The sequence below is a fragment of the Mugil cephalus genome, chromosome 20, assembly GCF_022458985.1.
Source record: "Mugil cephalus isolate CIBA_MC_2020 chromosome 20, CIBA_Mcephalus_1.1, whole genome shotgun sequence".
Taxonomy (NCBI): domain Eukaryota; kingdom Metazoa; phylum Chordata; class Actinopteri; order Mugiliformes; family Mugilidae; genus Mugil; species Mugil cephalus.
In genome coordinates this window covers 21,745,672-21,805,740 of record NC_061789.1, presented here as the reverse complement: position 1 = coordinate 21,805,740, position 60,069 = coordinate 21,745,672, and the positions used below count along the sequence as shown (strand labels likewise).

Sequence of the window (60,069 nt, the reverse complement as noted above, 5' to 3'; positions counted from 1 at the left end):
GACAAAAAGTGACTGAACAGACTGATAAAGAAGGCTGGCTCTGTTCTGGGCTGCTCTCTAGAGCCTGTGGAGGTGGTGGGTCATTGCTGATGGAAAAGCAGTCCCACCCCCTCCATGATGCTGTAACAGCACTAAGAAGAAGCTTCAGGAATCCACCACTATGTAAAGGAGCATTACTAGAGGTCGTTCCTGCTGCTGTGGGGCTCTATAGCCAAGCCTGTTTCCAGTAACTAACTACTACTACTATTAACTACTGTTGTATTAAATTTGCTCTTTATGTATTTTTAATGCTAACTTCTCCTTCTCTTCACCTTTCCCAATTGTGGGATAACTTAAAGGATGGTCTTATATTACCCTCTTTTTTTTGCAACAAGCATACATTGGGCATCGCTAATTTCAAATGATTCAATTCTGAAGAACAGTCCAGACCTTAACAGTAATTTGCTGCCATCTAGTGGAAACAACAATAATTCCAATACATTTGCAATTTATCAAAAAAGGATTATGGAGAACCAATTCTATCACAATAAAGAATAACTAAATAAATACATAAATACATACCTACAGATATATGCCATACATAATTAAATAAATAACTACCTAAATATATGCCAGAAATAATTAATTAAATAAATAAATAATACTGTGACTGGTATAACACTGACACTGAAAGGCAGTTTTTCCTGCCACCGTCGCCTTCAGGCTGCTCTTGAGGTTTCAGGACAGATTTTGTAAAGTGTCTTGAGACAGTCTGTACTGTTATTGATGCGATATAAACTGACTAGAGTATTTTATACAGGCTGGCACAGACAGAATGACTGCATCCATCTCTAATTAGTAAATTATTTCTCATGTCACATACCCTCAACTTAACTTGGTTCACACACACACACACACACACACACACACACACACACACACACACACACACACACACACACACACACATATATACATATATACATATATGCTATATGATACAGGTGCTGCCAGGATCACTTGGAGCTTCAGTTGAATTCAATCAGAGCCTCAGGTAGGATTTGTGTTTTCTAATTACAATGAATTCTAATAATATATTTCATATTTTTTTATGTGCTGTCCCTACAAAGAGAATGGAACAATAATCCATCTGCACACCAGTTCCCAGTTATATATTGTATATTGGTGTGAATAACTTAATGTTACAGATGTATTTACATATTTCAAATATTTTTGTGTTATATACAGTATATATATGTTATAGTGATTACACTATCTGTGTTTATATGGACCATGCTGGTTTGAAATTAAGTTGTAATTAAGAAAAAGAGCTGAATAGTACTGTTTCTTTGTATGTGTGTGTGTTATGTGATACACAAAAACACAAATATTATGTATCTGTACACAGACTCAAAATTGTCCAATAAACTCAAAATATTCTATTACTCTAGGCTAAGCATACTGTCTGCATGCAAAGTATGAAAGTACTTGTTCTCAACACAACTAATCAACCTGTATGATAGTCATATATCAGACATTGCCAGCAAAGAAAAGGGCAGGAAAATCGTTTGAGAATCCTGTGAGTTCTGGTCACATTAATTCCTGTTAAACAGGTGAGTAAATGGAGCTGATGACCGGTCCAAGATGGCGGCCACACAGCTCGTCTGCTCCATAGACATATACACATGTATAGCCTACGTATATATGTCTATGGTCAGCTCCTACAGGTGATAGCAGTCAATGCGCCATCTACGCACACAACTTCAAACCAGGAGGCTGAGGAACTTAGCGTTGTACACCAACACAAGTGTTGACCCTCAGATAATGGACATCCGACCGTGTGGCAGGGTACAACACTAAATCCAACAGGCTATCAGACAGGGTCCTTTTTTCCTTGGAGCCGGGGGGCTACTTATATCTAAGAAAAGTGGGGGATTTGAGGAATTATTTCATTAGCAATTTATTTAATTCAGTTTCAAATTATACAAAAGCAACTGGGGATATTATAAAATGTAAATCTTAAAATTTAATATTAGCTATTATTATTACTATTTTTAAGTCCTTTGTATACAGTTAGGACAAATTCTCCTAGCTTCATAAATTTACTCTCCATCTTTCCGACAACAGTGACTTTGATGAAAAAAAAAACGGCTTAGATAATGTTGATGTTACGGGTTAATTCGGAGGAGGAAAAATAAGTTTGGTATATTTTCACCATTTGCTGAATATTAAAATATGTGCAGCAGCTATTTTCTATTTTGGAAGCAGTAATTTCTGAGTTTGACAACTCTGAGCTATATTTTTCCGCAAGTTGTCTTAAATGCATCAGCTGCAGCTGGATCTCAACTATGCTTTCCAAGACCCAACCCCACCTTACTTCTGATTGGCCAGTGATGTTAGTGCATTACTCTCATTCCATTTGTAGGTGAACTCAACTGACTGCTTGAACCTGACAATATCACGAGTCAACATTTGTTTGTTTTTTTAAATGGTGATTTTGTTTTAATCGTGATCGAACACCACATGCTGGAGATCCGACATGGTGCTGGAATACTTTAAGCCCTGAATATTGAACATGCAGGGAGACCGAAGCTCAGGGCTGTTTTAGTGGCATAAGAGTCAACAACCTGAAGCTTGGATAGTGGATGCCAATACTGTTTCTGTGGACCAGGAAAAAATTAAGGTGACTTTCAAAAGGAAAACTTTGTGAATCCTGATGGCAACACCCCAACCCAAGCCTGAACCTACTGAGAATGAAACCCCCAAGATAGGAACACTGCCTGTGAGAATGCATTTCAGAAATTCAATGCTGTAATCCTGAACTCTGTGGTGCTGGTTCACCCAGACTTTAAAGACCTCTCATCCTTTCAATGGCTGCTTACCTGGATGGATTGGATGCAGTTATGTCTCAGGTTCCAGCAGGTGAGGTCATGGCATGGCCTGTGGCATTTGCAAGAAAGACCCGCAGCTGTAGTCAAATATCCTGCAAAAACTCACTGGTATAAAGGCCATAAATTTACTGTCTGGACTGATAACAATGACATTTTTTGAGATTGTGTATGTTCCTGGCAGGCTGAATATTGTGGCAGGTAGTCATAGTAGGTAATCATTTGTGAAACCCCTGGCCGAGTGTCCTCTCTCCGAGCCATATTCTGAAGTGTTGAGATTGGTCTGTGGTTTGAGGGAAGATTCTGTGTGTTGAAGGTATGTTTATATGTACAAATTTTATTTAATTTAGCCACCCCTTTTTTACAATTCTCCTGAGGGAGAAGACCAGAAGAGGGCAGCTATATTACATGGTCTTTTTCTTGCTGTTTAAATTCGGCATTTCCTAAAATAAAGTGGATATCACCTCTGACAGCAAGCAGCGTACCAATTCGTCATTAACCCAACAATGCAGACACCCACCCATTACACACATAAACTGAATTCTTGAAGATATTTGGTATTACGATTACAACGCGAAGTAAAGCATTTGACGTGATACCAGCTTGCTTTTTAAGATTCTTGGTTGGCAGTACCTAATAATAAGTCAGCATTTTTAATAAGATGTCTTGTTAAATGGTATCAATATAGTTTCTATAGACATTTATTACATTGCCTCGCAACCTCTTGTAACAAACACAACTGGAATTACCCAACAAACAAGTTTGTAAAAAAGTATAAATGGTATTTGGTATTTCTCATCTCATCTTCCATACTGCTTAATCCTCACTAGGGTCGCGGGGGTTGCTGGAGCCTATCCCAGCTGGCATTGCGTGAGAGGCGGGGTACACCCTGGACAGATCGCCAGCCTATCGCAGGGCTAACACTGAGACATACAACCATTTATTTGGTATTTCTGAATCCTATATTCTGTATTTTGTAACAGAGATAGAGAAACAGTAAAATGACTATGAAACCAAAACACTACCCCCCAACCATTAGTCTATACAAGACCTTAAAATCATTTTTTTTTTTTTGTTTAATTTTGAAATCCCTTTTTATTTATTTTTATTTTTTTATGTTCTATTATTACTTTGTATTTTGTTCCAACAACTGTATTTTATGACTTATTATTTCTGGAACGTATAAGGAAATGGACTAAACTCACTAAAGTATCAACCAAGCTTAAGTGTGTGTTATGGAGTAGTACTGTAAATTGATATTTTATGTTAAATACTGACTTCCCTCTCATTCTTTCAGACGAATGTAACACTGTGTTTTTGTTATTTTAATGACGCAAACTAATGTAACTAATGACACGCATTTCGTTACGTTGCTGTAACAGACACAGTTAGCATGCTTCTGTGATTAGTAAACCACACTGGCTCGAAGTCACGTGTTGTTCTCTCTCGACAGCTCAACGTCACTCTGATAATGCAGCATGGGCGAAATTACCCGACCTAGGAGATTGTATTGAGGAGGCAGAGTCCTTTACATTTAAACCTTTTTGGCCGATTGGATGAAAGGTAAGTGAGCGAGTATTCATATAGTATGTCCTAGCTGTGCAGTTCCGCGTTAAACTAAAAGATAAGTTGCATCGACTAGAGATGGTTAGCCACCTGGACGCTGAAACGCTAATCCACGTTGCTGCATTGAGGGAGGCTGGAGTCTCGCCACGTTAAGTTAGCTCGCTGGCTAATTCGCTGCTGCTCTACTGTTTAAAAAATCAGAACACGATACAATCCACAGCAGCGACGTACACGCGCATATGCGTTGATGGTTTTAGATATTCAGCGAATGTGTGGCTACACGTTTGTGATTTTATTTTAAACCATTCCGGGCGAAATTAGCAGTGTTTAGCAACCTAGCATTTAAGACACGGTGACTGGCCTGTAGTGCTGATTCCAGCAGTCAAACAGTGACTACTCAGTGGTATTGCAGGAACCATAAGAAACGAGAAAGGCTGAACAAATTGTCCAATAAATGAAAATATTGGAGGGATTTTATAAGTGTCAGCAATAGGGGCGCTGCGTTCAGGTGACCCTAATGAGTTCGTCATTCTTATTTTCATTTTATTCACACTGGAGTAGTATTGCCTTTAGGACTCCAGTAGTTTGTCATAATGAAGGAGGTCGTCTGTGATAGTAATTCCACCAGAATCTATTATTTTATTTAAAACGCAAATTCTGCCGCAAATTACCCATTGAATATTGCTCATAGACTGTATATATAGATGGACAAGTAGAGCCCTGTGGTGGCTCGCTGCAGTATAAGTCATAAATTCTACCACCTCCAACACTAAAATACACGTTAAAAAAATATTTTTGTAAAGGATGATTTCCGTCATTTTGGGTAGTAAGCATAATGCAGATGCATTCCAAAGTGTCCATTTTTCTGATAAGTTTTTTATTTTTTGTTATCTGACGCTGTAGAAACAGGATGTGACATCATGATGACTACCAGTTGCCAAGCCAACCACTCCATAAAGCATTCCCATAGGACCATGAGAATTAAAAATGAATATAGCAGAGCGCAGTATTAACCAAATGGAAATACTAGTGAGCCTTGCGGAAATGTGGAGGAATTGTTACTATTGATGCTTTGTATGTGCCACACATGCTTGGTCTTTTAATTTTGGTGCTTAGTTTTAATATATGTATTTGGTTATACAGCGTAACTGTTTCAGACCAGACCGTTTTCAATGTAGTGCTTCTAAACACGCATTAGTGCGGCCGCGTCACTGTAAGGTGTGGTGAAGATGGAAAGTTTGCGGTAGAATGTGAAGACCAAGACGTCTCCGTTTTGGATGATCTAAAGCTGTCCCTGAAATTTCCCCTGATTTTAGCGCTGCTATTGACATTACACACATATGTTTAAGCAGGGCTCTCAAGTCTCACGTGAGACACGCATTTCAGTAAGTTCACACGCTCTCACGCCACACATAACATTTCTCGCGCTGAAAAATTTTGTTTCCTCGTGGTAGAAATCTACATAGTCCACTCTTCCCTGAACTGTGTAAAAGCAATGCGCATTGCTGGAATTTAAGGGCTACAGAGCCGTAGTAATTGAAAATCCTACTGAGTTTTTTGATACAGCTCAAGGTTAATAATGTGTATGTGCAATCCAGGACGGACAAGAGAGGTGGAGAACAAAAAAACGTAGAAAGTACAATATGCTGTATTACCCAACAACACAGATATTTGGACCACCAGAACCATGCAGTTTGACATGATCTTGACAACTCCTGTTGTTTATTATATGACATAATAAGTGAACCAGAAAGGGGACCATGTTCAGAAAGTCAAATTTTGAGCGTAGCTCGATTAAGCTGTTCTTGGCAGCCGCATCCCCTTGCAGAGATAAAGCTTGTAGGAAATGTCAGAGATGGACAACGACCTTAAATGAAGTCTCAGGTCGAATGGATTGATATTATTTATAGTGACCAACTTGCCCAAATACCTGTCTCTGGCATCTTTGCTGAATTTGTCTCGGTGTTCTATAGGAAAAGTGACCTGAAATGACTTTTGTTGTGAGGGGCCTTTTTAATGGTAGGGGATTCATTCATTCTGTTCATTGGACAGAAAATAAGTTGCTAGATTTTGTAAAATTTCTCCTCTTGTGTTTTTAATTTTTCTCCAGGGAGAATTCGATCTTCTCTAATTACAGGTATTTCTATCCTTCATTAAGATTCAATGTTTTAATGCAGTTTATAATTTTTCAGTTTAGCAAGATCAATCCTACCAGCAGATATCAGTTACTACTACTACTAGTTTTGGTTTTTAAAGTTCAGTGACTGAGGTATTTTCATGGTATGAATATTTCCATAAAACAGAATTACTCTTATATGGCAGTCATCAAACATTGTACAGTTGGTAAGAGTGGAAAAGAATGATTTTCAATATGGAAGACTTGGAGAGAACCAATCTGCCAAACATTTTAGCCTTACAGTACACTTAATCTGAAACTGGATCAAGTTGAAATAACAGAAAAATTGTTTCTGACCTACTGCTAGAATCTGCATGAATTCAATTTCTTAACCAGTGCTCCTGTTGGATCATAATAATAATTTCATTTATTAAGCACTTTCAGTCAAAGTGTTGTACAAACAATTACAACAAAAAATCAGACATAAAACACAGACCTACTTTCTCCCCATATTCATAATACCTTATCTTGACACTTTTGTCTGTACTTACCCTCTTGAGGTTTGTTAATTCTGTAGTCTCTGATGAGGAAAGAGAGAGAGTTTAGCTCAGGGTGTGTAGATATTTTTTTGTTGAGTAGTTCGAGAGTAAGAGATGATGCATGTTGATTATCTAGTTCAGATTTGTTTGGTCCGTTAGAGTCTATCCTCTATTTGTGTTCTGTTCAGTTGTACGCAATGGGGAATGATTGGTCCACAGATGCAGGTCTTTAAAGCTGCCCATAATATCTCAAGAGTTTTGTTAGTTTGCAGGGGTATTCGGAAACATGTAAGTTTGTTTTGCATTTTGTTAAATCATAAAATGTATGCCTATTAGGGCTGCATCAAACAATATTTTTTTAGTTGATCAATTTATCTGCCAGTTTTTGATTGGTTGATTCGTCCTTTAGCTAACCATAAAAATAATAAACCTATCTTACCATATTAAAATTTTAATCTTTTATCTTGAGTGTTACGATGCTAAGATCTAACACTCATCCTGATCTTTAATGAGATCAGTCCCTTGTCTGAAGCAAGGAAGAGATTGTTAGTAACATGTACCAGTGTTGTTTTAGGAGTATAACTACATGATGTATGTAATCTTTACATACATCCCTAACCCTAATAATAATAATGCATATAAACTAAATTTCATTAAAACAGAGAATATAGTTTTGTTGATTTTGATTCAGAATTGATGATATACAGTTTTACAGTAGAATCAAGATAAATGATAAATTCAAATGTTGATTCAGTTCTATTCAGTTCTATAAGTCTGTCAACTTCAGCATCTGCTTACATCGTATATGCTTTAATAGCTTATCCTCTCCTATCCCATACACTCCTCCATCCTACCAGCAACTGATGTCTTGCATATCTGTACAGACGGCTACAAGATGGCTACAAAAACACCCAGTTTGCTCCTCAGATATACACAGTCCTTAAATCTCAGGAAATGTGGCTTTTAAAAAGACTTTCAGTCCTATTTAGCTCAAAGGTGATCAAACCATGTGAGATGCTGTATATATGATATATTACTGATCTTTAACTGTTAACTGTTTTTGTTGATTTTGATGCAGCCTGATGTAAAGTGACACCCACGTTGTCTTTCTCTGCAGTGATGTTCCAAAAATGCCAATAGTGGATAAACTCAAAGAGGCATTAAAACCTGGTCGAAAGGACACGGGCAATGAGGGTGACCTCAACAAACTATTGGCCTCATCTGCCAAGAAGGTCATTTTACAGAAAATTGAGTTTGAGCCTGCCAGTAAGGGTTTCTCTTACCAACTGGACAGCCTAAAGAACAAGTATGTGATCCTCAATCCTAGGACTGAGGGCGCTATAGGACAAAAGCCTACAGAGCTTGTTCAAATAAAAAGGCAAGGTAAGGTCTCATAGAGTTTTACTTTCTGAAATCTGTGTCCTGTCCTTTCAGAGTTGCCCCAATGGCTCAATTCTTGTATTCTGTATGCTACTTCTTTGGTAATGTCACGATGTTGATCGCTGCCTTCTTTCAGTCTCTGAGGCGTTAGCTGGGGCCCAGAGTGATGGGATTCCTGCTCCACAGAAGATGCTGTTTCCAGCGAACAAGCTTACCCTTAAATGGGAGCGCGTTTACAGGGTGGGAGCTGGCCTCCACAACCTTGGAAACACCTGCTTCCTTAACTCCACAGTGCAGTGTCTCACTTACACCCCACCACTTGCCAACTATTTACTCTCAAAGGAGCACAGTCGTGTCTGTAAGTATGTATTCTAGTACTACCAGATTTACTATCACATTCACTCACATTTCTTAACACCACCCACGACTAAAGATTGGGAATTGTCTCCCATCTTGCTTCGATGCACATGTGGTTGAATGTCCCTGTGGAATGCAAGATCAAGCATGAGAAAAACACAAACTGACAAAGAAACACAAAATGATTAAAATTTTTGGATTAAAGTCTACTTTAAACACGTTTCAGGGTAAATTAACGCCTTAAACCTCATTACTTAAGTAACCCTTCATTTAATGATAAAATGTAGAAGCAATTATTTTGGAAGTTTAACCCAGCTCTAAACACGTTTTAGACTATAAAGACAAGTATAACAAACACCAGTAAATGCTTGTAGGTTAAATGAGATGTGACGCAAGCCTATTTTGCTAAAATCACATATGTAATACAGAGGCAATCAAGATGGACTTCAAGAATGACTTCAAGAAAAAAAAATGATTTGGAATGACTGAGGAAGCCCCCAGACCTGAGTCCTACAGAAAGTCTGTGGGTTGAGCTGAAAAGAGCAATAAACGTTAAATATCTTTGGCGTTTTAAAGACTTGGAACAGTTTTGACATTTGAATGTGAATGGATTAAAATGTTAAAATGATAACCTAACAATCACTCATTTTTGCATTTTTATTCACTTATTGGCTCAAATTTTCTTGTTTTGCTTCAGGTCACCAGTCAGGCTTTTGCATGATCTGTGTTATGCAGAACCATATCATCCAAGCCTTTGCCAACACAGACAATGCCATAAAGCCTGTGTCCTTCATCAGAGATCTAAAAAGTAAGTACTTTTAACAGTGCATGATTGTCTCAGAGCAGTGTGCGCTTACTAGATTTAATGTAGGTGGTGCTAGGAGTCCCCAAATTATATATTTAAGAGGTTGTTTTTCTTAAAACAGAAGTTGAGATATATATACACACAGTGGTGGAAAAAAAGTTTTCAGACACCCCATGCCTTTGTCAAACATTGCATTAAGCAACACTCAAGTGATTTCTTGGTACAGTAACAGACAAAATACTAAAAATAACCTGAAACAACCATTAAAAACTTGATTGGTTCCATAAAAATACATGAGAAATTTTCAGTATGGGTTGTTATCGTTCCAGTGATTCACTAATGAAGGCTGTGTTTTTTATTAAAAAGACTGCTGATATTAGAAAAAATAATGGTGCCTGCACAGAGCCCGATATCTGCCGCCAAACCTCCTCTTTTCCTCGGATGCAGACCTCTGCCGTGATAGTTAAAAAAAAATGTGGCAAATCGCTATACAAACTATAAACACAGTAGCCATTCACGATTATGTTACAACACATTTGATTTGTTTGAGAGAAAAAAAATGCACAAAAATATCTGTCCTTCAGAGATCAGTCTTTATGGGAATAGACCAAAACTTCGATCAGAATGTAACAGGCAGATACATCAACATCAGAGCGAAAAACCTGGGTCGACGCGGCATTCTTGTTCACATCGAAGCCATGTCAAGCCGAGCCAATAAAATTGACCCTTTCACATTGAGCGAAAATTCCTTTTTTCGCTCGATGCGGAAGGGGATTCTGTCTAATGCAGCCACACAAAAAATCTTTTTCTACAAATATTTCATGATTATATTAATTGTAAAATTTTAAGGGTGTAACCTTTTTCCACCGCTGTGTGTGTGTTTGTATTAGGGTTGGGGTTTTGCAAACCATCCAGTATTTGTATGTATATTTGTATTCGAATAAAATTCAAAATATGTGTACAAATTTCAGTTAACAGGGACAGTGTACATCAATAAAAATTCTTTACAAGAAAAAAGAAAGTGATGAAATGTAGATGTACCCAATTGCAGCCAATGGCTGATTGGTTGTCCCCTTGACAGATTGACAGTTCTTAGTTACTATAACAATTATAGAAGTATATGCAATATTGGTTGATGTTTTGCATTAAATGCAGCTAATAGAAGTGATTTAGGCTTGAAGGGGCAGAACATGACTGTGATGATGGTTTGGTGCTTGTGGGAGACAATAGATGTGTGTATGTATAACATATATATAATATATATAATAATTGTGACATTCCTAAAAGAGCTGCCATGTTTTTTATGTTGTGTAGTTCCCTTGTCTCAGTAATTGATGTAGCTAATGCTAGAATAAATGGCTTAATTTTAATCATACGTACGGGTAAATGGTTGAAGACCTTAAGTCATCAGAACTTTCACGTGCATATTTGTCACCCACAGAAATTGCCAGACCTTTTCGATTTGGGAGCCAAGAGGATGCCCATGAATTTTTGCGGTACACTATTGATGCCATGCAGAAGGCCTGTCTTAATGGCTACCCCAAGTAAGGCTTTATGGTGATTAACAGTATCGTAATTGTTTTAAAAACTCAAAGGGGATAACCATGTACGTGTTCTCTTCTTGTTTTTAGGCTTGACAGGCAGACCCAGGCCACAACGTTGGTCCACCAGATCTTTGGAGGTTACCTCAGGTCAAGAGGTATTGACTTTTTTCAGAGACAGAGGGGTGTGGAAGATTATATTTAGAGCTATGCAAATGTTCTCATTGTAACATCAGGTATTACATTATGCACACAACCCCTTGCACACTAGACCAATTTTAAGTAACCAAACAGGCTTATTAAACTGTAGTACAGATCTTTATTAGAATATATAACTACTTTTGAATCATAAGGGCCGAGTCACTGAAATGAGTCTTCAGTGACTCTTAACCTCTGATGTGGGAATTAGGGACAGTTGTTCCTAATGGCTGGTAATATCCTTGTTTGAAATCTCCGCCTCAATTGATGTGTGCGTATGTAAGGTCAAATATTGTATTGAGAAACATTGTGAAGCATTTTGGGTACCACTAAGGACCTATTACGACCTTGCATTAAGAGCTAATCTGGGCAAGCTAATCTTGGGAGGTGGTCAGGCTAGCATTTGTCCACATTCCTTTGGTAGTGTGAACGTGATGTGCCATGAGATGCATTAAAGAGAGCAAAAAGCACTATAAGTGATATTTGATTATAAATAATGGTCTGTCTTGTAGCTGTTAGCTAAAAAAAATAAATAAATAAAATCTAAGTAAGAATTTACATATGCATTAGTACATGAGTATGATTCTGTGTTAATTACTGATATGGTCATGTTGATGTATGAGGAGTTTGAAGTTATGATCCAAGTTTTGTGCAGGTCTAACTGACGTCAGGGTGAAGATCCATTAGAGACAGCTATTAAATGATATGTTAATGCCAGGTCTGAACGCATGTACCTAAAGCTGGCCACTTGTGATCAGATTGCACAGATTGTATCTTAATGCCCAAAGGCAAAAAAAATTTTATGAAAGTACGGCCATTTTAAGTATCCGTTGAAAAGTCACATTTGTGTTTGTCTTTCAGTGAAATGCTCTATTTGTAAAAGTGTGTCAGACACTTATGACCCTTACCTGGACATTGCTGTTGAGATTCGGGTATGTAATACAAGATCATGATATATCAATTCCCATTGAATTCAAAATTCAATAATAATAGACATATGTTTCCAATAAATGTGTTGTTTTTGAACGCCTGGTTGTTGATATGCTTCAGTAACACAAAGTGTTTTTATTTTCTAGCAAGCAGCAAACATAGTGCGAGCCCTTGAACTCTTTGTTAAACCAGACGTGTTAAGTGGAGAGAACGCCTACATGTGTGCCAAGTGAGTCTGACAAAATCCCAAGTAAATATTAGGGAATGAAAATTTGTATCTAAAATAAAATGTATTCAGATGAGAGATGTGCATTACTCTTTTCTTACCTCATTAGGTGCAAAAAGAAAGTTCCGGCCACGAAACGCTTCACAGTCCATCGTACTTCAAATGTACTGACTCTGTCACTGAAGAGGTTTGCCAACTTCAGTGGAGGAAAAATAACAAAGGTATGATTAAAAATAATAATCAAAAAATAAAAATTAGACCACTGAATGTGCGAAAGACCGGTCCCTGTCATCAGTCTCCCTCCCTCTTCCCATTTTTTTTTCTCCTTCAGGATGTTGGTTACCCAGAATTCCTGAACATCCGGCCCTTTATGTCTCAGAACTCAGGCGATCCTGTCATGTATGGCCTCTATGCTGTTCTGGTGCATTCTGGTTACAGTTGTCATGCTGGCCATTACTACTGCTATGTCAAGGTGAGGGGACAAGTGGTCATCTTCTTCTCAGAGGGGGTTTGACATGCAAACAAAGATGAAGCTGCAGTAACTCAGGAGGTCGAGCGTCCTTGGGCAAGACACTTAATCCACCTTGCTCCCAGTGAACTCCACTGTATGATAGCGAGTGAGTGGTGGTAGTCGTGAGGTCGTAGGCATGGATTGGCAGCCAAGTTCCTGTCAGTCTGCCCCAAGGCAGCTGTGACTACTGAGGTAGTTTACCACCACTAGGGTGTGACTGTGTGAGCAAATGAATAATGTATCAAATGTAAAGCGTCTTTGAGTCTGATAAAGCTAGAGCGAGAGATAAAGGTAGAGCGGATTGTCCATGAACCAAAGGGTTAGCGGTTTGATCCCCCGAGTGTGCCATATGCCGAAGTGTCCTTGAGCAAGACACTGAACCCCCAGTTGCTCCCAGTGCAACTGGCACTGGTGTGTGAATGTGTGTGTGCTTGTGTGAGCGAATGGGTGGATGTGTCTCTGACTGTAAAAGCGCTTTGAGTACCTTTGAGTAGGTAGAAAAGCGCTATATAAGAGCAAGACCATTTACCATATGACAATAAAGTAAGTAAATTTCCCTTTTTTTAAAACAATTTATTTATTAACATTTTTCATATACCGTTCACAGCATCATGTAATTTTCACTTTAGCACCTTTTTGTTTACTGCTATACACAAACTACAGTGTTTGTCAAAGAGCACTTGGTTGCAACATGCGCATAACTCTTCAGTGCCCTCCAATGAAACTAATTGATAGAATTGTGAATATTTTTCCACTTACTGCCCTTACAGTAACACTTACTTTAATATAAAACTTTTTTTTTTTAATTTTTTTTTTAACAAATGATGCACATTGTCATCCCAATAATGTCAATTATGTTTTTTTTTCTAAAATGCTGTCATTTTATCTAAAATTGTGAGAAGCCCAAAATAATGGCAGAAAAATATTTTATTTTATGGGATGTGTCATCTTCTTAAGTGGAGACAATTTTAGGCAGTAATCACATTTAAATATTTATAGATATAATAACAATATTGTACTGTATCATCTTGTGGTAAAGTTTGTCATTTGTGACCTGAATCTAGTCATTCAGATCAACATATAAAACAACAACTCAAAACGAGTCAACCGCACCTGCTTGAGGTTTTTTGAAGCCACTGATCCATCCATATGACCTCTTCACTCCTCTTCAGGACAGGTCAGGACTGAGCTACAGAGCTGCAGAATTGCAGAACCATTCAGTAAATGGTGGAGGTGGACTGACACATAATTAATGAGCCACTTGCAGTACATACTTGCATCTCCCCAAAAAAGTTTCTCCCCCATTCAAACCATGAGTCTTGATGGTTTCTGTTCCTTTCTAAATGAGGATCAATAACTGAGTAATGCCCATCCAGATTAATGTGAATAACATTGCCAAATTTCCGGTGCGTATTGGGTGTCAGGTTGGAGATATTCTTAAATAATTAATAATTAAACAAACACTTAGTCAGTCAAAACTAAAGAAGCCACATTGATGAGCATATGAACCATTTAAAAGAAAAAAAAACTAAATTCATTTTAGTGTGTTAGACCATTTGTTGCGTGTTGCTTTATTTTAGATAATGATCTGTAATATTTTTTTCCTCTTAGGCAAGTAACGGACAATGGTACCAAATGAATGATTCGATCGTGCACTCGAGTAACATCAAAGTGGTCTTGAACCAGCAGGCTTATGTGCTTTTTTACCTGAGGTAAGATTCTAGTGGGTATTTAAACAGGTTAAAATGATTTTTCTGTGCCTCCTGCTTATATCATCAAATAAATCTATGGCCTTGATTTATGTTAAAGAATCCCTGAAACAAAGAAAACTGCAGACGGGCACACAACCAAGCAGGATATGTTGCATTCTGGCAAGAATAATGCATCGTCTGAACAGATAAAGAGGGCCAGCCAGAATGGACCTCTCTCCTCCCCGCAGGTCACAAAGGTATATATATAAAAAAAGATAGAATAGAATAGATTATAGAATAGATAGAGAGTACTGCAGTTATTAATATTTTGATCAAATGCTCTACTTTCAATGAAAGTTCATCTCCTTTTGACAGAAACTTGAGCCGGCACAACTGCGTAAGATCCAGTCTATGGATGGTGGTTTGGGTTTGCCTATTTCCAGAAATGGTGTCAACAGTCATTCACAGCCCAAACTTTCCAACTGGACATCATCCTCCAATGGCTCACAAAGGCTTCCAGGTGGACCCACAGTGATTGATGAACCTTTCAAGAAACTGAAGAAACCCTCTTTTCTCAGCCAGGTGCAGTGCCGCAACAGCACTCCGGCCCCTTCCAGCAACGGGGTCTGCAGGGCAGAGGGAGATAAAAAACTTGGTGGCATGGTTAGGGGAATGCCAACATCAACCTTGTTTAAGTCTCTGTCTGACTTTTCCTCTGTTGTCACCAATGACTCAAAGGTACAATATCCAGTAAAAAAGCACAAATACAAATCTTACATTAGTAAGCTGCATTACTTCAGAATCAAGTCAACTTGTATCATTGGATGATGTCTCTTAGATGGGTTTATGTGCACCAAGCATGGCTGTCAAAACAAGCATTGCTGGCAATAAATTGTACATTCTGTTGATTCTACTTCTGATTATCACTCTTTCAAATATTTTGATCAATCATTCTAAAACTTGAGATGGCCATTACAGTTACCTGAAGTGAAAAGTGTCTTCCCATTATCAGACATCATAACTGTGGAATTTAAGAAGATGCATTACTGATGGTTTTAACACTGATCTGTGTGGGTGCACACAGGTATAATCACAGTCTAGAATTGTCTTTCTTTTGTCTAGGGCTCTGTCGGTCCCAAAAGTACATCAGTAGGAGAGACACCCCCCACTCCTAGGAAAGACTCCAATGGCATGATTTCTCCAGCCAGGAGTGTGGAACGATCGCAGAGCATAGAGGAGCAGAAGATGGCAAAAGTCAAAATGCCGGCTCTCAGCATCACATCTGAAGCCACCAGCACCATGTCACCCCCACCTGCCAAAAAACTAGCCCTGTCAGCTAAAAAGGTGAATGTCATTCCACATCAGCAGCATGCCTCCCTGTCTTTGTAAGACAAGAAAAACCTTTCTGGTCACACAACAGGCAAATATGCAGTCCCAAAACAGCAGAGGTATTTAAAAGATTAGCACTCAAGGAATGTATACCTCTGTATATATACGGTAATTGTAAAAATATAAATAAGCAGGGGTGATTTTGGTTAGGAAATTCTGGTGTATTTCCACTTAGTATCTTAGTATTTCTGGCCTTGTCTTCATCTCCGCCATTATCGAATTGATTGTTTTGGATCAGTACAGATGGAACACAGTGAGGAAAGGTTAACTGAGGAGATTTGAATAAAGGAGAAGCACTTGTGTTAAGTGAAATTCCAGCAATGGTTTCAGTCGGCATTGTTGACAGTGAAGAAGGAAGTAGAAACAAAAATTAACCCGACTGGCAAAAAAGACATGGTGCCAACTAGTGTTTAGGTGGCGTTGTTACAGAGTGAGCCAGACTGTCAAGGCACAAGTATAAATTGCTCACACCTGTGTTGGCTACATGTGTAAGTTATGCCGTGTAGGTCCCGCAGTACTCTAAAATTACCTTCAGAGTTAGAAGCACTATTACAGGAACATTTTCACAATAACATGGCTGCTGTTACTCCACACTAACCGAGTTACCAGTGATTTCAAATAGCAGTTTTACTAAGACAAATCTCATTGTTCTGCTATATGTAATGTGTTATTTCTCCAGTATATCTGTCACATGTTAGCACTTGTTTAGAGTTTGTCTTTTTTCCTTTAGTTTGCTCTTTTTCCTAACCATTTCTAATTATTCTCTGCCATACCATTTTTTTCTCTTTGTTTTTCTCCCTATTCCATCTTGTCATACCTTTAATCCACGCTTTTCCTTATTTGATTCTCTTCCTTGTTTTTGTCACATTCACGACTATTTTTTTAGACCACCAAGTTTTTATTTATGTCGATAACTGCAGGCTCACAGCCGGACTCCGAGCAGCATTGATGTTCTGTCCCATTTGCCACGCCAGCTGTCCATACACGACTCCTTCGACTTTGCCACACCTACCCACAGGTATGAAGTGTGAACATGGTTTCATAGGGGATAAGCAACGTAAAATACAGACTTGTCTCTCCAAATATTAGTGCTTAAAAGACCACTCAAGGTGTTTCTTGTTTTCTTTCTAGAACTGCTCCCTTCCATTCACCTAAAGCCCAGTCATCTAATTTTGCCCAGTCAACTGGATCATCCAAAGACCTGAGCCCTGATAAACAGTTCTCTCTCTCCACACAGCAAAAACCAAATGCCAGCTTTTCTCATAAAACCAACAAGCTTAACTCTCCAGGTCCAAAAAGTCCCAAGTCTTCCACCCATAACTCTGTGGTTCAAGAGACAGACCTCAACAATCATCCAGCTCATAATGTCAAACAACAGAAGAAAAAGAAGAAGCGGAAGCATTTTGAGGTGGAGGGTGACACAGAGTCAGTCCCTTCCCCAGCTCCAGTGACACAGTTCAGCCCTTTGAAGTCAACCAGGGAAAAGAAGTGCAAGAAGAAAAAGAAAAAACAAAAACGGGAGAATGAGGATGGAGAAAAAATCAAGCAGAGGGAATGTGCACCATCTCATTTGGAAACATTGAACCAGGAAGAGGATTGGTGTCAGAGTGGTATATGGTGTCTAACATCTCCTTTAGATCCAGAACAGTGTAAGCAAAGACCGCAATTGTCTGTCACAGCCTCAACACAGTGTGCATCAAATCAAAAAGAACAAGAAAAGAGCCCTGTGTTTAAGAAGAAAAAGAAAAATCAACTAGGAGTGACTGTGCAGAATACCTTTTATGTGTGCTCTGCATCAGAAAGGTGGGTTTAAGTTGAGATTTTTATTTTTTTGTGACATATTTTTTTGTTCTATTTAAAAGCAGTTACCTGAAGTTAAATCTTGAGCTCATTATTTAGTCTTTGGTTCTATAACAACTTAGACTTAGACAGACTTTAATGCTCTAGAATGAGTTCCTCTGTCCCTCTAATGTTTAGTGTAGTGGATGGGATGGATTGTCCATAATGGAGAGCAGTTTATCCAATGTCCTCCTGACCCTCACTGAGACAAACAACCTTCTGGATCAATGCTCTTTTATTAACTGTATTTTCAAATACACTTTTAATTTAGCCAGTGCTCTACCTAAGAACTACCATAGCCATACCAATATGACCACTGACAGGTGAAGTGAATTAAACTGATAATCTGGTTATCATGAAAGGGCTGAAAAAGGAAAGTCATGTGAGGAGATGCTGTGTACTGGACAGATGAAGGGAGTGTTTTCTGTGCTCATGACGTGTTGACTTCGGCCTCTAAATTCCTCAGATATCAATCCAGTCCAGCATCTGTGGGAGGGATCTATGGAGGTTCAACCTCACAACTTGGAGACTGAAGGATCTTGTACTAATGTCTTCTAAGGTCATCTGCTATCTACTTTTTTCCCCAACAGCAATTGTGAGATGAAGACCTCGGATGTTCAGAATGATAAAGGGGATGTGATGATGCTGAATAAGAAAAAGAAATTAAAAAGGAAGAGGCTAAAAGAGGAGCGGCAGTGTGCAGAAATTAAGCATAGTTCTGACTTTAAACCTGGAGCAGCAGAGCCTTCTCCCAAAGAGAATACCACAGAGGAGGGCAAAAAAAGCAAACAAAGCACAGGTATGTGAGTGCGTGTTTATTAAAACACATATGATTGGCACACTCAAATATATAAACTTGCTGCTACTCCTTTGCCCAATGCAAGTTGCTCTTTGGTACCAATTAAGAGACATTTTCAAAATAATCACCCTGTGGTACAACATCATTTCTTCAGTCACTTCCCGTTTATACAAATAGATTAGAGTCATTTCATTTGAGAATAGCAGATTTAATCATAATTCTGTTCTACTTCTGATTATGTGCAAACTCTAGCTTCAGTGTTTGTGTGGGACAGCCATGTGAAAGATGGCTATGTAAGCAGCAAGACACGGGCAACTGACCGAAACGCCTTGGGAGATGCTTCGACACATGTTGCTTCTCTAGCCTGGGATGGGAAAAAGACAAGTGGCGTAGTGGAAGAACTGCTGAAGAATGCCACGGATAAGGCCTATGGAGGCAACAGTGAGTGATGGTTCTTAATAATTTTTTGCCAAAGCTGTTTAGCTTTTGAATGTATTAATACGTTTTTTTTTTGTTGTTTTTTTTTTTATCTTATCTAGCTCTAACTTGGGATGGTGGGGTCTCTGATATCAGTAGAGATGCCGTTGAAGATGTCCGCAATTCCAAGTATGACACTGTGATTGATGAGTGGGATGAAGACTTTGACAGGGGAAAGGTGAGAAATTTGAACAGTAATATCGGAAATCATAGTGCTTCTTATGTAAAAGATGATTTTAGGGTTGCCAACTATAAGATGTATTGTTCTTTCATTTATGGCCTTTTTGACCTGTACAATTGGGGTCTGATAAAAACCTGACCATGTTAACTATTTTTGACTGTTTTTATGCATACAGTCAAATGCAGCAACATTGCTAAAATAGGAACTATTTCCACATATTTTCATACAGACAATGCTCTTTGGTCTTTCATGCCTTTCCTGTGTATCAGTACAAAACATTTATTTAATGTCTGGTGGGATTGGGCTGCTGATTTTAAGAATTGGTTCAAATTGACCCATAATCCAGTGTTGACTCATCACTGTTCTCCCATCCATAAACAGGTGAAGAAAATAAAGAACTATAAAAGAGAGAAGTGGAGAAGTGGCAGCAGCATCTTCCAGAAGATCCAGGATAGGCGGAACAAATGGTCTGTAACAGGAGGGAAAAGAGTTTTTGCAGTGCGCCGCTGAAAGTCCTGATTGCTGCTGAGGTCTTTCTGGCTGGAAACTGAGATGACAATACTGTATACCAAACCTCTGATCCTCATCTTTAATTTTAATCCCTCTTATGGTCTGTTCAGTTCATTTGGTCATCCTAAAATTGGGTAAGGGGGGAAAAAAGGGTTCCATATTAAAAAGATTCATTTTTAAGGCTTCTGCAAAAAAATATTAATTATTATTATTATTATATTAAATTCTGACATTCAAAAAATATTTACATTGAATCTCATCCCTTTCAATTTCTTTATTTTTTCTGATTTTTATGCCTTTATTGACATGATTTTGTTTTACATTTTGCGTGCCATATGTTTTGTTTTTAAGGACCACATTTTACCTGCCTTTTCTAAATTTCTAAGCTGGTTCAAAAGTGTGCTCGGTTGATTTTGTTTAAGTTCTGTCATCTTGGTTATGTGCCTTTTTTGTTGTTCCTTATAAAGTACATTTATTTCATATTTATTATTAATACATATTAGTCCATGACCGAATCTCCTTTTTGTGAAAGAACACTTCAGCTGTGGATGCACTGATTTGGAGCAATGCATTGGATTAATTCTGTTGTATCTATATAGGTGCATCATAGTTCAAAGACATCTCATGGTTCCTTGTGCATTGTAGGGACTGGGGTTTGTGAAAAAGCTCAGGCAGGAGCAGTTCTTAAACTATGTAGCTCAGTACAACAAATTGTTCTTCACCAGTGAATTGACATTAAAGTTACATTTTATACTTCAGACACTGTGTTCGAATGGGACTGCCACATGACAATTTACTTTCCCTTGTATTTTATATTTCTATGCAATTTTCTGATTGTCATGTTCATCACCTACAAACTGGGCTGAGACTCAGGAACCCAGACCTCCATCTCTAAGCAATGCCTCTTTGTAAACCTCACCGTTGCATCCTGTACATCTTATAGAATCTGTTTTATACAAGATACTTATGGTGTGGAAATCATGGGATCATTTTAAATCAAACTGGGCACATATAACAAAACACTTTGACTGTACAGTCCATCTTGAGTTTCCCTCCATTACTGTAAAAAGTTGCAATTCTTTTCATTCTGAAGACTTTGACTTGACGATCAAAAGTACAACTTTTAATGCTATAAATATATAATTTAAAGAAGAAAAACATCTTTAATGCGCCACTAATTTTTGGACTAGTTGGTGTTTGCGAATAAGGGACGTCTGTTTTCATGCAAGGTCTTTCCAGTATCACTTATGTGTACAGTATGATAGTCTACATGATAGGCTCATTTCCATTGAATGTTGGGCTTTGACTCTGAAAATGCTAAAGTTCTACTAGAATGACTGGATTGTCCACATATTTGCATTGTTAGTTCTGTATTTTACACCACCTTTTCTGACCAAGGAAGAGACCTTTCATAACAAAAGTAGCTCTTAGAAAAAGGTGTAATAAAGCAGACTTTGACTTGACTGCATTTTTATTGCTTTGAATGTTGTTTTATTCCTCCTTAGACTATTATTATTAGTTTTATTTATTTCAGACAGGATGCTATGTAAAATGTAAATGAAATGGTAATATGTTAATATTGTTGCATTTATGCAGTGCTCCTTCCTTGTGGTAAGTACTTTACAGTAACAATGACACACCTACCCATTTGTTCACACAAGCACCACAGTTGGACCCAAATGAAAATGCTTTGCAAATCAACCTATGTTTCATCAGAACATTGTAGAATAATACTTAAGAACTATATAGGAACACACGAGAAATTATAGTGTGGTGTTTGACTGCTGTTTCGGTCCATATTGCGGCAAAAACCACATAACAACAACTACAGTCCCATCATTACCTTCAAGAAATGAAGGTAAGACAATCTGGAAAATTTCAAGAACTTTGTTTCCCTAAGTGCAGCTATGACAATAATCAACTATCGCTATGATGAAAGTGACTGTCAAGATGAAAAGAGTTACCTCAGCTGTGGAGGATAAGTTCATTAGTATTTTTGAGTCCATGCAAGGATTTCCACGGCAGAATGATGTCTGCAGACTCATTCTGAAGCCCCAGGCTCTTCCTGTTGGTATCACTGATGTCTGAAGCTTGGCATTTTGTTCGAGGTGTACTGTACATCACATAATAATTACCTGGGGCAAGTCCAACATGGCGGCGGAGTTCTTGTTTCACAGGCTGCCTTCATGTCTTCCCTTCAACTCCTTTCCATCCCTTTTCATCTTAACCCCTTAGGTAATTTATTCAGAAGTTCATAGAGGCTACAACACTGTAAAACTGTGAATATTTGATCTATCAGAGAAGGTGATGATGTGTCAGTGCAGTGTTATTAAAATACTTAATATAAGACTTACGTGAATATCAACAAATTAAGCGATGCTAAACGTAAGTTGGAGCGCTATCACATCTGGGATGGGCGGGACCAGCATGTGCGCCGGCTACTAGGTGGATGCCTATCAACCACCAGACAGCAGAACGATGCACACATGCGTAGACAGGTAGGCGCAAAAAGCAAAAACAAAAGAAAAAAAGAAAGAAAGAAAGGAAAAGAAAAAAAGCGTCGGCAAGCCTAGAAGAGGCACACTTCTTTCTCGAGGCTGCACATCAGAGACCCTGCTATCAAGGTGAAAACCGCGAAGTGAGCGAAAGCACAGGCGTTTGGCGAGAGACGTCCTCGGTCAATGACGCCGCAGGACACCAGGATGGAAGTGGGGAATTACGGTTTGTTTTCATCCCAGTCTCACACAGCCTGCCATGTAACCCAGACACTAGTGTATGCTTTTAGCAGTTAAGTGTGCTGTGGTAGTGCTCTGCCGGGAAATGCCGACTACTCACAGTCTAACTACTACAACTACACCCTAGTCATGCTGTCTTTGCATTGTGTCTTACCACAGGAAAAGTTGGATTTCATAATAATAGATGGGCTCCGTGATGTGATGTGCACATCGACATGATGAATCATTCAGCACCACAGTGCAGCTAACACAGCCTGGTTGTAGACAAGTCCACACGGTCTGACATTGCAGTGAGAAACAGAAACGATCTTAAACTCAGGGGGATTTATGTGGTACAAATAGTTTATTCATGTAATGATTGGATTCGTTCTGAGTTCATCTGCTTGTTGGATGACTCAGTCAGTCAGACATAACATGCCTTCTTATGAATTCTGTCACAATGCTAAAATGAACCATCTTTTCAGGAAACTCGGTGCTCTGACTCTACATATAAGTTGACTTCACTGATGATGTCACCTAATAGCTAATGTTACAGCGTAGGCTATCATGTTAATTATTTATTTTTCTGAGCTTAGTGCATCTTTAAATAGAACATCCAGCAATGGCCTCACTGCAAGAGTTCAACTCAGTAAGGCTCAGTAAGATCAAAGTTTTAGTCTAATCTAAACAATGGCTTATTTTGGTTTTCACTCTCATTGGATGTTGTTTCATGGCCTCTGACTAAACGGCAACACAATGTGTAGGTGAATTCTGCCAGTCTGGAGAACACATATGCCATACCCTGTTTTCTATTGTCTCTAGAGTGGTAGCTATTTTCAGTCGCTTGTCAGTGCTTTCCTGTTTGCAGTCTGGCTGGTTATGTAAATATTGGCACACACATAAGGCACAAGAGAAGAGACACACTGAAGCTCCCTGCTCCACCTCCTTAGTCAGAACAACAGCTTGTGGACCTGAATGAATCAATGCAATTTATGTAATCATGTTCCTCCCTGAGTATGTGACTGATGAGCATGAGTAAAGAAAATGTACTGAAGTTACCTGTCAATTGCCAGGATTTGAGTCTCACAGGATTATCAGAAATATTCCACTTCAATCCAGTGTTGTTACAACAGGTGATGGTGCCCTAAACAAATTACTGGGTGAAGCTCTGATTCAAGACTCACTTCTAAGGCTTAAATCAACAGGGCGTCAAAATGTATGGTGTGGCATTTATCTCCACATGTTACTAAAGCACAGCTTCCCCTAGCACACATGCACACACAAAAACAAAACGGTGCATTTTCATAGGTGTGGTACACTTCAGATACTGTGGTTCCTGTGGTTATATCATCTCCCTCTCTGTCAGTTTGAACCCTCCCTTTTGTGATTGATGTAACAAATATAAATGTGTTGTCTTGCCTACAATTTCTTCTTTTTTTTTTTTTCAAAACACACTAACGAGGTGACGAAGGGAAAGGCTTACTCCGGTTTCTAAGCTAAAGTAAAACATGTCTTCTTACAGATAGATGGTGGACAATTATATGATTGTCATGTGTATCCTGCTTGTAATATTTGGTCATGGATGTTGTACTTATGCAGTTATTTAACCCCACACAGATGTTGTAGCTGAAGTCTGATAAAAACTCCAGAATACTTTTTCCTGGTAGTTTAGTAAGAATAAAAGTGTTGTTGCATGCTATGTCCACCTGGTGGCATGTACTGCAAAAGAATGCTGCTCATTTGGGTTCTGTCCAATTTGAGGCCAGGCCTATGCACTATACAAAGCACAATGCAAACAAAACCAAGCCTCTGTAGCCACTGGTTGGATTGAGGCGTTTGCCATGTGGTACAGGTAAACACTTAACCATAAGAATGTGTCCACACTAAATTGTCTCTAAAGTGTGAAGTTTTATTGTATTAGGTACGTAAACCATCCATCCATCCATCCATCCATCCATCCATCCATCCATCCATCCATCCATCCGTCAGCGACATTTCTCATTTCAAAACATGGAGAACAATATGCACACAAAAAATTAAATTTATGCTGAATTCCCTATACTGTATTGCTGTCCCTTGAGTGATATGAATGTTCTTACTGAGTGGCAGCACTTAAAGTAACCATGACTGAGCTTGCTAGATCAAATATAATGTCATATTGTAGCCAAGAAACAATACAAATGCAACATGTCTACTACTTTATCACAGTCAGTAATTGCTAATGTCTCCTTGATGGCAGCATGACTGCCAGATAGGATAGTGATGGAGAACGATATAATGACTGACACTGAATGAGATATGTTATTGTTGAAGAATGAGGGGCACGTTGAGGAAGTACCCACAGGTAATCATTTCCACTGTTCTACAGAAGAAGTTAAAATCCCAAATTAAAGCAGTTGTTCTGATTATGAACACATTTGTGCAGAACCGGAACTAATTTTGTTGTGTACATGGGTTGTGCGGCCCCAAAGAACCCAAAATGATGTTGTGTTGTAGTGCATAACCTGAGTGTGCACATAATCAAATCAAATGGCTAACAGTATTTTGCCCAGAAGCAAATAAGCTCTTCTACCCTGTTGCCAGGCAACAGAAAAATCCCGGCTGCTGAAGTGAAAAATGACGAGTAGCTAGAAGCTAAAAGCTAAAAGCTGCACAGAGTGGAGACAGAATTCAAAATCTTTGCTGCAAAAAAACAGCAACCTGCTGCTAACAGTTCATTATGATTCTCATGAGAAATTGTATTTTATTTGTGATTGTTCACAATTTGACATTTCCAATTATATAGTTTTATTGTATTTTTTTTTATCAGACACTTTTATCAGACTTTGTTGTTGCAAAAGTCATAGACACATGTGTGTTTTAAAATAGATAGTCTTCTGTTAAAGACCACAAGTGAGAGAAAGAGAAAGAGAGATAGCCGTTGAGGACAGAGGTAACGGAAGCCTGAAGTGTCAGCATGAAGGGGGAACTGGGAGAAAGCAGAAGTCATTTCAAGTTGCACATTTTGATGAGAGGAAGAGGGAAGAGAAAGTAGTTGACTGTGGGAGATTAGCCAGGGAAGTGGGACGAAATAATCACTACAGGAATAGGTGAAGCAAAATGACACAGAGCAGGACCAAGCAACTCGACTCTTTCCATGGACAAAACAGCTGGAAGCAAAGAGTGACTCTCAGCGGCCGCAGTGAATAGTCCAGGATACAGATTCTGCAGCTACATTTCCTCAATCTCACTCTAAGGAGTGGCTCAGGCCATTCACAAAGCCACCAACTGAGACATACCTCCATACACTATGGGGACAGTGAGTGAACTATGCATGTCGAGCCTTGATATATTCTTGAGTCCAGTTGTGAGGCCACACCAGCAAGCATCAAGTAAGCCTGGAATTCTATGCTTTGTTGCAATAAGGTAACTTTGTAGTTGGTCAAGTGTTCATGTGTTCCTGTGTAATATTATAATAACAAACTCCCTGGCTAAACTATTTTTATGTCATGGTTTCTGATTCTGTCCTTTGACACTAGGGTTAATGTGTACTAAAGCTTACATCTAAACCCTGGATAAAATACCTGGACAAATCTCTGTGCTTATCAGATTAATTACAGATGGAGGAGCAAAGTTGTTGGTCTCTTTAACGGTTTGTTTATAATCAGCATATTTTCAGATCTGTTATTTCATTCTACATTAAGGGCAAGAGATGAATAGTGACTGGGCAGATGTGTTGTTGTCTTGGATTGGTTGATAAATTAAAGTTGGAAAGATTTGTGCAGCAATCTCCTACATACCTCAGACAATGAACTCTTCTGTTGTCTCGCTAGATCTTTGTGGGAATCTTATCAGATAGTTTACAATTCGTTAATGTCGACAGTGATTCTTCTGCCTCTGTAGAAGTTCGTCATGGAGTTCCATAGGGTTCTGTGCTAGTTTAGGGGTGATTTTTATCACCTTAAACAGGGTTCCCTCAAGCAAAATTAATAGGAAGTATAAATACGCAGTATAAATAAAGACATGAAGGCCTAAATCACTTGTGACTTTAAACTACTAAATTCAAACTAAAGTTAAGTTATGAATTTGCTCTCAAACATAGAACTCTAACCATATATGTACCCTGGATAACATTACCTCGACCTCCTGTGCTTTGAAGCAACCATTTTTAACTAAGATTAGTCCTCACATGTAAAACAAATGTCTTCAAGGACTGCCTTCTCTCTGTGCAATATTGCAATAAATAAATAAATAAATAAATAAATCAACATCTTGTGGCTGAGAACCTCGTGAAATCAAAAGCAACTTTAAGAGCAATGTCATCTTTTCATTAGGGGCCAGGTTGCTTTGCGACGGAGGATTATATGTTTTTATAAGTTTTCCTGTGTCAAAAATGCCGTGAGGATAAGTTAATGATAAATTTAATTTTGTCCTCAATGAAATGTCTGCAGTTTTCAGTTGATGAACGCAATTCCCTCTGTAGACACTTTATGTAGTGTAGTTGTCTGTGAATAGTTTGCTGTGTGTGATGCTGAGTCTCTGTTTCCTCTCGGTGGGGCACAGCTGAAATGACTCTGGCCTGCAGTGTTGTGAACTGGTCAACTGCTGCGAGTGTGCACACTTCAGTTTGGGAAATGGGGGGACTTTTGGGACTGCTCAGATCTTGCTAGTCCATTGTGTTTTTTGTTGTTGTCACATCATTGTTTTGATCTTGAGTATTTTATATAGTGCGATGAACACTTGAACACTATTGATGTGATAATAAATGAAGTCAGATTGACATTGTGTGATGGCTGTTGTCAGGTGCTGTGTTCCCCTCACTCACTTGCTACTGTGTTGTTGTTGTTAGGATATGGATTATGGGATTTCTGGATTGCATTATAAGATTTTCCTGCATGGCCCCACCTAAATTTCCAAACCAAAATTGCCACAAATAAAACTTTTACGCACTATATATTTCACCTGTTTTGAAATGAACCAGCAGCATTGTCTTATAGACTTTAAGGACCTCAGAAAGCCCCCTCTGCTGTTTGTAGATGATGTGATTCAATTGACTTCACAAACTGTAATTAAACTAATTTAATTAGTTAGAGAAATACTGCAAGTTTCAGAAGGCCTGCTGTGCAGTTTTTCTGCTGTGTATATAGGAAGAATATATTTAAAATACATCTTAATGATTACAATCAATACACATGTAAAACAAATGTCTTCAAGGACTGCCTTCTCTCTGTGCAATATTGCAAAAAAAATAAAAATAAATAAATAAATCAACATCTTGTTTCAAACTAGAAACAAGTCTATGTATTTGTCAATTCTAGATTTAATTCCTTTTTATTGTATTGATTATTGTCATTCCTTACTATCATGATATCTAATCAACTTCTAAAATATCCCTAGCTCAATAGCTGAATTAGCATTAATTCAGTTCAATTCACTTTAATTCATTTAGTAACAATAGAAATGCTCTCAAGACACTTTACAAAATCCGATCTGAAACCCAGACATAAGAAATTAGAGGAAAGGAGCTCAGTACCAGGGAAACGTAATTAGAGGATATAAGGTCAGGACCAGAAAGAAGAGAGTTGAGGACATGTGCTCAGTGCATTGTCCACCAGCTGCATAGGTCTATTGCAGAATAACTAAGGGATTAGCAAGACATAGCATACTCATCCGGTTTTAGGGTTTTCTTCAGTGATTGCCTCCACTGTTGGAAAAAGACACCCACCCTATTTTTATGGCTTGACTTAAAACTTTTCTTTACAATAAATTTATAGGTAGGCCTGCCTCCAAGCATCCCTTAGTTATGCTGCTATAGGTCTTGGTAACTTGGGTATTTTCCACAATACTGAAACGTCTGTTTTGCTCTTCTCTGTTTCTCTCTCCATGATTTCTTATGCCACAGTTGCATAAGCCCTATTTTTGATTTTGGTCCTGTTTATTGCATACAGTTGTCTGTTCCTAACAAACTACCTGCCTGCCTGTAACATAGGCTACTGTGCTCTTTCATATTCTTTATTCTAATCAGTACGTTGAATGGATTACTTTAAAGATTTTAGATTTTATATTCCCTGTGTACTGTGGCAGAAACTTGTTCATCCCCAAAACAAAATTCCCTGCAAATGCAGAGCAATGTAGTCCATACAGTTCAGTCCAGTGAGGAATGCATAGACTTGTTTACTGGGGAAACAACCAATCAACTTGCTCAATAGAAGAAAGACAGTTCTTTGGGACTGGATTCAGCAGTTTATCCACACATGAAGGACAAAAGAAACCGTTCTCAGGACAAAATGTATAGATTTTAACCAGAGAGGACAGATGGCTTGAAAGAGGAGTAAAGGAATTAATTTATATCAAATTAAAACCTGAACAGGAAATTTGGACTTAAACATTCTTAACATCTGTCCCCAAAAAGTTTCCCCCATTCACACCTTGAATCTGGAATTCTGAAATGAATGGCTTTAGCCACACCCATGCTTGTTGCTACTAGGAACAGTGGGTTACACAGTAAAGTTATGCTCCAACCAGTGAACGGAAGAAAACAACCATTATGCAGTTATGAGCTTTCAAGCAGAACACAATGGGCGTAATAAAAGATAAAAAGATAAAATAATAAAAACTTAGCTTAGTGGATTCGAGGCAAGCTTCTCTACCGGAGCACCCTGGTCTGTGACCATATATCGCATCCATCACCTCATACCATTTCGGGACCTTTCAGTCAGCACCACTCGTGTTGTTGTGCCCCTTGGCTGCCTGCAATTTTTTAAGCTTCTCCTTCATTTGCTTTACCGTCCTGATTTTTGTCCTCAAAATTTGTCCTCAAAAATCTTCCAACAATGACAGAAAAGCCCTCACCTCTGGGTTGGTCCAGAACGACATTACTTTTCCAGTCATCATTTTAAAATGTACCGACATGAGAGCATAAAGTTGAAACTGAGCAGCTTACTACTAGTCAAAACCAAATCATCGTACTTTGTACCTGGCACAAATTTTTTTTCTGACCAATCAGTAGTAAGCAGCGTTCTATGTCACATCTTCGGCCCAGTTCACCTACTTTGGACCAACCACAGAGGAGGTACTAAAAAGTACCCAGAAAAGTATCCCTTTGGCCTCGTTCCGCCCACCTCCTAACAATGGAAATAGCGATTTAAAGTGGGCGGTGCGGAGCAGTGTAGAAGTAGGCCATGTATGGAAATACGGCTTTAGAGTCACCAATCAGCCTAATGAGCATATCTTTGGAGGTGGGAGGAAACCAGAGTACCTGGAGAAAACCCACACAGACACAGGGAGAACATGCAAACTCCATAGAAATGCCCAACACCACACCACTGTTCTGGCCACAATCACAGTCAAGCAGCAGACATTTCATCTGGCCCATTTGCAGTGTGATCTCTATCTCCTCTGTTTCTACCCGGCTGGCCTCCAGCAGATGGGTCTCTCCATATAAACTGGGTTGTGCTCAAGGTTTCTTCCTGTTTTTCCTTGCAACCGTCGCCCTCAGGCTTGCTTTGGAGGTTGCTGGCTGGTTTTTGTAAAGCGTCTTGAGACAATTTGTATTGTTATTGACGCTGTATAAATAAAATTGAATTGAATTACTGACTTATGCACATGTAAGTGAGAATTGCAAGGGCTTCTTGGGTAAAGCTTTGCATGTGGTGCTGGTCGTTTGTGAAGCTGCATATCTAAAATAAAAATGAACTCACAGACACCCAGTGAATTAATTAATCAGTTCACTGCGGTCGCTGATTTTCATCTGTGATAAACAGGTTAAACACGGCATCAAGCAAATAATGAGCAAGTATTATAGGTAGCAACGCTCTGACTCCATAAACTACACAGGATTAAACCTCTTATGTGAATCGCTTGTGAAAACAGGTTGAATGGGTGTGTTCCAGTCCATGCTTCCGTCTGGTTTGTATCCTGTGAACTCAGTAAGGATTGGGCCATATTTGTCTCTTTTGCGTGTGTGTTACGTAACAGCTGATCTTTCGGATTTTGCCAAGAGTCAATGGGGTTGATTTTGATCGAAGAGTAGAACAATTTTATGTCTTTAGTTCTCCATAAAACATGGAACAGGAAGCTAGGTTTTGCGGCCATCTCCTCCACTGGTGCTCAGATGAACACAAATAATCCTTTCACATCCAGTGAGTTGAGGATTTGAGGGCCTTTTAAGTAGCATTCAGTGTGAGGTGAATTGTCTCTGTGACATCTTGGCCAGATTACAGAGTTCATCATGGATTGTATTTGAATTTTTTTATTTTGACAGGATACCAATCACCCCATGCTACAGGCTGCTACACTTGCTTTTACTCTATCATTTATATATACAGTATTGATTGTAATCATTAAGATGTATTTTAAATATATTCTTCCTATATACACAGCAGAAAAACTGCACAGCAGGCCTTCTGAAACTTGCAGTATTTCTCTAACTAATTAAATTAGTTTAATTACAGTTTGTGAAGTCAATTGAATCACATCATCTACAAACAGCAGAGGGGGCTTTCTGAGGTCCTTAAAGTCTATAAGACAATGCTGCTGGTTCATTTCAAAACAGGTGAAATATATAGTGCGTAAAAGTTTTATTTGTGGCAATTTTGGTTTGGAAATTTAGGTGGGGCCATGCAGGAAAATCTTATAATGCAATCCAGAAATCCCATAATCCATATCCTAACAACAACAACACAGTAGCAAGTGAGTGAGGGGAACACAGCACCTGACAACAGCCATCACACAATGTCAATCTGACTTCATTTATTATCACATCAATAGTGTTCAAGTGTTCATCGCACTATATAAAATACTCAAGATCAAAACAATGATGTGACAACAACAAAAAACACAATGGACTAGCAAGATCTGAGCAGTCCCAAAAGTCCCCCCATTTCCCAAACTGAAGTGTGCACACTCGCAGCAGTTGACCAGTTCACAACACTGCAGGCCAGAGTCATTTCAGCTGTGCCCCACCGAGAGGAAACAGAGACTCAGCATCACACACAGCAAACTATTCACAGACAACTACACTACATAAAGTGTCTACAGAGGGAATTGCGTTCATCAACTGAAAACTGCAGACATTTCATTGAGGACAAAATTAAATTTATCATTAACTTATCCTCACGGCATTTTTGACACAGGAAAACTTATAAAAACATATAATCCTCCGTCGCAAAGCAACCTGGCCCCTAATGAAAAGATGACATTGCTCTTAAGGTTGCTTTTGATTTCACGAGGTTCTCAGCCACAAGATGTTGATTTATTTATTTATTTATTTATTTATTGCAATATTGCACAGAGAGAAGGCAGTCCTTGAAGACATTTGTTTTACATGTGAGGACTAATCTTAGTTAAAAATGGTTGCTTCAAAGCACAGGAGGTCGAGGTAATGTTATCCAGGGTACATATATGGTTAGAGTTCTATGTTTGAGATCAAATTCGTAACTTAACTTTAGTTTGAAACCATATTAAAAAAAAGACGCAGAACTGTTTTACTTTTAATTTGACAATCGGTTCTATTTTAGTAAATGTTTTACTGTTCTTAATTCGTTCCGCCAAGCGGGTTTTATTGTGAAAGCCGTAACCGGAAACGCATTGATTTCCTGTTTCAGCTGACAGTGGAGCTCACGCACGCAGAGAAGCTCGGTAGTTAAAGAAGCTCCCCTGAAATCAAGCTTTCCTGTGAGCCGTTGACGGCAACAGCCTTCCTTTACTGTAGATATCACCTTGGTGAATTTGTTAAATCGTCAGTAAAAAAATTTTTTAAAGGGCGATACCTTTATCGATACGTGTGTATGGTTAAAGTTTTGACGTTAGGAAACGTGAAACTTTTTGGCCCGGACCTGGGAGGCGCAGACAACATGGTGTTGAAATCGGAAGACGGAGTAGGTAAGTGACACAGCTGAGGAAGGACATTTTACATTGTTCAGATGCAGCTCTACGTAACTGTGATTATGTGGGAATGAAATGAAGGAGTCGTTCATTCGGCAGTCTGAAACATCAGGAAACTGAAACTCAGGAACCGCATTTACGTTGATTGTTGTGTCGTCCCTTTCTGGCCTTGTTTACAATGTTATGTCAGCCGTTTGGAACAAGATTACAATGCCAACGTCGTGGATAACACGGCGGTTTTTAGGAAAAAAACACGTTTTACTTTTAATTCCTTTAATAAATAAGTCATTCAAAGGCTCCAAATTATAAGAAGAATAATGGTATATATTGTCATTTGTTTGGCCTGGTCTACACAAAGTTGCGTTTGGCCATTGGTACTGCAATTCTCGCTCCCTTTTAATGTAACTGTTCACATTGTGTCAGTGAATCTCATAAAACTTGTGTTTTGTATTTGCCCTTTTTTATATATATATATAAAAGGCTAGTACAGCCTTCACATTTTTGACCCATTTCTTAGTGAATATTAAGCAACAGGTTTGAGAGCAGTTACCCAGCCTAATGCTTCCATGCTGACAATGGATATTTCATCCGTGTTTCAACATTGGAACATCAAAGTTTCATCTTACCGGTTAGCCTGGTAACAGTCGTTCACACCCTGTGCCTTGCTGCGGTGTTGTTTATTCAGAAAACAGCAGATGCCTGGCTAAATGATCCTGTCTCATGCTGCTGAAGATAAAACGGGGAGAACTTCCATGCTTTTTTCTTCCATAGTGACCTAGGCTGAGCATGGCTGGCACACATTGTTTTTATGGGAAGAGATGAAAGAAAAAAGAAATAGTTTTGAGACCATTAGTTTTTGCCACATAGAACTATATTGTGTGAGAAGTTAAAGTAGTTGTCACTAATGGATGCCTAATGAATGTTACTGAAAGCTCTAATGGGCCTTCCTGGTATAATGTAATGTGCCTGGCACTAATACCCAAGTGATGATAATCATCATCTCCTCATGCCTCCTCCTCTTCCTCCTCATATTTCAAACTTCTTTCTGCGTCTGTTGCAGCCCTCCTTTCCCATCAGACCGCTGTTCATTTTGTGTAGTTTTGAAATAGGAAAATGTATTTACTGCGCAGAGCAGTCAGGTGTTGTTGTAGGACACATGTTTGATAGTGCAGAAGTACTGGGTAGCCTGGATGACATTTTGAGTAGTGACACTAGTGAAAGAGGCAGAAATATATGATTCCCAGTTGCATTAGTTTTGTAATGGCTAGATGTAAGACAGTGATCGATTATTTTTTGGTTACAATCAGCAGCCTCACTGCTAGGTACCAATAAATCCTACACACTGCTTCTTTAGGCCTTTTGGACACAATACACAGTACCGGTGGGAAAATTGCCTGAACTGAAAGTCAGAGTTATGCAGGCTAGTTTACCACAATACCTCCTTATGTTACTATAAGCATACCCAAATCGCTTTGCACACTCAAATTGATATATTTTGCCAGATTATGTGTCAAGTTGCTGCAAAAAATATGACATCATCTAAATTACTGTAGGGACCAAATGTATTCATTTTGTAAGAATGTGGAAGTGGATAGTAAGTCTAAAAATTTGGAAAGGTGTCGTTATCATTTTTTTTTTTAGTGAGTTCAACTTTGAAAACTGCTATGGAAACAAAAAGCAAGTGAGGGTGGGAATTGATTACCGTAGTTTTAAAAAAAAAAAATGGGAATGTACATATATAAGCCGCACCGTGCTACAAGCCGCTGATATCTACTGAACTGATTAGTTTAACTGAACATAACCGATCAGTTTCCGAACGGTGCCTGTAACATAAAAGTAAAAGTGCTGATCAAACAAAACAGAAAAGTTATTGATTGGTTTATTCATCCTCCTTCTGTGCACTGAAACCACTGAAGTCATTTTCTTCAGTGTCGGAGTTGAACAGCCTCAGAAGAGCTTCATCACATACCTTTTCTGTGTCTATGTCAGTGTTGCTCTCCGTGTCGCTGTCATCCCGGGGTAAAGCTGGTTGAAAATGATGCTTTTCGCATGCGGCCAGTTTTTGTGAAGGATTTATGGCAAAAAAAAAAAAATTATTTTATCACTATCAATGCCATTGTTAATTCTTCTTATTGACCTAGTTGTGTATTGATTCTCTCATTAAATTCCAAGTTAGTTTTCTGTGTGTATACTGTTGCAGCACCAAACCAGCTTCATTATTATCTTTCACAATAGAATATCCTCCTTACACAACGCATAAGTTATGTAATATAGAATTAAATATATAAATATTGAATAAATAAGACTAATTAAATGCAGTCCACACACAGGGATACTGGCCAGACCATCTTCTTATCACTTGCATGTAATGAATACAACAATATAATCATGATAAGTATCAATATGATTGATTACAACACCACCGCAATGTTTAATTGAGATATGGGAGAGCTATCATTTAGGGGAATTTGTATAGTAGAGGCAGAGAATTACAATCAACTGATTTTCAATTCCCACCCCTGTACTCTGTGCTTTCTTGTTCAGATTAAGAATTCACACAGTTATTTTTTTATTATCTCAAAGAAACTAATAGACACAATCCTGCATTTCTGTCAAGTCTAATAAACAATTCATTGATTGGCAGAAAAAGATTTCTTTTTAAATAATAGATAAATTGCTTTATCCCTAATATTTTTACGTGGTCAGAGTTCTCAAATACAAGCGATATTTTTAGCGGTATCTGTTGTGGGTTGCCAGTCAGAAAATAAATTATTGCCTTAATCTGACTCTAACTGGACAACTTCAGTACTTGTAAATGCCTTACTGCGTTGCTTATATCTGAGTCCACCTTATCCCACTAAGACACCTAGGTAATACGTAGGGGTGGGCAATATGGCAAAAATATCATATCACGATTTTTTAAAACGATTTCGATTTTATCACGATCTTAAATTGAAAAATGAAAAACAGACAATTTAGTCCAAAGAATTTTGCCTGTGTTAATGTTGACTGTTTTGGTCTTACGCTAGCTGCTGCCTCCGCCTGCAGTGCCGGTGCCGCCAGACCCCTCGCTGTTTGGCTCCAAGCATATTGTTTGGGATGCTTCCTCTTTAAATGATTGAGCAGGTTCGTCGTGTTGCCACCCAATGTGTGAACCTGTTGTGTGCAAACTTTGCACAGGACATTTGCCTGCGCTTCATCAGTTGAGGAAAATCCAAACCTATTCCATGTAATGGAATTGGAATTTTTTTTTAGTGACCAACTCCATTTGGCTTTTAGCTGTGGCTCTCCATGCGGCTACCGCTACACACATAAACAAGGAGGCGGGTAAGAAAGCGCATCACTGCCCCTAATTCGCTATGATTGGTCGGTCATGTTGATGACATAACACGTCTGGTGCGTCGGTGCATCAGCATAGAACTGCAATTTATAGAATGTGCCCTAGACAATCTTACTATCTCTGCACTTTGACAGATCGTCTTCACGTTGTAATCACCGGCATGTATACACCTGAATTGTAGTGTGCACATGCTCTACAACTGCTGCGCTGGCATGTGACCCAGGAACAAAAACATCCAAGAAAGCCATTTGCTAAAGAAGACAGTAAACAGATCTGGTAGAAGAACCAGCTGATAGATAGCGTGCATTTTATCTGCACAAGATTAAAAAAGATGTACTGTTATCCGTCTTGTTTTTGAATTACAGCATGAACGACTCTTGTTTATTATATGATGTAATAGGTCAACCAGGAAGAGGTATTAACCCCGCTGAAAAGCTGAAAAGACATATATCTCCACCTAGTGTGGAGGAGGAGGACAGGTTCCTGTTAGTTATTCTGGGACAAGGACATTCAAAAGTCGAATTTTGAGCATAGCTCCATTATGTGCATGTAAACATTCTAATTGTGATTTACCAACACTTTTACTGTTGACTCTTACGCAGCCCTGTGAGAGCTCACATAATGTGTGTTCCACAAATAGTTCAGCCCATCTTAAGTGTTCAAGTGCAGTGATGGGAGGAGATGTTTTCATGAATCTGAATCTATAATTTTTAACTACTTTCTCTGTCTTTCTGTCTTGAGCCTGTACTTCATTGTTCCTGTCTTCTCTCAGAGTGCTGATTTTAGTGACTTACAGGATTGCCCACTACAGGTATAGACATGCCTGAAAACTGTGATCACTCTTGTTGATAGGGCCTAGAAGCAATAATGAAAATACAGCGAAGACAACTATATCATTGTCTAGTCTGAGGTTAAGATAGATAGTATATAATAGTAGTATTGTATATGTAGTATATAATATAATATAATATAATAATCACAGTATATACCGTATTTTCCGCACTATAAGGCGCACCTAAAAACCTCCAATTTTCTCAAAAGCTGACAGTGCACTTTATAATCCGGTGCGCCTTATATATGGACCAATAATGAGCCACAACAGGTCTCGCAACTACGGTAAGCAGCCGCCGACTTCATTTTCCCCCGTAGAAGAAGAAGCGCGTGGTGCATGCTGGGATATGAGTGCGCGAGGCGTGCCGTTTCATTTCCATTTGTGTGTTTATGTAAAGACCCCAAAATGGCTCCTATTAAGAGACACGCTTACGACGCAGAGTTTAAACTCAAGGCGATCAGTCACGCAGTAGAACACGGGAATAGAGCAGCAGCGAGAGAATTTAACATTGACGAATCAATGGTGCGGAAGTGGAGGAAGAAAAAAGCCACGTCAAATACGTCACTGACTTTACCTCGGGGAAAATAATAAAACAGCTGTTTATTCATTTTGGGAGTGAACGGAGTTGTCAGAATGCTGGTTTGTAATCTAGTAATAAAGTTTGACTGGCCTATCTGACTGTTTTGTTGACATTTCCTTTAGCGCAGCTCAATCTAATGGATGCATAACGTAGCGGAAAATACGGTAGTATTCATAATAAATAAGGTAAATCTAGAAAAGCAGAATTGGATTTTAGATTTCTCGCTGATTTTACAAATAATGTATGATGTTTTCTGTTTCTGTGTGAGGGTGAAACTTTTCCACTGAGATAAACATATTTAGCTTTGAGTCAAGTGATTCTCTTTTTGTTGATTCAATCTTTTTGAACATACATGTGTTGATGTTGTCCTAAACCTGAAAGATTAAAGTTAGGGAGGAGAAAAAATTACTATTCTATTGTGTCTCCTACAAGATGTCAATGGTATGTTTACCTACAACTTTCTATTTTGCCCTGGTCTATAAGACGAGTTCACAAACAATGATAATGTTTGACAGTGTGCTTGACAGGATGTGACATCCCACACTGTGTGTGGGTAGACAAAACTGAGACAGACCAAAGTAAAGTCAATGAACAAAGTAGTGCTGCCTATTAAAGGAGACTGAATAACAATGGCTCTTCCATGTTTCCCGTCAGGAGTATCTGGACGTGTGTATTTTACTGGAGAGGGAGGATGTTGTTAGTAGGACAGCCCTGATAAAAATCAGGCTCACAGCATCAGAGCATGCATTGTGGGTAGAAATAGCTCTTCCGCTTTTGAAAGAAAACATCAAGAAACTTCCACTGTGGTCTATGAAAACATTATATGGAAATATGACAGCATGGGGATTATTAAAGAAAATCAATCTTTGTTCCTAATGATGGATGTGCGAGTGCGTGCATGCAGTTTCTAGCAACAGTTTCCACCTTCCTCACATCCTGAATTTGGCGTGTAATCAAGGATTACCATACCTTTCTCAATATATAACTACATTATTGTCTATGTTATGACCTGTAACTTTGAGTTTGAAAAGTTCCCGTGGGGAGTCTGGGTACAGTATTTTTTTGCAATTTTAAACATAATGTTTTCATATGTATGAAGTTAAAGCCTGGACTCAAAAAACAACTTTCTTTATTAAAACTGTCGTATGTGACATTCAACCTGGTTTTTGTATGTAAGAATCATAACAGGAAGCGTCTTGAATTTTTCATCAGAAATGTTTGGTTATGTTGCTATGCATCACATTAAGTAGCAGTTTCAAAGATATAGATGCTGCACTCTTGTGTGATTGACGTCATTTAGAGCCACAGTGTTTGGGGTGGAGCCACAGTTTCGACATCCCTCCCATACTTCCTTCTGACTCAGTTGTGGGTACACTCCCATGTTCTTGTGACATAGCCACCTGCTCGAATCTTGACAGTCTTTGGTGGAGATTTTTCTGCGGCTGGTTTATTAAAATAAGGAAATACAATAATTAACCACATAGTGTAATTTACATCTTAGCACTGTATGCAATGTAACATCATAACTTTATTTTGTTACTGTTACTTAAAAATAAGTATCATAACTTTATATGTTATCTATGAAGCCCATTCAGTTAGTATACCTAGGTTAGCTCATGCACAACATTAGCAGTCTGTAGTTAGCAGTGCAGTACACCTCTTTTTTTCTCATGCAATGTGTTTGAATGAATAGTTAGTCTTTGCTTAACCTTTGTTATCCTCATTCCAAACTGGGGTTTGTATGGATGAGTATTTATATGATGATATGATTTTTACATGCTGTCATTTTGTCAGACATGCTTAATGTATTCTTTCTTCCTTCCATAATGTGAGTGCATTGAGTGCAATGCGTTTTTCAGAATCTGAATCAGAAAAAAACTTTATTGCTAATTGTATTTGTACATAAAATATACAAAACGTATATTCACTGTACAATACAACAAAAGGAACATTTACAGTGGAATGATGGCGGGTTTCTTGTGTTCATGGGGGCCCTGGTAGCTGAACAGCTGAACTGTGACAGAAATTAGGTTTATTTGTAATTTAGAATTCTAATAATAATACTGTCTAAAAATGATTGTTCCTGTGACTACAGCCTATCACATTGAATCTCAGTCAAGGCAAGTGATGTGTCCTATTTGGGATATTAAGAAGCAAAGAAAGAACTGACCACTGGGTGGAGCCTCCATGTTAATAGTTGTGACAGCAAAGAGCATGTGTAGAGAGAGAAGGCAGAGAGTGAGGTAGTGAGTACGGCGTCATCCCAAATGTACTGTGTCAGTGTGCTGTCAGCATCCCTGGAAGTAATAGTTATACCGTGCAGCTAAGAAAACCTGTGTCTGGTGGGTCAGGCTCCTTCTGACTGACACTTGACAATTGGATATGGTTTGCCAGCATTAAGCAATAAAATCTTACAGAAGAAGTGACTTCTGGGTAGATTTTGTTCATGCATCAAGGTGAAGTAAAAAGAAGAAGATAACACTGGTAAGTCAGAAAATTGTTTTTTTCATTCAGATTAGCACTAAAATTTGCTAATTTGTTTGTTTGATTCATAAGTACCTTGCTGTCATATATGACTGGGTCAGATATAACTGACAGTGTGACTTACCCCAGCCACATTTAAACAGTACTGAAGATTAAATCAGTGAGTCAAAACGAAAAAGTTTCAGCTACAATAAACCTCTAGTGAGTTTACAGTTTGTCCCATGGAGTGGATCTGCTGGTCTGTACAGTTTATCTGCAGTTTGTGTTTTTGTTGAGGTTCTGCCTAAGAATGCCTGAATGTTTCCCTATTTTTTGGACAACGCAATAAGACAAAAGAGAAACTACATGAATGTCGTGAGTATGTATGTTGACTGATTGTGTTGGAACTTAAATTTAATGTGCTGCCATTCCTTTTGCATTAGCATGAAGTACCTTGAAAGTGTTAAAGTACAGTTTACAGACTTCAAGCCAACAACAACACGGCAGTTTGCCAGGTAGCATTAAATGAAGCCAGCAGAAGCTAAGAAGCAAAAAAATGGGGGAAAAAAACATGCCGTTGAGAAGTAGTGATAAGGACATTATTCTTTCATATGCAAAGATGGGAATTTTAGGCGGTGGAGTGTTGGCTAATTTTTTTAAAAATTAGCCTGAATCAGTTAAACTCACATGGATGGATACAATGAGTCATCCCTCTAGATGGGTCAATCGGGAGTGCAGTCTTAGATTTCACTGGACAGTGATCTTTCGCAACACCTTGTCGGCACTAGACAGCATGAGCTAGTAAGATCTGAAGATGATGGTGAGCATCAATCTACTTTTTTTAAGCCTGGTTGCATCATTTGATTCCTCATTGAACATATTTAGAAAATACTTCATTGGCAGCCTACCACTTACCCCTTTTTGTTTAAGGTACATATTGTTTGAAATCAGAAGCAGATGAATAAATGAGTGTACTTGTTTTCATTAGGCTAGACCTGATCATCTGTAATTATATAAAATATTTCTTCTAAATTTTTTTATCATATCTCAGAACAAAACACACGTTCACTTTTGTGTGATGTCTGTATGGACCTGAAGATGGTAAAGGTGCGTTTTATTCCGCTCATAATGGTATCAGTTAGCAATACAAGTGCAGAATTACATCCAGAGCTAAAACTCCCATGAACACGGCTGTAGAAGTCATACCTCTTCAACACAATTCTTTATCGAACAAAAGGGATGATTTTGATGAAACTGGAAAAATGTGCAGCCAGAAAAGTAAAGGTAATAATGCCTAAGCCCCTGTGTTTAAGGCTTGTTGAGGAATTTCTGCCTCTTCACATAAAAGGAGATTTGAGATCATCCCACCACTCTTCCCACTGTCTTTGTGTTCTCCCGACATTCTGCCCCATATCTCCTTGGCTGAGCACAGGGCTCAACACTTAACACTTGACGCACTACTTATGGTGCAGACAAAATGTGCGGCAAAACAATAAAACACCGGCATATAGCATTATCAACATTAGCTCTGTCATGTCTCTCTCCCTACACACACCCACCCCCGCACACACCCCCACAGGTCCTCCACTAATCCCAGCTGGCTACTTCGCCCTCAACATTGCCATGGCAACTGCCATGACTGACAGGCTTCGCAGCCTCTGACAACGCCACCCCCTGAGACGTCCCACAACCGCCTACACTGCAGTACAGCCTAACAGAACACAATTCAAACAGCCGCAGTGTAAACACGGTCCGTTACAGTATTGTTGTTTGAAAATGGAAAAATAAATAAATAAATCAGATTACTTGATTAATCGCTGAAATATTAGGTAGAATACTTGACTTCAAAAAGAATATATAGCTGCAGCCCTAGTTCAGACCAAGCACAAGAATGGGGAAGAAAGGTGAGTTTCAGAAACTGTTGATCTACTGGAATTTTCGTCTGGGGTTTACAGAGAATGGTCCAAAAAAGAGAAAATATCCAGTAAGCGGCAGTTGTGTGGATCAAAATGCCTTGTTAATGTGAGAGGTCAGAGGAGAATGGGCAGACTGGTTTGAGATGATAGAAAGGCAACAGGTTCATCAGTAATCATCTTTATTTCACCTGTGCAGAAAGTATAAACCCAAACATTAGTAACTTAGCCTTCTACACACTTTTCTACTTCACATCATTTAGAAGTTAAAAGTGTGTCTAAATTTCATCTAAAAAGTGCTGTTCCAGAAATGGTTTTCTTTTATGGGCCAAGTTTACTCTTTCTCTTCTGTAGGGGTTATGAATTGTTTGCACCTGGCATAAGTCTTATCTTTATGGTGGAATTAGATCAAATCAAATCACACTTTATTTATATAGCACTTTTCATGCAAAGCAATTGCAACCCAAAGTGCTTCTCACAAAACATTACATATTTTGAAAGGTTAAAATCCTGTAGTTTTGGTAAAAATTTCTCTCTCTGTCGTTCAGGACCAATGACTAAAACTTCTGGTTTGTTCTGTTTGAGCAGCAGGCAGTTCTCTGTCATTTGTGACTTAATTTCTAAAATACAGTTTAAAAGGGCATCAATAGGCCCTGTGTCATCAGGAGACACAGCAATGTACAGCTGCGTATCATCAGTATAACTAACTGACTCTTGGGGCACCGCGCACTTAATTGTATACGTTCTGGAGGAACAGGTATCCAGACTTTATTTATATGTCGATCTGTGAGATAAGAGTCGGGTCAATACTGATGCAGCCACACCTTTTGAAACACAAAAAAAAAATTTTCCACAAATATTTTATGATAATATTTGAAATTGAAAAGAACATTTTTTCCACCTTTGTACAGGTAGGGTTTGTGGACACACAAAAGCGTTGACCATCAACTAGGACACATTGCTGGTCCTTCCATCCTTTCTGCTATGGCTACTCACTGCATGCTACAGGAAAATGCCTTCCACAAATCTCTTTGCATGTTCCCTGTAGCATAGTACTAGCCACTTACATTGGGGCATTCAGTCCTCTACTATTTCCTTTTGCTCCCATTTCAAGGAATATTAGACAATATATTATTTTAGTTTATAGTAATGCCCCCAGGATTGCATTTTGTTTCAGGAATAGATTTGTGTTAGAAAAGGGTGAAAGTGTCCTTACTCTTCATCTTGTTTCATTTCTCCCCAGTGCCAGATGACCTCACTCCAGAGGAGCAGCAGGAGCTGGAGAACATTCGCCGGCGCAAGCTAGAGCTGCTGGAAGACATTCAGGTAATCCTGAATGAGCATATGAATAAAACTATACACAAAGAGTAATTACTGTCAAAAAGCAGAAATCTTGTGAAATATTACACTTAGTGCATTTTGGATTAACTATTTATTAGGGGTGTAACGAGTATCGTGTATCGTTTTAACAATGATTCAATTCGATTCACGATTCGTGGTTGCTGCTACGATTTAAGGACGATTTTGGTTCATTTAGAACGATCCAATCCGACAGTATGACATGATGGTGGTGACCGACGCTGCTTGTTAAATTATCTGACGTTTCATCTAGTTGTTTTCTTTTTGCTCAGGGTACTGTGTGTCATTGGTGGGACGAGGCAGAGAGACAAGGAGTATAATGGGGTTATATTTGTATAACAGTGTTTTCGGTATATAAAACTAATTTGTTAATTTTGTTTGTCCACTTTTACAGTGTTTCTCAAGTGAATACTCTAAGCGGATCCTCTGACCTTCTTAATTTAATGCGTTATTTCCTAGTATCCATATAATCGATCGATTATCCTTTTAAATCGATATTAGATTGATGTATGTCGTCCGGACAGCCAATTTGCCGAGCACAGATCGATGTAATTGGATCGTAGGAAAATAAATCAATTCATCGATGTAATGGATGAATTTACACCCCTACTATTTATGTCTTGTGTTTTGTACTGTGTAAGCACAGTTTGCTTGTCCTGTAAAGGTGTTGATGTAAAGTTGATTCAAATGACTTGGATGTATAACTGTATAGAGAAAGTATGATTATTTATGTGTGCAAGCAGTAGGGTTGGGCACCGAGAACCGGTTCCAGAATTGTTAAGAAGGTGTTTGAATTTCGATTCTTTTTTTTTTCCGGTTCCTAAATGCCCGCACTAGTTTGTTCCCGGGGTTTGTATTACTCCGCCCGGCGTGCTCCGCTAGTAAGAAGAACATCACTTGTCTGAACATGGACTGCAAAAAATGCCACCCAAAAGTCTGGTTTCATTTTAATTTGAAAAAGGATCGATTGACACAGTGCAACACCTGTGAAAATCTTATTACTGCCAAACGAGGATGCACAACAAACATGACAGAACACCTTCGCCTGCATGGTATAATAGTTAATCGGTCCATTCTTATCAACAAATTGCAATGTTATCTGCAATGTACACGATGACATGAGGAGGGAGGGAAAAACAGGCACACACCTCTCACAGGGGGAGGTCCGATCCGGGACTTTTGCCGATGTGAAAGCACCAACGGTAAGTCGACTCGGGTCTGAAAATGCCGGGTCGACCCGCTGTGAGAGTTGCAAGCTTGTTTTTTCCTCCCCCATACATCATCACATACATCGCACAGTCGCTGTTCACCTATGCGCTTCCATAAAGGATCGTGTATCAACACATTTAATTTGTTTGATTGAAAAAAATGAACAAAAATCTCTGCCCTTCAGAGATCAGTCTTTAAGTGTGTAGACCAAAACTTGTTTTTGAGCTGAAGCTTCTACAATTATGCAGTCTGTCAGGCTGTAGAGTCAGAATGTAACAGACAGATATATCAGCGTCAGAGCGAAAAAACGATTGACCTGGGTTGAGCCTTTCACATCGAGCGAAGAACCTGGGTCGTTGCGGGTCGACACGGGTTTTTCGCTTGATGTGAAATGGGCTGTATACACCCACCTGGGCTGCAGCTCTTTGTTTTTTAGACCGCTGCCAACTTGTAGTGTCATTTCAGTATGTTTATGTTTTACAGTTACAGTTAGGGACCCTCCCTTGTAATTGAATACCCTAGTTACAGTACTGCAAACTAATTATACTGTATCAAGTTAACTGGCAATGTGAATAAATAAAAATGGCCCGTGTAAAGGCTTTTTCAAATGAAAAATCTAAATATTTTTGACCCTTTGACCTACCTACACTTCAAAGAATCGGAATCGAGAATTGTTTAGAACAGGAATTGAAATTAAGACTCGGAATTGGAATCGTTAAAATCCAAACAATCCCCAACCCTGGCAAGCAGCCAGTAGAAAATTCCTCCTTTCCAAGCAGAACCCGGATTCAAATCCACTCTGCTTATTGTTCCATAAAGTTGTCTGATTGGTGTTGATGGATGATGATCTTTTTGGTTGTTGATTTGAGCGTAGCTGGTTATAATAGCTGCTCATCTCACTTAGCACGGTGCCCAGTCAACAGTATGTTGACAAAAACTGATCATCTGACACATTATAATCATTGGCAAACTGCTCTGCCCTACAGTTTTGTTTTCGTTTGTTTGTTTGAAAAGTGACAAAGTGAGAGAAGAGAGAGACGTAAGACATAAGAAACATACGGACACAGGAAAACATGTGAATAACTAATAAAAAAAAAGTGTAAATAATGTCAGTCAGTACGTTTACATGCACATGAAAGAAATTAATTATTGAAGAATTATTGCCTCAATCGGACTCTAACTGGAGGACTTAAGTGCATGTAAACACGTTAGTCCGACTAAAATCGGAGTTCTCCTTATCTGATTAAGACACCCAGATAATGTGATTGCAATTAGTTTTTATTCGGCATGTATATGCTTAATTGCACTTCTCACAGGATAATGCATGTGTGCATGCTCCACAACCATGTGTGGAACAAAAACACCCAAGAAAGCTGGTTGCAGAAGAAGTAGAAGGTAAACGGAGCCGGTAGAAGAGCCGTCTGAGGGATAGTGACCCTTGTTTAGTATATGACGTAATAGGTCAACCGGAAAGCGGGGCATATTAACATGATATTAACCCGCTGAAAAGACACATATCACCACCTAGTGTGTAGGAGGAGGACGACATGTTCCTGTCAGTTATTCGATTTTCTCCGTTGCATGTAAACTAGGACAAGGACTGTAGTCAGAAAGTTGAATTTTGAGCATAGCTCGATGAAGCTGTACATGTAAAGAGTGTCTCAGACGGCTGCTTCGACATGTTTGAATTGTTAATGAGGGGAGGAGGGGGTGAAGCGTGCATTTTCACCCTTCGGAGTACTGTCCTGCCAGATAAGTTCCTTTTTACTCTGTAAAACTTGTTGGCCAGATCTATGATATTCCACGTTTATAATACATTACAGTTTTAATATCCAATACCGTGATTCCGTCCGCGATTCTGTGATCGTGGATTTTATAGGGCCCTACCTTGTTCCTACATCCTCCTCTGCTGGTTCTGCATGTCATAACCCACTCACCACAACCACCCCCTTTACTGTATGAGGACAGTCCTTGTTTATAGAGGCAAGCATCTGAGGAATGCTTGTGATTGTGCAGGCCTTGAAAACACAGTTGTTCCCTTTGTGGTTTGGCCTTTACTGAGTTTGACTGGTGAATGTGAATATCCTCTACTGCCAGAAAGGTGGCAACATAGAGATTTAATGATTATAACATTGAAGTAAAGAATATTGTGTCCTATCTGATAGGAGTTATTTATCTGAAGGAAACTGAAGGGGAGTATGCAACATTATGAATTTCTTCTCATCTGTTGTCAAAAGAATTTTTTGTAAGTGTCTCTTTTGTAAGTCTCTTTTTTAAGTGTATTGACAGTAGGTAGTGTTTTTGTTTTGTTTTGTCATGTTTGTGTTGGTTATAGCCTTTCTCATATCCATGGTGTCAGTAAAAGTGTTGTACAGATGATTAATTTGTTCTCCTCTCACAGACATTACATTTTAAGACTTTTTTTTCCCTCTGCAGCGACTGAAGGATGAGATAGCAGAAGTGACTAGTGAGATTGAGAACTTGGGTTCGACTGAGGAGAGGTAAGATAATAGGACTCCACTCTCTAGCACATGTATTTCCTTCTCTGTTTTGTCTACCCTTGCTTGTTCCTCACCTTCTATTAACTCAGCAAATGAAGCTCTAAATTATTCATGGTTGAGTTGGACCTGCCATCTCACCAAATACCCTCCCCAAATTGGCTGTGCTTTAATGGCAGTTTAAATGTTTAATCAGGCACACTCCAATAATGGGAGGCTTCATTGAATAATGCAGTGGGTGTGCAGACAGAAGCAGACAATGGATGGTCTAAAGAGAGAAGAGTTTAGCTTATCGTTGGGATGAAGCAGTGATGTCTCAGCAACTGGGGAAGAACATTTTGATGTAGGACTTGACTGAATTCACTTCATTAACTGCAATTAATAATTAATAGATTAATATATCTATTATTTTCTCAGTAGCTGATTTATCATTTGGTTAATTTACCATATTTGCAACATGTCTTTTACAGTGCTATGGGATTACATTTTTGATACCTTTTTATTTCAAATATTTCAGAAAAGGCTTTCTTAATTTATAGTAACTTTTATTTGTGCGGCAATATTCAGTATCACAAAGCAAAAACCATACAAAAAGGCAGCACTTTTAATAGACGTTTTTCAAACTTTACACAGGTCCAGCAACCGCTGTGGCCCCTAAAAAAATAGCCATTGTGTATAAAAATGATTGCCCTCACAAAAGGGTTAATGTGATATTGCAGTTCGACCCGCAGAATTAAAGTTTATATTCCACATGACCTATGCTCATTATGTAACCCCAACTTTAATATGCTTTAGTAAATGCAGGGCTGTAAAATTACCTTTTTAGGTGGGAGCACTGGTGCTAGCAAGTTAAAAAAGTTTAGCGCAAAGAAAAAATTAGTAGCACACGCAGGTGTTTATTGGCAAAATTAATTTGATACTGATAAGAAATTCAGAAAAATTGAACTTTCGAAATGTCACGTTTAGCTTGAAGTGTCTTTATTTTTTTCCAAGGGGGCGCAAGTGTGAAGTGTGTTTGTAGATAATATATTAGTATGTTAATCTAATAAATGACAAATTCCTTTAAACCAAAAAAAAATAAAAAATTGTTTAAAAAAAAGACAGCTAGAAGAAAGACATTTAGCCAAAATTTTCCAGAAAATTCCGCTTTTAAAGTAAAATTATATTGAATACGGTATTTGCTTTCTAAAAACATCTTCCCTAATTAGGTCTATGTTGCATAAATTTTAATGTGTGTGATAATTAATCACTGGGTAGAGTTTCATACTTGATCTTTATACTATATGTAATTATGAGAAAATGTGTGATAGTTCAATGTGTGTGTCATTTAGGGGTAAGTTGAGCAGAAAAAATTCTTATAACATAATTGTTTGTAGCAACTGTTAATTTAATGTTCATTTTAGGAATCCCTAATAACAGTATACCCTCTTTCTAGGAAAAATATGCAGAGGAGCAAACAGGTGGCTATGGGACGTAAGAAATTTAACATGGACCCCAAAAAGGTAGGTAGGAGAAACTGTTGTGATTCTTCAGAAAGTGTGATTTTTGTCCTACATTTCCTCATATGCACAGGTGAACTGGGGTTCATTTTTTTCACCTTAGGGGATCCAGTTTATGATTGAGAACGACTTGCTGAAGAATACCTGTGACGACATTGCTCAATTCCTCTACAAGGGCGAGGGCCTGAACAAAACAGCCATTGGCGACTACCTCGGAGAGAGGTCAGGATTAAGATTTTGTTCCTCTATCCAACCATCCCTTTTATATTTTGCCTTGCTTATTCATAAACTCACTTTTCTAATCCTTGCTATTAGGAAAATTGTCAACATTTTATGTTTTGTCTTCTTTAGAGATGACTTCAACATTCAAGTCCTCCATGCCTTCGTAGAGCTTCATGAGTTTACAGACCTCAACCTGGTTCAGGCCCTAAGGTGAGATGTCTTCCTAGCTTCTGTCACTCAGTTTTGTAATGGTCAGATGCAGCCCTTAGTTTCCTTTCCATGCTCGGTCAGAAAAAAAATCCGCTTTCTCAGAATTGGAGGGAGTCCGTTGTTGACTGTGGAGTTGTGTCTTTTGACAGACAGTTCCTGTGGAGTTTTAGGCTACCAGGAGAAGCCCAGAAGATTGACCGCATGATGGAGGCCTTTGCTCAGCGCTATTGCCAATGCAACCCTGGTGTTTTCCAGTCCACAGGTAACCAGCCACCATGTCATTCAGCCCAGTTTTCAGTAGAGATCGATCTAATATATTGCCAGGCGATATACAGGGGGTGAAATAAGTATTGAACACATCACAATTTTTCATAGTAAACATATTTCTAAAGATGCTATTGACATGAAATTTTTTAACCAGGTGTTGGTAACAACCCAAGTATTAAGCTATGTGAAATAACACAGGGAAAAAGTTTTGAACACACTTACTGATATTTAATACCAACAGAGTACAAAAGCCTTTGTTGGTAATGACAGCTTCAAGACGCCTCCTCTATGGAGAAGCAAGTTGCATGCATTGCTCAGGTGTGATTTTAGTCCATTCTTCCACACAAACAGTCTTTAAATCTTGAAGGTTCCGTGGGCCTCTTCTATGAACTCTGATTCTAGTTATTTCCATAGATTTTCGATTGGATTCAAGTCAAGTGATTGGCTGGGCCATTCTAGCAGCTTTATTTTCTTTCTCTGAAGCCAGTTGAGAGTTTCCTTGGCTCTGTGTTTGGGATCATTGTCTTTCTGAAATGTCCGCCCTTGTTTCATCTTCATCATTCTGGTAGATGGCAGCAGATTTTTCTCAAGAATGTCTCGGTACATTTTTCCATTCATCCTCCCTTCAGTTATATGAAGTTTTCCAGTACCATATGCAGAAAAACAGCCCCACACCATGATGTTCCCACCTCCAGACTGTTGGGTTGGTGTTTCTGGGGTAATGTGCAGTGCATTTTGACCTCCAAACATGGTGTGTGTTATGGCATCCAAAGAGTTCAGCTTTGCTCTCATCTGACCAGACTATGTTCTCCCAGTATTTTACAAGCTTGTCCAAATGTTGTGCAGCAAACTTTAAACCAGCTTCAACATACTTTTTCTTCAGAGATGGAGTCTTGCATGGTGAGCGTGCATACAGGCCATGGCCGTTGAGTGCATTGCTTATTGTTTTCTTTGAAACAATTGTACCTGCTATTATGGCTTATGGCTTGGATTATGGCCTCAACAGTGTTCACTGGAACTTTGAGATATTTAGAAATCCTCATGTAACAAATGTCATCAGAATGTTTGGCAACAATAAGGCTGCGAAGGTCTTGCGATAGTTGTTGTTCCTTGTGTGACACATTGGTAATGACACACCTTTTTATAGGCCATCAGTTTGGACTGAACCAGCTGATATTCATTTGCACTGACAAGGGGCAGGATGGCTTTCTGATCACTGATAGATTTCAGCTGGTGGTCGGCTACTTCCACCTCCAGGCCCTGGATGGTGATGTAATAGTGACATGGGTGTCTTTGCCGATACACAGGGTGCGTGCAGCTAGAAGGTGGAAAATGCTTGTGCTGTACCTCTTTTTTACCTTTTTATTTTGTATGCATAAGATAATTAAATATTGTTTCTGTTCAATAAATGTTAATGTTTTAGGTTAAATGTTTTAGGTTAAATAGAGACTGACATTTGTTATCATTGAGTTAGTGTTATCATGTAAATGGACGGAGAAAAGCAATATCGGCTTCAATTATCGGCTCAGAAAAATCAGCAGCACCTATTGGCCATAATACAAAAAAATCAGTATTGGCCCTAAACAATTCATATCAGTCAATCTCTAGTTTTCAGTGCTGTCTTACGGTGTCAAATAGGGATAAATGTCTGAACAGTGAAACTAATGATAGGGTAACTCTTAAAGTTAGTTGTTTGAATCTAATGCCATGGCCGTGGACGGAAGTGACGTCAATGGATACCTTCTATTGGGAATTACAATTAAAGTAATTCAAATATGTGGGATAATTAATAGTGTCCCTCAATCACATAATTTTGCACTGACATTTAATGGCATGCAATAAACTGCTTTATTTAGCAGAGAGACAGGCTGACAAGATGAACTGTATGTCTTCATAGAGTGTCTTTGGCTTTTGGGAAATAAAGCTCCTAGCTCCAAGTTAGACAACTGTCTCTAACATGGATCCAAATGGTCATGATTAATGCATGGCACTTCTCAATAGCATAACAGGACTTATAAAGTGTTTCTCCATTAGCCTTGTGGTCACTGGTCTGTCTTTTAGCTTGCCTGCAATAAACACACACACATACATGCATATTTAGCTTTTCACGTACTTTATGTTTCACTCCTGCCCACTCCTTGCTAACAAAGCTACATCTATATGTTTATCTCTCTTTGAACATTTAACTACCTCATACCTCACACCCATCCTCATATAGAGTGATTCCTCTATGTGTGTGTTACAGACACCTGTTACATTCTGTCATTCGCCATCATCATGCTAAACACCAGCCTCCACAATCCAAATGTGAAGGACAAGCCATCTGTGGAGCGATTCATCTCCATGAATAGAGGCATAAACGATGGAGGAGACTTACCTGAAGACCTGCTCAGGGCAAGTAGTACCTTCAAATTCAGTTCCCTGGGATTTCTCCTTTGTCACCTTCTACCTTTCAATCTGTCAACGATATTTGTATTCACAGTTAGCTATGTTTATTGTAGAATCTGTATGAGAGTATCAAGAATGAACCTTTCAAAATTCCGGAAGACGACGGCAATGATCTCACACACACTTTCTTCAACCCAGACAGAGAGGGCTGGCTGCTAAAACTGGGTGAGTGAAAGCATTGTATATATACACTCCTCTTGGGACGCCCACGGAGATTTCATTAATATGTACGTTCCAATATTCGACTTTGCTGTGTCAGTAGCATATCGCATATATTTGTGGATAACCAGGTAAAGCCATAACTCACCTTCGGTCAGTGGAGTATGAGTGTGTATGTGCACACTGTGTGTGTTAATGTGGATGTGAGAATGCGATGTGAATAGTAAACACTTCGCCCAGTATTATGAATGTTTCCTTGAGGTCAGACCACCACATATGGAGGTGTTAATGAATTATTTAATACAAATGTGTGCACATACGTCAGCGATACTAATCATGTAAAGGGATTTTTTGTTTTGTTTTTTTCAGTTTTCAGTCACTGGTCAGTATTTGAGGTGCAGATATTTTAGTAGCAACATGCTCCCACTTCTTTGTATTGGGGAAACTGTTGCTAGTTTCCCAGTGATAAAGACCGTGGCATGTTTTGTGAGCTTGGAGCCAGAGTCTGCTCTGTACAGTCTGAAGCCCTATTCGCACGGGATTCATTTTACCTGGGGACCTCCGTTAAAACAATCACGGAGGTCGTCTATGATCTTAATCCTCTGCAAATCGTCCTTGTCCATGATTTGTGAAGTAAAAATTACACCGCAAATTACCTGCCATAATTCTCATAACACAGAGGTCCTCTGATAATACTAATCCAGTACAAATCGACATCTGTGATTTAAGGGTGAGTTTTTTACTTTTTCGCGATTTTTGTTTGATTGCCGTCTTTTTTCTGCCTCTTGTCACCTAAGAATTGTGAAGGAGGTGCTATAATTCAAAGTTTGGACAGATGTTAGTTGAGTTGTCGCTAATTATTCAGACGGATGAAACCATTATATCAGTCATTAATGTGTTCATCGGCAACGGTGGAGCTAATTTAGATACCGCTAGGTTGTTGGTAATTTTTTAATTTATTTTTTAATTTTCACATCCTGTTTCTTTAATGTAAAATAACTAACTAAAATGAAACTCATCGGAAAAATGGACACTCAAGGATACATCAGCATTATATTATCAACATAAAAAGACAGAAACCATCCTTGACAAAAAATTATTTGCCGTGTACTTTAGTGTTTTAATTTGGTTACTTAGTTATCAACTAATGGAAGAGGCTTAGGACGTATACCGCCGCCTGTTACTAGGGAGCTCTACTTGTTTTGAGAACACTGTTGAGGACCTGGTCTGTTGTCCATCTTTATACAGTGTATGTTCCCAACATATTGCTGATTCTTAGCCAGCCATATATATTTTTTGACACAAGCAAATGTGTATCTGTATGGAAATATTATTATTTGATTTCATTTCACTTTAACAGTCACAGTCATGTCATCAGCAGAAAAACACAATCCAGGATGTGCCAACTTCTATTTCATCAGTCTGTTCCTCTTTGTTGTACAGATTGTACAGATTCACAATGTAATTAGTAAAAATGTATGAATGTGTAAAAGAAAATCTTCAATCACTGTGAATCTTTATAGCCAACGAGCCAAGGAAGAATAACTCTTAACTAGTTGATCTGAATAAAATAATCAGGGTGGAAGGTCACTTACCTGTTATAAATGGACCCAATTGGAGGTGTTATTTCATGTGGTGCTTTACAGTAGCTTTCACAAGCCAACACTGAGTTGAAATCCATCTTGTGGACAGATGAATATGGGAAATGTGATGATCTTGAAAGCTGTAAAGCAGTACATCAAAGCCTCACTGGAACCAGAAATGACTCTGGTGCTGTAATTCTCTATCATTTAATTTGATTTTTTTTTTTCCTTTTCCTCTTTGTGTGTTTGTTTGTTGTTTTTCCTCAGGAGGTAGGTACACCTGCTCATATCCAACACTAGTCCATCTCTCATCTCTCTGGTGCTTTTGGGGTCTGCCATGCTTTTATGTATTTGTCCTTTTTTATTAAATTCATACAGGTTTATTTGTCTGCAAATATGTTTTGTCTGTTCATTGACTCATTTGAACTTTTGTCTGTTTCATCAGTTTTGTTTATGGTTTGTGTGTTGGCCAATAACGGGGTGCTATTTCCTCCACATGAGGTCCAATCAGGGAACTGAATCTTTGATCATTATACCAAACAGCCCAACTCTTTTTTCTGTATGCTGTGGTTGTCACTCTCTTTGATCTGAGTTGTTCCAGAAGCTACATTATACCTTTTTTTTCCAAACAGCGAGCACATCAAAAGACTGCTTGACTTCTAAATTGGACCATGAACCAATGCATTGAGGAGTTATTGGGTGCTCTCTGATTGCATGGAAAAGGAATACTGCATCTTTTTAACAATGTAGCTCCGCTCTTCTTATCTCTTGCTTCAAATGAATCTTAAGGCTACAGATGTGGCTGTGGCTTGGTGGGGTGCTGGACTGTAATGGCCCAGATTGTGGAAGAGACGCCTGGGAAAATGGATTCAGACATTTGAATCATTGAGTTGCAATAACCAGACAACCAAAAAATGGTAAAATACAGCCAATTGCTAATTCATAGCAATCAACTAACATATTTCCAAAAAAAAAAAAAAAATTAGCACCTGCAAAAACATCCGTTCTTAAACTCCACTCATCCAGAGACTCCATATAGACTCAGCTCCACCCCACCTGGCACCATCCACATAACCCTACATCCGTCTGCTGGGATGTTAAATATTGTCCCAGCCATTCTCGCTGAGGAGGAGTTCATCTCTCTTTTGGTCTCCTTTTTTTCTTCTTTTGCAATATGCTGCTGAGTTGAGATGTGTCTTGTCAGTTGAAGGCAGATGATGTCTGTGGGTAGTATACATCAAGTGTCTGGCATATCATTATGCCTGTGATATGATGGTATATCATATATAGTGCTAGTGCTGTTATATGATATTAAAAGTGTGTTCTACATCCTCAAAACCTCACCTATTGGAAAATAGGTTTGACGATGATGAATTTTCCTAAATGGAGGTGGGGTCGCCTTGTGTATTCCAATACGATGCTACCCTTAACTAGTTGATGAAAGAGCACTAAATGGTTAGAACAGAGGCAAATACTTAATTATGGTTACTTTCTCCACTCTACCTTCATACACCCATTTGAGTGATTTCAACATGATTAACTGTCTTCTAGTGAACTCATTTAAGTGGTTCACTGAGTTCAGTTACAAAAGGCTGTTATTAAATTATAGGTGTTAACATAGATGGAAGTGAATGAAATGGCAGTGAAAACATGGTTAAGTCAAATATTGCTGTGGTGATGGGAGCACGTGGTACAAATAAGATGTTGCGTGTAAAAGACATCCTTTTTAACCTCAACCGTCTGTCCGTCCATACATCTGTCTGCCTGTCTGCTGCTTTATCCGGTGCTTTGGTGCTTTTCCTTGCTTTCATTCTCTCCTTCTTGCGCTGATCATCACTGATTCCGGCTGTTTGCTCTACAGGGGGACGAGTTAAAACCTGGAAACGGAGGTGGTTCATCCTTACAGACAACTGTCTGTACTACTTTGAGTACACCACAGTGAGTACAGCGCTGTTTACTCACTTCTGTACCACTCATTAGGTGGATATGTGTGATGGCGTGTAAACGGAGGTGGAATTGTTGTCTTAATGTTATATATTTGTGCAGGACAAAGAGCCCAGAGGAATTATCCCATTAGAGAACCTGAGTATCAAGGAGGTGGAGGACAAGAAGCCTGTAAGTGCACCCCCTTGCACTGGTTCATTGTGGGTTTAAACACAATCAGAACAATACTTGTATTTACATGGCATAGCATTTTTGTATACTTTTTTTTAAACAATTTGAGGAAATGCATAATCCTTTCTTTCATTTCTAATCCCTTTTCACTTTACATATGTAGAACTGCTTTGAGCTGTTCATTCCCGACAACAAGGACCAGGTTATAAAAGCATGCAAAACTGAGGCTGACGGACGTGTTGTCGAGGGCAATCACACTTTCTACCGCATCTCTGCCCCTACAGCTGAGGAAAAAGATGAATGGATGAACAGCATCAAGTAATTTATTTTCATGACATGATTCTTATTGTTATTCTTATGCGAGGCTCATCACAATAAGTAAACTGAAAACTGAATAAAACATACAAACATGATTCTCTGACAGGTTATGCAGTTCTAATCATATTTGTGCATGTTTATTTGAAGTGAAAGTCATACTGTATCAGTGTAATGTCTGTGTGTCAAGGCTGGAAAGCCTCTGCTGCTGATTATTACCCTAAAATAACTAAATGTTGTCAATTGTTGCAGATCATCACTAGTGGTAACTGCCCTGATAATGTGTTGTGGTTTCTATAACAAAATAAGAAAATACAGGAAATAATGAAATCAGTGGCTTTTATGACCCAGTTAAATGCTAAGATTTTGTTTCCAAAACAAAAAAAAAATGCCCAGCTTGTGTGTGAGTCTGCATGAGTCTATAAATTTCTCTCTCACTGAAGTTTTCCCCTATGTCTGTCCTCACAGAGCTGCCATCAGCAGGGACCCTTTTTACGAGATGCTGGCAGCCAGGAAGAAGAAGGTGTCGTCCATGAAGAGGCACTAGAGCTGCTGTGCTTTCCCAGTACTGCTCTTGACAGAACAGGGGTCCTATTTATGCTTGCCATTTCTGGGGTGATGCAAGGCCCCATGTTTAATGGCTGTCTCAGACAATACAGTATCAGGTCTGGCTTTGGGACCTTACTGGCCGGTAAAACAGGAAGCATGCTGGGGTTCCTCCTCTAACCCTCTGTCTGAATGTCTCTTTCTCCATGAGCTTTGTATGTGCACCAGTCCTATGAGGCTGGAATGGAATCTTCCTGTGTAACTTGGCCATCTCCCCTTTGGAGATGCTCTAAAACCCTACATTGCATACATACCCAACACATGAATACAGTCATGCAGTCCCCCTGTTGCACACAATCAAAACTCAGCAGGTCTGACTGAGTGCAGCACTTGAACCAAATCATTCCTCTGTCTGGGAGAAAAAGAGTCTTGTATTGATGTTCTTTCTTATGTTAGGGTAAGACACATCTAATATTAAAGCTTTAACTGTTCATTCCTCTTAAGATGTTTTTGTTTTTGCAAGAAAAGCAGTTGAGAGGCCACTGAGCGAGAGAGGTGGGTATAATTTGCCCACTGTTGGCAGTTTTATAGAAAAGAAAAAAAAGAAAACAAAACTTTAAAAAATAAAAACTTCTCAGGAGATTGTTACAATGTCTAGATGCTTTCCATGTCAGGTTGATCCTTGTTTTTACATGACAGCCATGCAAGGAATGAAAGGTTTGACTGAGTCCTGAACTGATATGTTTTTGTAAATGTGGACAGGGTCTCTGTGTTAGACTTTACTGTCAGCATGGATGTCCTGAAGGTCCTGATGATCATTCCTGTGAATCAGTGATGACTGCATCATCTTGGGCGTCTGGAGTCTGAAGTCTCATTTTGTCTAGACAGCTCAAGTGACAGATCCCTTTTAGTTTCTCTTCCAGTACTTCAGCCATTTAAAAGATAGAAAATTAATCTTGTGTTAAATCCTGCTGGTTATCGACTGTAATTCAGTTTTCTTTTCATACTTTACAACACACGTTGTGACGTTGTGATTGATGAATAAGCTTTAAAAGACACATACAAGTGTGGATCATAGAAACTATGCGTGGAAAAACATGGGTGTAAACTTTCTCAGGATTCATTTACCTACTTTGCCTACTAGTCGAATGTATTTAAGAGAGCTGGCATGTTGAGGGTTGGATGGTTGATTGGTGACAGTTCAGCAGTGATATGTCCAAAAGCAAAAATTTCTTAGAGGTAAATTTTGTAAATGTAGTCTGAGATATGCAACTCGTATTGCATTTTTACTCTCATCTGCACCTGCTGTCCGTACTCCTTGCTCTGCCTGTTTCCTAGTTCACTTGCAGGAACAAATATGCAAATTTTAAACTGTCATGATTTTACACAATATTGATTTAGCTTTCAGACTTGTACATATTTAGATGTGTAGTATTTCATCCTCATTTTGTTTATTAGATTTGCAGGTTTCCTTTGTTATCTTGTCATAATGTTTGATTTCAGTTTTCTATCAACCCAGTTTAATCAAGCAGAAATAAAGGCAAATGTGTCACAATGTCGACTGTATTTGAATGTTGTTGAACAAATTTATTATTTTTGACCTCTTGTTGCAGTTTTAAAATTACTCCAGTAGGTGGCAGCATATGATAAGGACTGCAAAGGTATTCATACACTTGAATTTCTGCAGATATGAAGTGTAGTTTATACACTAGGAGTAGTTACCAAATAACTATCTAATTAAATCATATTAATATGCATTCATCGTCATGCCAATGAGCTTGATGCTGAATATTGTCTTCCACTTTGTATTTAGATGTGGATTAAATTAAATAATTTCAATCTTACATGTGGAGAAATGTGATTGCATTAGTGGAAAATGTTGACCACTGGAATAGACATAAAATCCCATACTGATGGGATAGATAATTATTAAGTTGTTTCCAAAAAGCTTTGTTTGCTTTTTGACCTACAAAATTATTTTTATAGAAACAATGAGAAAATGGTAAACTATTTAAAGCATTTCAGAAAGAAAACCATTGTGGTCACTCAAATGACTTGAAACACACGTAACAGAAGTAATAATTAATTACTGAAAATTAATTTATGGAAACCAGACATTGATTTTGAATTGATGATAATTAAGAAAAGCAATGATACCTCATATGGACATGTGTGTCCTGTGATTAGCATCACAGATGTCTTCAAACTTGTAATCACTCAGTCTGTCTATTTTAAGGGTAAAAAGTAGTCACTGTGCTGTGTGATATTGTGGTGTGTACTACACTGAACATGGACCACAGAAAGCCAAGGAGATAGTTGTCTCAGGGGATTAGAAGCAAAATTAAGCAAGTGTATTAAAGGTAAAGACTAGCATGACAATGACTTGGTGTCATTTGCAGGTCATGGTTCCACCAACAGGATAATGACCCAAAACACACGACTACAACACTGAAGAACTGGCCGAGAAAAAAAACATTGGACTATTCTAAAATGCCTTATCTGAGCACTGATGTAAATCCTATTGAACATCTGTGGATAGAGCTGAAACCTGCAGTCGGGCAGGCAACATTCAAATCTCAGACAGCTGGAGCAGTTGGCCCACATGGAGCGGACCAGAATACCTGTCAGCAGGTTCAGAAGTCTCACTGAGAGTTACAGAAATCCCTTGATAGCAGCAATTGCCTCAGAAGGTCGTGCAACGAAATATTAAGTTGGGGGCTTGGGGATTTTTGTCACTGCCAGTTTTTTTAACCACAATATTAGATTGCAATGTCTGATTTCCATTAGTTCATTTTCAGTATTTTATTTATTTATTATTACATTTGACAGTTTTAAGTTATTTTAGTGACTGCCTTGGGGTTTTCTTTCTTTAATGTACCAGAACCTTTGATAAAGTAGAATGACATTGGCTAGTCAGTGTTCTGACCAAGATTGGCCACATTGGCGGTTTTACACAGGGGCCTACAGGGGCCAGTGCTTCTGTAAAATTGCTCCTGGCCCCTGTTGTGGCCCCTGTGCTGAACGGATAATAGATTTATTAATTTCTTACGGCGACATGCGCTGGCTCGAAGGTCGGAACTAACACGACAGAGTGTTCTATATGGACTCCTTGAAGTGCTACACATACAGTGTTACCCGCTTCTGAAAGAAAGAAAATGCTTAGATTTAAAAAGTGTCATTGTGCAGATAAAAGTTTTATTTTATGCAAACACAGAAATCTTATTTTACATAAAAGACAAACATGGTTTCAATGTTTTTTGAGCACATTTTATTTTATGTTTATTGAGACAAAGAAAGTATGTCTTATTGTATTAATACTTAATTTTCTGTATTTTGTTTTGGTTTTAAATAAACTAAACATTTTGAACGCTTAAATATTGCCCTGTTTTCTCCTCATATGTGCCCCCCTGAAAAAACATTGGCCCCACCTCTGCCCCCCTGGTTATTTTGATCTAAGCCAACAGGAGTACCAGGAGTTTTCCTGGCGGGCCAACGTGCTATTTGGGCCAACGGCCTTGACACTTTTCTTTTTTCTTTTTTTAGATTCATATGAATAAACATGCTGGTCTGCGGCCCATTGGTTATGTTCATCACTGACACACGGTTGGAGCAATCATATCATGAAACACCTCCTCTCTTTGAACATAATGTTATCTGGTAGGATCTTAATTACATTCATTTTAAATTGCCTGATTTCTTTACGAGTAGCATGCGCTAGTGAGTCATAGTACGAAGGTCCTTGGTTCAACTCCCTGTTGTGAAGTAGTAGGCTAGCGTAAGGCATAGCTACTTTTTGGCCAATGCAGCTGTGCGCCTCTTTACAAAAGAATCCAGGAATTATAGGCGTATTTGTAAAGCCAAGCCACTTTTTAGGCCTCGGAAAAAAAGTGAGTTTGGGTCAGCTTTTATGTAGCCTAGGTGGCTAAAGACAATGTAGGCTACAATAAAAGAAAATCACTTTGTGCTTTGTCAATGTAGCTGTGTGTCTGTTTATCAGAGAATCCAAGACAA

At 38.7% G+C, this 60,069-nt stretch overlaps 2 protein-coding genes across 6 annotated transcripts; both read left to right on the top strand.

Annotated features, from left to right (window-relative positions):
* Positions 1–4,295: 4,295 nt before the first annotated feature.
* On the top strand, positions 4,296–21,390 carry usp36 (ubiquitin specific peptidase 36). 3 transcript variants are annotated; one of them, XM_047572430.1, is made up of 21 exons: positions 4,319–4,430; positions 6,544–6,570; positions 8,206–8,471; positions 8,605–8,826; positions 9,523–9,633; positions 11,072–11,174; positions 11,262–11,329; positions 12,231–12,301; positions 12,446–12,528; positions 12,635–12,746; positions 12,857–12,997; positions 14,648–14,748; positions 14,846–14,984; positions 15,103–15,465; positions 15,850–16,071; positions 17,037–17,134; positions 17,248–17,919; positions 18,546–18,754; positions 19,007–19,195; positions 19,294–19,409; positions 19,794–21,390. In XM_047572430.1, exons 3-21 carry the CDS (start codon positions 8,219–8,221, stop codon positions 19,920–19,922), a joined length of 3,402 nt encoding a protein of 1,133 aa, XP_047428386.1. In that variant the 5' UTR covers positions 4,319–4,430; positions 6,544–6,570; positions 8,206–8,218; the 3' UTR covers positions 19,923–21,390. The 3 variants fall into 3 exon arrangements, with proteins under 3 accessions (XP_047428387.1, XP_047428386.1, XP_047428388.1); XM_047572431.1 differs by lacking the exon at positions 6,544–6,570 and having other exon boundaries at positions 4,296–4,430; XM_047572432.1 differs by lacking the exons at positions 4,319–4,430; positions 6,544–6,570; positions 8,206–8,471; positions 8,605–8,826 and having other exon boundaries at positions 9,523–9,637.
* A 987-nt stretch (positions 21,391–22,377) lies between these two features.
* cyth1a (cytohesin 1a) lies at positions 22,378–57,624 on the top strand. Of its 3 annotated transcripts, none has more exons than XM_047572436.1 (13): positions 22,378–22,643; positions 42,872–42,954; positions 46,633–46,697; positions 48,130–48,196; positions 48,297–48,415; positions 48,545–48,625; positions 48,775–48,887; positions 51,138–51,286; positions 51,394–51,506; positions 54,942–55,020; positions 55,129–55,197; positions 55,361–55,515; positions 55,981–57,624. In XM_047572436.1, the coding sequence occupies exons 1-13, from the start codon at positions 22,604–22,606 to the stop codon at positions 56,057–56,059; spliced, it is 1,212 nt and encodes a 403-aa protein (XP_047428392.1). In that variant the 5' UTR covers positions 22,378–22,603; the 3' UTR covers positions 56,060–57,624. The 3 variants fall into 3 exon arrangements, with proteins under 3 accessions (XP_047428392.1, XP_047428390.1, XP_047428389.1); XM_047572434.1 differs by lacking the exon at positions 22,378–22,643 and adding an exon at positions 25,722–26,007; XM_047572433.1 differs by lacking the exon at positions 22,378–22,643 and adding an exon at positions 32,206–32,497 and having other exon boundaries at positions 51,394–51,505; positions 54,944–55,020.
* The last annotated feature ends 2,445 nt before the right edge of the window (positions 57,625–60,069 follow it).

What these genes read in the sequence shown, in the direction of transcription:
- usp36 (XM_047572431.1), top strand. Translation starts at nt 8,219, where the DNA reads ATGCCAATAGTGGATAAACTCAAAGAGGCATTAAAACCTGGTCGAAAG. An exon ending in TGTCTTAATGGCTACCCCAA is followed by an intron (nt 11,175 to 11,261) that starts GTAAGGCTTTAT and finishes TCTTGTTTTTAG; the next exon opens with GCTTGACAGGCAGACCCAGG. An exon ending in AAAAAGCAAACAAAGCACAG is followed by an intron (nt 18,755 to 19,006) that starts GTATGTGAGTGC and finishes TGCAAACTCTAG; the next exon opens with CTTCAGTGTTTGTGTGGGAC.
- cyth1a (XM_047572433.1), top strand. Translation starts at nt 32,404, where the DNA reads ATGGTTAAAGTTTTGACGTTAGGAAACGTGAAACTTTTTGGCCCGGAC. An exon ending in AGCTGCTGGAAGACATTCAG is followed by an intron (nt 42,955 to 46,632) that starts GTAATCCTGAAT and finishes TTCCCTCTGCAG; the next exon opens with CGACTGAAGGATGAGATAGC. An exon ending in TACCTGAAGACCTGCTCAGG is followed by an intron (nt 51,287 to 51,393) that starts GCAAGTAGTACC and finishes TGTTTATTGTAG; the next exon opens with AATCTGTATGAGAGTATCAA.